The sequence below is a fragment of the Telmatherina bonti genome (genome assembly GCF_933228915.1).
Source record: "Telmatherina bonti genome assembly, chromosome: 2".
In the NCBI taxonomy this organism is placed as follows: Eukaryota; Metazoa; Chordata; class Actinopteri; order Atheriniformes; family Telmatherinidae; genus Telmatherina; species Telmatherina bonti.
Genome location: NC_136620.1, coordinates 36,197,079 through 36,268,565, shown reverse-complemented (window position 1 = coordinate 36,268,565; position 71,487 = coordinate 36,197,079). Strand labels below are relative to the sequence as shown.

Sequence of the window (71,487 nt, the reverse complement as noted above, 5' to 3'; positions counted from 1 at the left end):
ATGATAAAAGCTACATTATTTTATTTTTTTATTTTTAAGACACCTGAAGGATCTTAGTATTTTAAACCCTTTAATCACACTTCACTATTTTTTTCCCTAACAATCGGCAAGATAATTATGTTTTAAAATACATAATGTTTCTCGCTGAATTGATGATAGTCGTCATATTTGGGTTTATTGTATGGTGCTTTTGGCATTTGCCAAAGATTGCAGCTGGACTGAACTTGAATTGGGATTTGTGTTTCCGTTACCGGATGTAGTCCAAGTGTCATAAACCAGTATGGATTGCAAGTGTTGGGGATTAAATGATGTCTTTTGGAAATGTGTTCTTCGACTCTGGGCATTTTCTGAGTCAAGCCCACTATGTTTAAAACATACAAACAATATAACACAGAACAACTGACGATCTGCAAGCCCTTATTTTTAAAGGCATCTGTCTCTTGTACTACATTTCCCAGGGAGCCACGGGATGGTATCCAGGAAGTCGTCTACGGTTGTCAAGTAAACTTTTCCCTCTCTTGCGCTTTTAGCTTGTGTTAGTTCATGCCCAGATTGGACAATTTTCTAAAACAGGTAAAACATTTTTTCTGTGTAAATACAGTTTTATATTTCTTTGGAAATAAACTGCAACATGACTAAATTATTTATTTTCCCCGAGTCATATAATTAGCTGAGACTGATAATGTAAGCAAGCTGTAGCCAATGCTATCTGATGATTTTTAAAGAAAAGAAAGAAAAATAAAGATTATTTGGCTGCATGTTTGTCGTTATTAAGACTTTTTTTTTTTTTACTGTTTTGGACAGCGGTGAGAGATGAATGAATATCACAGGCCTGTGGCCCAGGAGGTCCGTCCTGGAACGGCTCGGGTTCTGGTGACTGAGCTGACTGGTTCCGGCTACAGGAACCCAACTCCTGCCAGTAAACCCTGTGAGGACTTTGACACAGAAGTGGAGCTTTATCTTTCCCCAGAGAGGCTGGTAGGTTCACACGAGAACTTAAGTTTAATGTGTTGTATTAAATTAAATCACAGTTTATTTAGTTAGATATTATTATTATTATTATTATTATTATTATTATTATTATTATTATGATTATTATTATTATTACTAGTACTACTATTATTATTATTATTATTATTATTATTATTATTATTATTATTATTTAATGCCTACCTAGTTTAGGTTGCTATATCCATGTTGTAAGCCTGGGAATTTCCTTTGTTAACTGTAACTGGGTTAGGTGACACAGGCATGACACCTTGTGTGCCACCATATATATAAATCATCCAATTCTTATCATTTCATACAACATTCTTACCACACTTCTGTATAACTTCACTACTTTACCCATCATGCTATCCAAGTTCTGACCAGGAAACCATTTTAAATTAATCCCCATTACACTTCACAGCTTTAAAGCTCTTTCAATTAAAAAAAAATTTCCATCATATTCTTGCGTGTAGGTGTCTCTGATTTCCATTCCTTTTTAATAAAATTGATTAACGGACTTTATTGTGATATAATGTCATAGCTGCTCGATCACATAAAAACTGCAGAAGCAGATTTTGTTAGAATCTGACAATAAATTTATTTCTAAATGAATAGTAATAATACTTACATGCATTTTATTTATAAAGCACTTTACGTGGTACTCACAGAAATATAAATAAAGAATAGAAATAAAAAACAACAATACAAATAAAAACACAAAAAATTAGATCAAAGGTAAAACATTAAATTTTCAATTTTGAATTTATATGTTCTTGTATAGCTACTTACATAAAAAACTGAAGCATTTCTTTCAAAACTTTCTCAACAACTAAGTCCAGGATAGAATGTGACTAGAAGTGCAACCATAACATCCATTTTAATTTGTTTACTTCAGCTTATATTAAAAGTGTTTAGTTTTATTTAGTTAATTCATTTAAAAAATTCAATTAAAATTTATGCAAGTTCGTGATTTTGCTATCACGCAACATTAAAATCCAACATCTGATTGTGATGACAGCCTGATTTATTAAACAAACTTGTAAAACAATGCACACACTGTACAAATGCCTGTTTCACAGTGAAGTGAAAAATGAGAAGACAAGATTATGTCATGATAGAGATTAACATGAAACAACGTTTCAGTGAATGTCCAGATTCTAGAATATCAGGTAAAGGGTGAAACATGCGCCAACATTATGATTGTATCTTGAGTTAAGATCCAAACAACTTCATTGGAAAATGTGTGAAAATGTCTGTTTCTTACAGGAATTGCTGTGTGGAACTCCAGACCTTTCCCATGTGACCTCACTAGAAGTCTGTGTGGATACCCAAGAAAATACACTGGGTAACTTTGGTAAGATACCATACATCATAAATGTGTCATAGTCTAATTGCAGGGGTAAAGAGTTCATATTTACTGTTATAAGGAGTTGTTCTTGTTATGAAAAGAAAACAGACATACCAACCAGTTCTACATGACTAAGATGACGGAACATGATGACTATCATCATCTTCGTCGCCTTAAAAATCTTAGATTGCACAACGAGCACATGCATGACAGAGCACTGTCTGTACATGTGTGACTCATTCCTTGCTCTCCATTATGGCAGATTTCCTTTGGACTAATTGAAGTATAATACCTTATTAAATGAATTTGGCAATTAGGTTACCAGAGTGAATAAAAAGGAAATAATCATATTAGTGCTGTGTGAAATAAAGATGGCTTTACTTATTTGGTCATCATATAGGAGCCTACTTGCCCAGATTAGTGCAGCTCAGAATGAACAACAGCTTGATCACGTCAGTAAGGTAAGTTTCATAACACTTAAGACACCTTGTATTTTCTTCCTTGTTTGTGTTCTTAAAAAGCAAGCGACCTCATGGAATTTTATTGATTTCTAAACCTTCAAGATGTTCGCAGCCGAAATGGAAATCCCATAATGGATAAAAACAAATGTATAATTCTGTTTATTCTATAACTTATTTCTTATATGTCAAGTCAGAAGTCGTGATCCTCCTTAAAACTGTCAGTAATTTTCCATCCATATGAGATCAGTCTAAGAGAGATCTTTGCTCTAGTTTATTCAAGCTCTCCTCAGCAGAAACGTATAATACAATATGAACTGTATGCATCAAAGATGCATGTTGCAGCTTGTATACCAGATACCAGCAGATGTGATGTTCAGTACAGTTTTAGAGATACTATAGGCACATAGGGGGAACAGGTCCAACCAGCAGTCTCACAGTGGAATACAGACAAGTTTATGATGTATTAGATTTCCAGTTCATTCATTCTGAAAAAGAGAAAAGACTGGAAATAGTCACGGATCATCCTGGAATGTCCTAGTATGCATGTAGTCACAGCCGCATGATAAAAGACAAAAAGAGAAAAAATGCAAAACGTTTCACAGAAATGATCATTTATCCTCATGATAGGATAGGTGTAAAACTACTACCACAGACCACTGAGGGATACATGAGGACAAGCAGAAAAGATAGTTCCACCCTGACAGCAGCAGAATAGAGCCAGCCGGACATGCATTACTCCTGATAGCATTTCCTGCTCTGGGCTATGGAAGCTCTAGTAGAAAGGGTGTTACAAGGTAAGATATGAGAAAAAAAATTCCTCTGGAAAAGTCTGAGCACGGTTGTGTTGTGAAGACAAATTGGAGACAGAGGACAGGACTGCATTTTGGGGAAGAAAAACCTTAATAGCCTGCATAGCTTTTCCTGTGATTTACTATGTTGTGTAACTCCCTTCCCTCTCTACTCCAAGTTTGTCCTACTTTGTTTCCCTAGAGACCTGGGAACCACCCTTTCTAGCCTGCAGGTGTTGTCAATGTTTCGCTGCTCCCTACAAGACCTCGACGGCATTTCTTCTTTTATTTCCCTTAAGGTAGAATTTATTAGTTACAGATTGTTCAGAGGGATCAGTCAAATATACAGAGGAAAAATGATGAATTTTTAGTTCCAGACTTGGGTTTTTCACAGGTTAAAAATAGGTTATGACCAAATGCAAATTGCCTCATAAAATATTTATTGCTTTGAAGATAATTTCTGTGATGAACATATTATACAAAAGCAAAAAAGAAGAAATATCAAATAGTTAATAATCAGAGTTCTGTGACTATACATTAAAAGTTACTATATCGGCCTCTCTGTGACCACTTTTCTGCCCCTCTAAACTTTCTGCAATTTCTGTCTGCTTTCAGGAGCTTTACGTGGCCTATAACAACGTGTCAGAGCTGAGTCAGGTCGGCATGCTGGAAAACCTGCAGCTATTAGATTTGGAAGGGAATAATGTGGATGATTTAGTGCAGGTTCAGTATCTGGGTTTGTGTCTCAAGCTCCAGACTCTTACCCTGCAGGGAAACCCTGTGTGTCTACGCCCAAACCCTTCTGCAAATCAGGTATGAAAAGTTATATCAAATGTTGTTAACTGACAGCATACAAATAAAAAAAATATAAACTAAATCTGAAAAGGGTGAAAGCACTTAAACAAGCTGCTTATTTTGTGGCACTTCTGTTTTAGAATTTTTCTGGAAGTATTATCGATGTCATTCCACATCAGTGATTGTTTCTTCATGTAAATGTATCCATACAAGGAAAACACCTGACTGAAATTTAAGCATTTGTGTGGGTTTATCTTGATGTGATGTGATTCCTACATTTCAAACAGAACTGTAGTAAAACCACAACCAAGTGGTGCAATGCTCAAAGTGACAGCAATCTGGCAAGGATAAAACAAAACAGAGAACAGTTGGAGTTGAATAAAACTTGTGCAAGGAACTGGGCAGAGTTCCTGAACAGGAAGTGTTGTATTCAACTGATGTTGTAAAGACCAACTCGTAAATGCAACTTGTGCTTCTGATCATCTGTCAGTCTTCCTGCTGTGGTGATAATGATAATCATAGTTATTAAAATTTTTGGCTAATCCGTTAAATCAATTGTTTGATCTTATCTCGCTTCACATGAGGCATGTAAAATGTCAGCATAGCATCTAAACACTCTTCTGAGGACACATCGATACTGATACCATTTTTAATGTGATGTTGAAACACAAATGCAATCTCCAGGAATACTAATCAATACATAATTAATTTATTGCAAATGTCCAGCATAGAAAGCATTTTAACCACTGAAACCATTGTTCAGTTCAGTGGTACCAAGTGTTTCAAAGTACATGCTGGATGCTGCATTTCCACCACAGAGAGCTGGAGTTTTTTTGGGCCATTCTGAATTTGTTTATTTACACCCACCAGTGGAGCATTAATTAAGAAACTAGGGCAATGAGTGGAGATGCTGAGCTGAATATGCATTAGGTCTGTGCTTTGTAGTAACTGAGGGGTTCTTGGGTTTGCTCCCTTGCCAAACTATCACTCCTCTTGCTCTCTCTTTCCATTGCACACAAACACACATCCGTTCACTTCCTCTCTCTTAGGCCTCTTTCTGCTCCTCTTTTCTTTTTCGTTTCCTCCTTGCCAGTCTCTCACCCTCTTTTTCATTCACTGCATCTGTGAGGTTTGGTGAAGGGCAGGAATGCCAAGCTCAGATCTGATTCATAAGTATCTCCATGATTTACAGGACTATCTTCGCTCTTTGTGTCTTTTGCAAATAGAAAACTGTTCTGGAGATTCCTACTTTAGCAGGCTTGTTATTAATCTGTTTCTTTATGTATGGATGTTCTTGGATTTATTTCGGCTACATGTATCAGAAAAGTTGGGACAAGAAGTGTAATGTGGAATGTAATTAGGTTAACTAGCAGCAGTTTCATAACATTATTAAAGAACATCCAACAACATCCAGATGGGGTCTTTTAGGAGAAAAAGAAGGATTAAAAAAATGGGGGATTAGCTTCACCACAAAAAGAGAGTGAGTGGGAAAGCAGTTTAATCATTTATGTTTTAATATTTTAAGAATATGTGAATAATGTTGCTGGGTGTGAGTTTGTAAGGAGTTTTTAAATGTCATCATGTGCAGCACATTTTAAAGAAAGGAAGAGCAAGAAAGTCCAAAGCTTAGACTGAGTAGCAACGGAGTCCTTTTCTTAGGACCTAACTGCATTCATGATGGACTGAGGCAAAATTATGAAACATTTTCTGGGAGTCAAAACCCAGAATGATGGTATGGGGGTACTAGTGCACATAACTTGCATGTACAGTACCATGCAAAAGGTTAGACGCGCTTTCCCATTGGATTTAATAGGCGTGGCTGAATGATAAAAACAAGTCTTTTTTTTTAAACCATAAGAACCCAGCATGGAAAATACAAACAGTTTCTTGGACATTTGGCATAACTTTTTGGTGCAAACTTTGCTCAAATTCCTATTAAACACGATTTGATTTTTGTGTTTTGCTCCGTAATGGACATCAGAAAGCAGAAAATTACACCATAAAAATGTTGAACTATCACTTATCTGATCATTTTTTCATGGGCCAGGTGTTTAAGTTTCTAATCAATTAAAGACTATTCAGTTAAAAAAACATGTAAAACTAATAATTATACGCGTCACACGGCCGACACCTGAACATATCAGCAGTCTGCATCACAGGATGACAACAGACAAAAAGATAATCAGAAGCTTTTTGGTTGAAATAAAAATGTTTTGTTGAACACGGCAGTAAATGAGTTCACCGCTGGTGTTAACCAGTCCAACTGGGTTCTTACCACTGGTGTTAACCAGTCCAACTGGGTTCTTACCATTGGTGTTAACCAGTCTAACTGGGATACTACCACTGGTGTTAACCAGTCCAACTGGGTTCTTACCACTGGTGTTAACCAGTCTAACTGGGATACTACCACTGGTGTTAACCAGTCCAACTGGGTTCTTACCACTGGTGTTAACCAGTCTAACTGGGATACTACCACTGGTGTTAACCAGTCTAACTGGGATACTACCGCTGGTGTTAACCAGTCCGACTGTATATCAGCTGTAGAACAATTGAAATTCTGCATCAAACTAAAACAAGAAACTTTGTGTTTTCAAAACTGCAGTCTGACTCCTCAAATCCAAAAAGGTTTACAGATCACAGTTAAAACAGTGGTAAAAAAAAAAAAAAGACCTTCTGTTTTACATGTGTCACAAAAGAGTAATGACGAAATTTTATTGAACAACATGAAACACATCAAGGTGAGCCTTTAAGTCAGTTTCTAACTAGTGTGGTCTATCCATCTTGCACTTCAAGCATTCTCTCAGTTTTTGTTCTTGTTATTTACATCTTAAAGCATCAGTTTGTTTTCTACATTTACAGCTTCTCTCTTTCCCTTTTTCCTCTCTTTTCCCAGATGGCAGACTATAGTTACAGGGCAGCAGTGAGGGAGTTGGTCCCTCAACTGCATTACCTAGATGATGCAAAGCTGGAGGAGGACAAGTTAGCCTGCTGCAGCACCATAGAAGAAGACATGGATATTCTCCGCGTTGCTATTAAAGAGTGCAACTCCTTGAAGACTCCCAGCAGAGATGGTTTCTATATCTTTCACTTTTCTATCACTCAACACAAACTTATTAAGCAGCAGTGTTTTGATTCAACAGGTGTCTCCCATCTTTATTTGTAGAGGAGCCAGCAGACATTGGATATCCCTACAGCACCTCTTGCATGCGCCCTTCTTCCAGTTCTGCTTACATCAGGACCTTGTCATCACCAGGCTTCAGACCAAACACTGGCTCCAGACCTATATCAGCAACGAGGTCTGGGGTTCTCTCCCCTCCTGGATCAAGACCTGGTTCCTCAGACTCTGATCTAGCAGCAGTGGAAGCAGAAACCAGCGTACTTACACATGGTTAGACACTCTGCTGCAGGATCAGGACAATAGATTGTGTTTTAATAGCATTTGTGTTTATTATTTCATTTTTATCAGTCTAAGCATTCCCAGTAAGAAAAGCAGTTTTAGCCCAACAGTGCCACCAATAGGCTATGATTGTATGGTCAAACAATTTACTGGAACCACTTTCATGTGCTTGTTTGTGAAGGAGCTGGTAAAATCCTTTTCTGTGGAAACCCAGTACAAGCTATCCGAGCAAGGCGAGAAAAATTGAGGGTAAGTGGCAGCAAAACTGATGCGATTCAGCAAAAATAAGAAAAAAAAAGTCTTTGAAAACATACCTCACTCAATTACTAATCATATTAATAGATTTGTCAATCAATCATTGCCAGCAGGCTGCTTCCAAACAGCAGAGACTTCAGTGTCTGCTGAGAGTAACGAGAAGCTTAATAAGCCGTGACAGGAAATAATGACTGTCTGGCACCAGCAGCTCACCTCTTTAATGTCATGTCGGTATAAACAGAAGTAGCTAATAGACAGGAGGACAGAAACCAGAGAAGACAAGCACAGGAAGTGGAGGACAGCAATGATGGAGATGTATGCAGAACTGTTTAAAAGGACATTTTGTGGGCTCTTGCTAACAAAACCATGTAAACTGTTTATGTATAACTTATATACTTTGCTTTTAAGAATTTTATTCCTCTATTTCTTAGACAGCGCCGACCAGATCCACTCTGATCTCTCGTGACCTGCCCATCCATATACCGGAACACACGTATGACCTCGAGGAGCCGGATCTTGGAGAGCGTGTAGATGTGTTTGCTGAGCTGAGAGCTTGGAGGGAACAACATAGCAAGTATTAAATGATTGCATACATCATATTCATTTTCTTATGCTTTAAACACATGAAATGTATGAAAGCTCGTTCTGAATCTCTATCATGCCATGTGAGACTTTAAATAATCAGGTATTTAAATTCCAGTGTGTGCATTTGTGTACTGCCAGAGGGCTTTATCTGTAAATTCATTATGCACAGTTTCATCACTGCCAGTTTCTGTACATCTCCTACAATATTCGTCTCACTAACCAGGCCTCTGTGGCACAGGTTCAGGTGCAACTAAATATCTTTGTTGATTTATAGACATCTTCAGGCAATAGAGAAAGAAAGGATGCCACAGATCCTGGCTATTCACCATGATGAAGAAGATGACTTTGATGATATGAGGAGCAATAGTAGTGATGAAGAATGGCAAGAGGAGAAACACCGTGACAATCTAGATACAGGCTCACTTAATTCCTCCATCCAGTCTTTTTCCCCAGGTGAGTGTTCAATAAAAATGAACATGCCAAATGATAAGGTGTTACCTCACTGAAATATTAAAGAAGAATTAATTGAACTCTTTGAAATGATGTTTTATTTCTTCTTGTTAGACCTGCATCAGCAAGAGTCCTTATCCCCTGATGTTAGTCGACTGTCGCTTTCCCCAGACAACACATTTTCCCCTTCTCCTCCTCCTCTCTGTGCCACTGCAACACCTGCTGACAAGAAGTTACCAAGAATTCGTGCCCGCAGGCTTCGCCTCAGCCAGGCCAACTCAGAAAATTCACTAACTTTCAGTGGAGAGGGATGCAACCATGGAACAGATGCAAATGCAGCAGATGCAGCAGACACAGACCTCATATTCCAGAGGGTCCAGCAGGTGACAAGAAGCAAGGGGCCTCTTTTGCCCCGACCTGTTCATGTGCCTCACCCACCTCCTAAATATGCTCTCCAAAATGGGCTTATGGACTCAGGGTATGACATTCTTGAAAATTTTTCTTATCCAGCATATCTCTTTGCCTTATTGTAATGGGTCATTGCCACCTCAGACTTTTTTTTTGTTTGCAATGAGAGGAGAAGGGAAAAATCTCAGATAAAAAAGCCATGGGAGCATTGCTTATCAAGTAAGAGCCACTTTTACAGAGTGAATCAAATAAATAAGATACTTTATAGGAAGATATTAAACATATTAAAGATATCATTTTACTATTCACTATATAGCCATTGGATTTCATTGCATTTTTATGATATCAACTAAATAATTTTTTATTAGGAATTTTGAAACACTGAAATGTTTTTACAGACAGATGATTCTCCATTTCTTCTGGTTAGTTCCTGACTACCTAATGTGAGATCATTTGTCTTCATTCTAAAATTAAAGTAGTATAGAATCGATTTGAAATAGTCTACAGATGTGCAAAGTTTGGCATCAAAATGTTGTGATTACTTCACTGATGCAATGCAAACTAACAATGTTTTAATATTTCAATAAACTTGATGTTCATGATAACACTTTTTATTTTTCTTTCAGTGTGGATATGGACTTGCCCAGGATGCATTCAGGGGACAAGAAAAAGATGTCAAAACTCCTCGACAGACCAGCAATTTCTCGCCCTCATACGGCCAGAGCAGCTCTGCAGAAACATCACCAGCACCACCTGCTTAAACCCTGCAGGGGGAGCTCAAACTCAGATTAACGCCAGACTGGTCCGATTCACCAGCAACAGTCTTTATTCTTCTCATTTCTAAGATTATACATACATCATATATGTCTATGATATATACTTTGTAGCTGACGCGAGTGTGATTGTATATGTGTTTTCATGGCAATGTTGAACCTTAGTATTAAGAGTATTAAGATTTTCTGTGTGTATATATATATATATATATATATATATATATATATATATATATATATATATATATATATATATATATATATATATATATATATATATATACAGATACAGACATTTTCAAAGTTTCAAATATGGCATTGCGGTCCCGCCACATTTGTTTGCAACTTTTGAATCCTTGTAATGAAATCGGAAAACTGCTGTATGCATGTTTGCATAAAAGTTTTGAAACCTTAAAACATTAAAATCTTGTGCAAACATCAATTTTGATGTGACCTGTGGCTACAACACTAGTTTTGTTTTTGCAGAGTTTGAAACCTTATTCAAGGTTTTAAAACTTATTTTCAGATTTGCAAAACTTTTAGATTTTCAACTTTCACACACTAACTTTCAAGGTTTTAAAGGTTTTCTTTGGTTTCAGATTATGGCATACAACAGCACACCACTTAGTACAGTTAAGGGTCACTGGGAAGCTGGAGCCTATCCCAGCAATTATCAGAGAGGCATGATCAGTCCATTACAGTTCACTCTATTATGTTACTTCTAGAAAATAAACGAGAAACTACAAAGATATCATTACTGGTTGTGCAAAAAGAAATATTTCTACTTTGGATTTGATTTTCATTTTAGGATAATCTGTCAAGATGTGAAAAAGACTTCCAAGTCCTGCATTACAGCTTCATTTGCACTGTTCTTTCCTCCATTTGCATCCTGAGAATGTCAGTTTTCTACTCAGTCGTTAAGAATGAAGAAGATGAAAACAGAGCAATGAGAAGAACCTGATCACAATAAGGTTCCCTACCAATATTTTTACTTGTTATTCATCATTGCTCATGACTCATCATTTGCACATTTAAAGATGTTCCCTCCTTTTTCCTTAAAGAAATAAACAAAAGGTATCTCAACTCCTGAACAAACAGGGTTTGAAATATTACTCAGATTAATATAAGAGATGTAATTAAGACCTCATGTTTGCATTACTCAGGATGAAAACAATATTTTTAAATTACAGAATAATTAAAAACGTTTAATTATGTTTAGATGATGTTAAAAGCTTAGCTGTGGAGTCAAACAGAGCATAAATATGGACTTCCGCATCAGTGACTGATTTGATTGTCTCACATTCTTGGTGTAATATTACCATTTCACCTCTTGATGGCACCAGCTTTAAACATTAAATCCAAAATATTGCCTCAACCAAGTTTAGAAAGACTTTTTTTTCCTTTTTAACACCATTTTTAGCATCAGTTTAATCAAACTGAATGTGATAAACTATATACGTTTACAATAATACAGCATGCAAACATTTGGCCTTTCTGTTTCATGAGAAATGTTGCGTGAAGTTTTTCTAATAAAAAACTAATGGAGTGAACCAAATTAAGCCCATTTAGAGTATAAATGTTTTAATGATAAGTTATTGCGACCAGTAATGGAAATTACCAGTATTTCTCTGTGAAGGATGATCAATGGCAAATTTGTTGTGATTCATTATCTATCCATTACATTGAATATGATTTCAGGGGAACTGTCCTAACCAGTACATTGATGTTTCCATGTGTGACAACTGTCCCAGTAATTTGTATGAATACCTGACGTAAACACCCATACGCCAAGACACATACTGGAAAGGCCTCCCCATATTTCTCCCATCAACCTGTCAGTTGTTTCCACAGTCTTTCCAGTGTGTAAATAAATGAATCATCCTAACAAAGCACAAGCAATCTTTCCTAATACTCCTCCCTACAGTGTTGCCTTATGAGATAATCACATGCTTATAGGAATGTACGAGTTGTGCATACATAGACATAACAGGTACATTGGTTATGTAATGTGTAATGTTAGCAGTTCTTATCTTCCAGGAACAATTCACTTCACTTCTGTGGAATTTTTGCTCTCCTTCACTGCTTGTCAGGTGTTTCTTGCCTAATTCAAATCATGCTGGAGTCACAATATCACATCTTAAGACTCAGCTGGAGGAGAGGGGAATGGTATAGGGCGGCTTTAATAGAAGGAAAACGGGATGGTGTTCAGCAGTCTAGGAATTTCTCTGAAAGGGATCATTTTCACAGCTGGTCATCACTACAGACCTAATCTGACCTCTGAGATGCTATCTTTTTTCTTTTTACTTTTTAAAGAATAACAAAAATAAAAACAAAAAAACATCCATTATTATGCAGACAGAAAAGTATCGATTGCAGCTGTGTTTTGGAGAGGTTGAATATTTTCAGAAATGTGGAATTAAAAATGTAATTTACTTGAATGTTTTTGACATAAAGTGAAGCAAATATTTCAGTCTTGTAGAGATTTTTCATTAATGATCATGTTTAGTTGCCACCACTGTTATAAACTAACTCTACATGTCACTCTATGATGGAAATAGCACATCAGTACATACAACAAATACCACCCAGTATAAAAATATCTGATGTCAGTAATGTGACTCAGTTGTTTTGAATCCATGATGGTTGTAGCTGCATTCCTCAAAAACAATCAAATCTGTGCCTTCATGTTTTATCTGCTGCAAACAAGATGGATAAAAGTGAATAATTACAGTGTCATAAGTGAAGAAAAGACCTCACATTGTTTAATTATCTTTCCATCATCTTGTTTTGACTTGAGATGGGGTAGTTTTTTTTGTCTGTTAGGTATCCTCACTAGAAATACCTACAGTATAAGTTCAGACAGGCACAGAAAAAGCTGTTTGTACAGTACCGCATGATTCTGCCGGAAGGAACATTCCATTCACTGCAAGGTATTTAGACCTCATAACTTATTTCCTCTTGTCACATTTACAACCAGACGCAGACAGGCAGGCCCTAATTGCAAACAAAAGGTATTTATGTGGCCTTAATTAATTTTTTATTTTTCCAGATCTTCAAATTGTGATATATTTCAGATGATCAGTCTGTAATTGAAAGCAACACACCTAATGTTTACACATGAACTCATTGTTTTTGTATCAGTTACATCTAGCGAGTTACTAATGTCAAGGCCGGATTATCCAGTGGGGATTATGGGCACAGGCCCAGGGGCCCACACCCACTTGGGGCCCACATAGGGCAAACACCAGCAGTTTGGACATAAAAACAAAATGTACATGAAAGCCAGCTAGTTACACCACAGTGTCTAGTGTACAGCTATTGGTACCATTGGCTGAGAGATGTTAGAAATGTAATTTCCAAGTGCATCATTCACAATATTTACAATGTTGCAGTGGGGAAGGAGGCCTCTGGAACATTCTAGGCCCAGGGGTCTGTGCACTTTTAATCCGGCCCTGACTAATGTGATTGACACTACCAGTCCATCATCAGTTCTGATTTTGACATTCCATCGACTCATTGTTACACAATGCCTAATTAAGTTTCACAATTACTATCTGCACAAGAAGATAAGAATACATCCAGAAGAAATAAAATGACAGTTCGTTTTCCAAAATTACTAGATTAATTTAGTTATAGAGTTAACCGACTCACGTCAAACTTTCTAGCCAAGAGTGGTGATTCAGACACTTCAGGCAAATTTATTGCAGCATTTCTTTGCTACTGTTGTGGGTTGTTTGTTTTCCTTATCTAAGCTAAAAAAAAAAAAAAAAAAGTCACGTTTCAGTTTAATGAAAAAGATTTTATCTAAAACAGACAAAACAACATCAACAAAAAGAAAACGACGCAAACACAACCACACACACATACATAAAAAAACAAACAAAAAAAAAACAAAAAAAAAAAAAACAACAACAAAAAAAAAAAAACAAGACATAGGGATTTATTCCAAGTGCTAACTCCCTGGACCACGTATTTGTCCCAGTGTGGTCGTGTTTTGTTTTTGAATCGTTTTTTCCCCTTAGCTACACAACTCTGATGCTTGCGAATGTTTTTGTTGCCATGGTAACGCAACTTCCAGCTGCTCTTTCGACAGTAAGGTAATCCCATTTGGTTTTCGTGTGTTTGCTATAAACTAAGATTTCTATAAACGAATTTAAACTTTTTTTTTTTTTTTTTTGGCGTCAATAGATCACATTTTATCTTCTCACTTCGTTTGCATAAATTACATTATTCTTTTACCAATTTTGAATGTGAAAATACTGACCGGAAGCAGTTTACTTTGTATTTCCGGCATCTCCTGCTACTTAACAACCAACCAGCAAGAAGAAGATGATGCACTTCTCGGTGGTCCAACGACTTGAAATTGGCTCTTAAACTGCGTGTAAGTTTTCTGTTTGTTTGTTCGTTTTTATTTTACACTTTTCGTGTTGTTTTCTCTGGTAGGAATGCTAATATCTTGTTTTAAACTTTGGGAAAGGATGCAACAAGTTCTGCAAAGTGCACCTGCGCTTGGTGTTGACAGGCTAACGGGATGAAAAACTTTAATAACTCCATGCTGTGGTATTGAAATGTGCTTAAATAAACTCGCTTTCAGTGAATGGAAGTAGGACACTTTCTATGTTTTGATCATTCCTTAACAATCTTTGTTGACTTAACTAAACTTACTAGTTTGTGCAGAATTAAGTTAAAGCAATGCTAGGCCACCCAGCAACTTCTCTTTTTGCTGTTCTGTGTTATTATTTGTGAGTGCAACTGGGTGACAGAATTTAGAAAAAAATATTAGCAGATCGTTGAACAACAACACCATTTTTTGTTTATTATTGTTTAGATAATTGAAGTATTACAAAATAGTGTCTTGTTTACAAACAACCCTTCCAAGAATCAGGTATTTACAACTTTCTGACCTAACTAAGATATTAAAGAAATAGTTACAACTTGTTTCATTATCTTAGGCCATCTTAACATCTGTTAAGATTGAACAAACTGTTCAGTGCACAATGAGGCCATGTTTGCACATCCTAACAATGGTGCTTGTTTTTCTGAATGAATGTGGCTTATCTCATCATCAGATGATTACACGAGTACCAAATGTAAATAAAATTTAGTTTGATGAATGTCACAAAACTATATTGATATTAATTGATTATATGACCATAATAGGATCTTCTGCATAAGACTGAGAAGGATATCTTCATGCCACCAGAAGAACTCTGAACAGACTGGATGTGAACAAATAAAATGTAAAGTGTGTTATATTCGGATATTAATATCCTATCAGATCAGTTACTTGGCTATTTGCAAACCAGGTGACCATGTGAGGCCCTGTTGTGTTCCTTTGAATGTTTTATTTGTAGTTTGGGCCCCACTGCTGTCCTGTTGGGGGACACTACTGTCGCAGAGTTCTCATGCCATATGCAGGGAGAGGAGCGGCTCTACAGATTGTACAGATAGGTGACAAGTGACAAAGTAACATCCTCATTAATGACAGGATGCAGGTTTTTCCTGCCTGAACTTTGCAATATAGCATGGTGAGAAATTATTGATTGTAGCGTGTCCATGACACACCTGCTTAAGTGTCCTGTTGTTCTGCTTTTTCCTTTTGTGCTTGATAAACTTATTTGTTTCCTCCTATTCATGTTTTCCTGTACTTCCTCATTGATCTGTCATTTGTACCTTTTTCTCTCTGTACTTCCCTAAAGCTTACATAATTGTGAGTTCCTCTTTTTTCCTTATCTTTATCGATCGACCACCAATCAAAAGTTTAACCAGGTAAATAGCTCTTCCGGCCTCTACCCATCTTATCTACAATCATGTCTTCCTTGTTTTATGCATGTACAGGTTAAAAATGATAAGAGATTAGATAAATTACAAATGAAAAATGATTTTCAAAGAATGTAAGCCATAGTGGTGTTGCTAAATGTTTTTCCAGAGAGAACTATGAAAGAAGTAAATTATTTTATTAGATAATTTTGATTTAATCTGAATGCAAAACTGTAAGTGGAACTAAAATGAATGTCATAACTAGATTAAGTGTTTAAACAGAGTAATGATTAAAAATTGCAATCATATTTATGTATTACACAACATTACATATATCGTGGTTTTCCCCTGTAATGAATAAACCTCCTATATCCGTAGTGTTTTCATATATTTTCCGAAATAGCTTTAGATGTAAAGCTAGAGTTAAAGAAAAATGCCACATAAAATGCATAGTTACATCTATGCTCTGTTTACTCCACAAAATTCCTTTGCTTTCACCCATTTGCCTAGCTGCTTGGCATTACAAATTACTACAGCTCTTCAATCAGGTAGGAAACACACACATGGTCTCATAGAGGCCTTATCTTGCAGATCCTAAATCATTCTAACACCAATCTTCATCTCACCCCAGAATGCTAATTTATTGACTCTCATGAGCACACGTATTTGTGAAAAGTTAATAACTGTGCCGGGTATCCATCAGATCTGCCCTTTGAAGTCATCATTCTAGTATCTCGTGGAAATGACTGTCAGAAACAAAATTAGGCATCATCATCAGAGCTGAACTCTGGTAGAAGGAAGCTATATTTAGACTGCAAGTTGCCTTGTAATTACCAAGTATTGAATTTTGGGTTTGACTCGGCGTCACTCAAGTGTAAATAAACCTCACGGGCCGTTTTAATTTCTGTTTTCACTTTAATAATACAGATCGTTTTTAGGAAAATGGATTGGCAGCTTTTGTTTAAATGAAAAACAGCTTGCTGCTTAGACTTGTAAAATTGATTTTGGTGTCATTTTATGACTAGATGTAATTCTTCCTAAACCCTCAAGTATATCCAGATTTTCATCTATCATTAAGCCTGCAGCTACAACATGCATGTTAACTACTGGAAACCATATACTAAAATGTTAATCCTCATGTCGTCTCCTCAATTACAGTTGAAATTAGGAAAAAAAAGAGAAGGCAGAGGCTGGATTTGTCATTATTATCCATGCATTAGAGATCATTTGCCACCTTCTTTTGGCTCGTTGCTGCTATCATGTCTTGATTTATACTGTTGAGAAGTAATTGGCCTCCTTTTCACCTGGGAGATGCAGGCTTTGTTAAGAATGCCTGTGACAGCTGTGGCAGAGTAATTTACTGGCGCTGAGGCAATACGTTACAAGGCAGACGATTGTGTTCAAGTGTTCAGTATATTGCTGAGAAAGTAATACGTGTAATTTCAGCCTGAGAAATGAACCCGCCGTCTAAAACACGCACGTTGTATTGTTTCGCTGTTATGTTGGGAATTTACTGTGGACTATAATTTGGTTTTCCACCCTGAGCAGAAACTGGAGTGAAAAGTAAAGCATGATAAACTGCACATTCATAAGGATTTGATGTAGAAATTAGACTGTCAGGAATGGAGCACTCATCCTCTAGCGTGGCAAAAAATCCACAAATCCACACTAGAATGTAATTGGCTCTTTTTCCCATGCTCCACTTATCAATCATCTGTCATGAAATTCAGCCTGGCATTTTTCTTTTCTTCATTGACTTTATTAAGCTCTGACATCTGTTTTTCTAAGTGGGTGAGTGTGAGCCATGCGGGGTGAGGGTCAGAGGGGCGTTGTGTTACTTTTCAGCTGGGAAAACACTTATTGTGATAAAGATTGCACATTCTTGTCACACATAACCACTAACTTATTACTTTTCCCACATGGATAAAAAGGGTAGATAAATGACTTTCTCAGCTTTTTGTATTCATTCAGTCTTCTGAATAATATGCTAACTCAGCTCATAAATTGATGCAGTAAAATGTGGAGTCTTGTTATTTTTAATGTTTTTCACAAAATAAATTAAAAAAAAATTATAATGTGTAATAGCATAATGTGTGTTGTAGTTGAAAACTTATTGATGACCTCCCACTCAAGCGGTTTGCCTTACTTATATTACCTTACACAGCACATTACATTTGCAGGTGTGATAACTAATGACTGGGGATTATCATCTTTCCCACCAACCTTTCCAAAAGTGGAGTTCCCAAGATAATCTATGGCAGGAGTGTCAACTCCAGTCCTTGATGGCTGGTATCTGGCAGGTTTTTGTTGTTTCCCTGCACCCTGTTCCCTGTTGGATCATGGAGACAACAAAACCTGCAGGATACTGGCCCTCAAGGACCGGAGCTTGACACCTGTGATCTAGGGCAGGGATCCTTAATCCAGGTCCTCGAGGGTCGGCGTCCTGCAGGTTATCCAAGCATCCCTGCTGCAACACACCTGATTGAAATCAATGTGTATTTAGCAGACGTATGCAGAGCTTGTCTGAGTCAGAGTCTGGTGTGTTCCTGCAGGGACACTAAGAAAACCTGCAGGACTGGATTGAGGATTCCTGATCTAGGAGACTGCCAGATCATTGTTTAAAATGAATGAATGAAATAAAAAGTGAAAATAACAGTAAACAACCAAATGAGTTGTTAAATACTGACCATCAGATATCGAAAGTATAAGTCACACCTCCACAGCAGCAGCTTGTGACTGTGTTATGAGTGGGTAACCAATAAACACTGGCAAACTTTAGACAGACATAGATTTCTCTTCTATTGCCCCCTTTTGATTTATGAAAGTCAACACTTTGAGCACATCGTAGGGAGTACGCTGACCGGTTTTATGCCCTGTATTTAAGTAGCTTAACGATGAAGTTGGAACTTTTTTAATAGTACCAGCTCAACTTTTGGCTTTAGCTGCTCAGTTTTGTTATTCTCAGTAGACTGAGACAGTCCACAGCCAAGCTGTTAAATGTGAGGAAGAGCAGGTGGAGGTAGCTTAATCAGACCATTATGGCATGGAGGCCATTACATCCTGTACTTTTTTCTCTGTGTTTGTCCTCTTTATGTCCTTGCTTCTTTTTTTATCTCTTCTTTTTCACCCCTCTACCCTAAAACACTTCAATACTTTCATTTTAGTCTCTTCCCTTCTTTTTCAGTGCTTAGGGAGTGGCGTTCGGGCAGTCATGTCACTTTTTGTCTGAATACAATTGCTGGTTTTTGCCATTGGCTGGTTGTCTTTGAAAGAGCGTTGGTTTCCAGGGTGATGGGGAATGGCGGCACCGCTTCGCTTTTCTCTACAGCTGCTCCCTCCCCTCTGCATTGCTCTGAGTCGGTCTCTCTCTGACGCTCAGGCAGTGGTGGATCAGGTAGCATGTGAGCACAACACACACAGACAGTGACAGAGTTGTTTCGTTCTTCCTCCTCTCGCTCTTCTCCTTTTTCATCAGGCAAGCAGTCATAGAGACCATTAGGCTGCAGGAGGTGAGTGGAACAAATGTGCTTGCTTTTTGGACTGAAGTGTTTTCTGTCATCATGTTTAGACTTTCTTATTTCTTCTATTGGCTGAGCTTGTTTTTAATACTCCAAAAATTTTATCAGGCAGAAAAAGTAGTGCAAGTTAGCCATTGTTCATGCATGAACGGGAGTTTTAAAGTTCAATTAGTTAGTTTCTTTTTATTTGACTGATGGTCTGCTCAGTATAGCAACATAATTTGACAGTTTAAGAGAAATACTCGCGTTTAACACCACGATAAAGAAAAATAATCTGATATTAAATAATTCAGAGACATATTTTTAACTCTAGTATGACGTGATTATGGAACTGACACTTGCACTTTGGTAGTCACTTGATCATGTTTGTCCTTTGTATATATGTGTCTAGGAAAAACTTTGAGCATTTGTCATGGTCTAAAGCTGTATATAAAGATGGATGTGATTAGTTGTGCCATCAATCATGTGTTGACTGATGTTGTTGTTTTAAAGCCCAGAGTGGCAGCTTCATAAATTCTCAAACGTTTGGCTGCCTAAAAAAAGAAGAAAAAACCCAAACAACTTACAGCATTTGTAACCGTGACTGTTTCAGCTGAAGAAAAAGTCCGAAAAACTTCAAATATGGCTCTACCAGACCATCATTCTTTTCCCCTCCTCCTCCGATAATGCTTTCTTACATTTCTTTGCTAAATCAGCCACCGTGCACATTCAAAATGGGAGGTGTGTTGATATCCGCTTCATAGCATGTGGCGCAGTGCACAAAATGATGCTTGGCTGCAACGTCACACAACATCTCAGGAGCAGAAGTTGTGATATTTTGTTTCTCAGCATTAGAACACTGCTATGTACGTGCAGAAATGTACATAAATGTCACTTTGCCATAAAATGAGTTTTATGTTGGGAAAGTGAGTTTAAAAGGTTAAAAACAAAGAGAATGGGATTTAGCCTTACACAGTGCGTCTTAGGAAGACCAAAGTAATAAACTCTAGTCCATCAGTCCAGAGGTGACAGTTCAGTTGCAGTAAAAACTGCTGCGGTGCTCTTACAGTGTAAAAGCAAACAGACCACCAGGTGATCCAAAGACAGGAAGTGACACAAAGCTCATCCTGGAAGGCTTGCTTCTGCTGCTCATAGTGGGTGAGGAGGTGACTCCAACCCAACGTCCATGATGTGGATGCAACCTTAGAGTCAGCCCTGCCGAATCATGTATTCATGAACTCTGTAACAGGTGACCAGCTCCTTACTGTGCGAACATGATCATAATAAGAATAATAAGAATAATAATAAAATAAAGCTGGTTCATATGTTTTTTCGGACATTTGCAGCATGTCTCCTGTACGTGACCTCCTGACCCCTACTTGTTGGGGTAGTGGGTCATGTGGCTTCACCAATATATAGGTAGGAGAAACAGAGGGTTTTAATAACAAAGTAAAATCATAAAGACTGCATGATTTTTTTCTTTGTTCTGCTGTGTTCTTGTGGTGAACAAGGCGTTTTTGGTCCTGACCAATCAATGAGCTGGGTTTCCTCCAACGTTTTTTTTTCCTTCTTGATCAGCTGTTTTGCGGAATATTGCAGTAAATGAGCAATTGTTGGAACGGCATGGCATTGTCCTGGTTGTCAAAGCAAACCACACCAAATGTGTGTCTTTTCTTGGCATTCCCAACCCAATCTAAACAAGTCGCCTGGCTGTGATTGAAGCCTGAAGTAGAGCTGTTGGTTGAGGGACCCTGCAAACAGATTTACTTGTTTTGTCATGTATCTTTTTGTTCTTGGACTAAATCTTGCTAATTACATCACCACCATTTGAAACAATTTAGTGAGTAAATATGCTTGACAGACAATTTTAAGGCTGTACGCACTGTTGCAGGTCTGAGGACTGTATACTCTCTGTGAAAATTAACATGTCTGCCGTCTTATTGTATTTCTGTTGCTACTGCTCAGAGGCAGAGCCGCTAAAAACTCACAATTACTGTAGAGTGATTATACCTGGCACTAAACCTCACTTGTACCCCATTGTCATTGACGGAGAAGCCAGATGTTATTGAGTGTTACGTTTCTTTTAGCTAGTGAGAGCGCAATTTAAATCATGTAAATTAAATGAAGTGCAAACATTGACCTTGCCGAGAAGAGTTTGGTTGCATCTGTTCAGAACATTTTATTTCAAATCTTTTACTGAACTGTGTGTTTAAGAGAAAATAAAAATCACAATTTATTCTTTACGCATGTCTTCAGGGACAGAATAAGTTTCGCATTTACGGAGAGCAGAAGGCCATTAAACAGTCTTAAGACTTTGTTTTCAGTCAACAATCACACAGCAGACATCAAAAGCTTCTTGATCCTTGACATTTTATTTCAGAGGCTATAATTTACAGTAATTTCTATTATTTTCTCTCTATCAGCATTTTTTTTTAGTTATTCAAAGGTTAACAACTCCTTCAAAAGTAAATGACCTTGTGTTTTTAGAGGTAAGTTGATGCTTTCTAAACCTAGTCTAATAGAGCCGGCGGGGGGGTTGTGGGGGGGGGGGGGTTGTGGGGGGGTATGCAGTCATATTAAAGGATACAAGCATTTTCTTTGGTTTTAAAGCTATAGTTTCCCTTCATGACAATGAACCAATGTGTTGGTGGTTAGCATGTCGTTTAAAAAAAAAAAAAAAATTGACCTATTGTAAAACCATGTGGAGATAAGGCCGACATAATTGGCTCAAGTGTTTTTAGCTGCAATGAAAGCAGAACAGTAGGCTTAGTTATTTCTTTTTTTTCATGAAAGATTCAACAGCTGTGCATGATCTCTGCTCCACTCGCTGTGACACAAACACAATAAGGCTTGTGTCTGGGAACTGGGTTGCTTTGCAAGGGTTTTCTGGCATGATTGCCGTCCTGAAGTGGTGCCCTTTTGAGCTCCCTGTCTCGGACTCCGCCAACCAGGTGGTCGTTCCTGTGTTTGGTTACTGTGACAACACTGAACAGTGTCTGCTTGCTCCTCCCTCGGGTGAATTTTATCTGATAACCTAGAGGATTCTTTGCATCTGGTTGTTGACACTTTAGCCGCAAAAATATGCTATGTGATGGACTAGTTAGATCTATAGTGAGACATACAGTCAGGCTATACTTCTGCCTATTTTATTGCTATTTTGTTAATTGCTATTGTTAAAGTAATTTCACCTACTGATGTGTCATACTCTGAATGAGCTGTGACACATTTTCAAATCTATTATTACCTGCAGGCAAGACAAGGCTGACAAAGTCAGGTCATGTGGCTTTAAAGCCATTGCTATGAATATGTTTTTATTGAGTGCTTGTCAGTTTTAAGTGTTTGAAGGTTCAAAGTGAGCAGGAAGTGTGGCTGGAGTCACTGCGATTGGTCCACAGCCTGGTATTGCATTGCTGATGCAACCAGGAGGAAACTGGTGCTTAGGCCTTGTTGTTGCCCCTGACTGGCTGCCATGATGTCACCACTGCTGACCCAACAGTCCTAACATTCCTGCTGATTGGGTTTTACGCAAACGTGGAGGGGAGAATGTGGGAGACATGTGGGTGAGATGCACCGCCTTGCACACATATGGCCTTTGTCTAAGAGCTGATTAATAATCTGGTATATCCACTAACACACACACACACACACACACGTCATTAATTCTGTCTCATGAACATGCCCACTTGCCACACTCTTAAACACTCTTGAAACTGAATAAAGATGGTGATGGTAGTCTAGCCATCTTAGTTAAAATTCAACATGTCTTTGAGTGTGTACACTTGAAGTTTGGGTGAATCACTTCTACATTCATGGTGCGCTTTAAACACTAATGCCTGTATTTAAAGGGATATGATTAGAGATCCAACTCCATTATGCACCAGTGCCATGATGCCTTTGTGTATGTGTGCATCCACTTTTCGGTTTCGTGTTTGTGCGTGTCTAAAGTGCATGATTGTAACTACAAAAGACGGGCTTGCAATAATAGAACTACAGCTTTCCTTTGATCCAGGAAAGCCACAGAGGGAAAGAGATGACAGGCTTGGTGCAGGGAAAGTTTTTCTATGCCGTTGTTTCTGCAGGTGTTTGGATGGTCCTTGCACATTGACACTTTATGGAACAGAGTGGTTTTGTGAATAATTTTTTAGGAAATTTGAGAGAAAATTAGGGCAACATCTTAAGATCAACACTAGATAAGAGCTCAGCTAGATAACAACAAACAAGAGCAGGTAGATGCGGACACAGTGGGTGTCAGTGAGTATGTCTGTGGGGGGGGGGGGCTCTCTTTCACTTTGTGTGGGCTTTACAAAGCTCTTTCTTCACCTCTAACCCGCACCCACCTGATAGCTCCCCGTTCCTAACCTTGATTTCCTGTGCATCCAGCATCCCACTCTTCTGGGCTTTTGTTGTTCTTATGATCCTAACCCAACACGGAGTTCAAACCACATGTAGGTCAACATCTCACTTTGCTCCATTTTTTTCCATCTTTCTTTCTCTTCTCTCAGTACACATGGTGTTTGCGTGTATAGCCCCTCTTTTGTTCTGAAAAAAAAACTCTGTCATAGCTTGGACGTTAGCTTTGCCCCAAGGAACATCTTGTTGACCTTACTTTCTTTTGTTCCCAGAGCACTATTACCTCTTACATAGTACAGGGACCCGAAGAAAAAGAAAGAGGCCACTTCTCCCGTCATCAACATCTCATCCATGACTGAAAACCTGAAGGCTTTCTAACAGTCACAGCTTTCTACATAAGCTAGTTTTATCCTATTTCCATTTACTGATAGGAACAGCACAGGGCAGCGCAGTGTGACACTAATGGTACAGCGTTATCTCAAGAGACAGTGACTTCACAGAGAAACTGACTTTACATCTACAGACAGGGTGGGAAAAAACAGCTTAGATAGAGAGGATGAAGGAAGGAGATCAGACATGTTGATGCTCATGCTAGCTACTTCCATCACGTCCGCTAAAGCAGTAAAAGATAGTAACACGGCTTAGAACTTGGTTCAGAATTTATTTTACCTCTGAAAATAGCTTTTCATGCAACTTGAGGCCATGCGAGAGGTAGCTGTGTTTTTTTGAATGATGTTCAAAGGCACCCTGGACTGGTTCTGAAAACAGACATGATGGAGCAAGAGTGTCAGAGTGGAGCCAAAGTCCTGATAACTTGGTAGCAGCAGAACTAAAAATCTCCTGTGCTTTATTAGAGCAATCTGAGACGACAGCTCTCAAATCAGAAAATTAAGCTGCATGTTTTGTATTTCATCTTGTGTTGTTTTCTTGCTTTTCTGTCTTGTATTTGAAGGAATAGAAAGTTTGTCTTCCAGCCTAGAATATGTTGATCCAGTTGACCATCGCCTCCTGTCATTATCCCTTGGCTGTACATCGTCGGCGCAGCAATTCGTATTCATTAAGGGATAATGTAGTGACATGTATCTTCCAATCCAGGTTTCTGGGGAAAAAAATAAACAAAAGTCTTTGTCTGGTCTTAATGTGGGATATGCTATATTTACATCCCAATGGGGCAATTACGTTCCCTGGCAAACGCCATCCTGCTTGTCATAATGACATACAAGGCATAGCTGTACTTCTGAAGCAACAGCTTCGGCCTGACCATAATGAGGCGGCAGTGCTAAACTTAGGCATGTTTGGCACAAACAGAGCATTACTACCTTGTGTTGCCTGCCATGAGTAAGAAAACCAACGTCAACAAAAGTTCAGGATTTTGTAACTTCTTTGAGTTTCTCAAAATAGAACTTCTGCAGCCTGTTTTTTTTTTTTTTTTTCTTACTCACTACTATCCGAATTTTAATCTTGACCGACCTGTTGGCCACCCGTTGAAGACTGTTTTTAGTGAAAGCCTGAATAAATGAAAAGAAGAAAGTATGAAGGGGTTCACTAGGGAAGATGGGAAGAGGCCAGGCTTAGCACCAACTTAATGCTATTCATTCTTGGTGAATAGTGGCTAACAAAGACACTATCAGCATGTATTCCCCCTTTCTGTTTCATTCAAGAGAACTAGCAGAACAGCTGCCAGCCCAGAGCAGTCTATTTCTCAGTCTCAGAGCCATCCTCTTGTCTCATCTGAGCTGAATTATAGTTGGCTCACAGCTCTCTTGACAGATTTCTAACTACCTACTTATTGGGGTATAAACATAGTAGTAGGTTGCGATTAAACGCAGTCAGGCAGTCTGTGGGTTAACAAGCTGAGTTTGTTTTCTGGTTTTTGTTTTTGTGAAATGGGGATAAATAGAAGTATGAAAAGGGAAAAGGGTTCTTCTGAAAGCACAGATTTAAAAGTTTTTCAGGCCCATTCTTTGTTTTCTAAAGTTTTTTCACTGAATACAGAGGGAGGATTGGAAGAGAAGAAGGGAAGGGGGTTGCGAGAATGCGTGAGTCCCAAAGAAAAGAGCGATGATATGTGGAGTTTGACATGGGAGGATGGTACGAGGGAGGTACGGTGGTGGGAGGTGCCCTGTGGAATGTGTGGTAGGTGTCAGCAAAGTTTGGGAAGCTTTGGGCTGATAATCCTCAGCGTCAGAATGCAATACCCTCACCTTTAAATGAACTGGATGTGAGTCTAATGTTGGACAAACATGTGAGCCTGTCCAGACCAGTAAAGTGTACTTACTTCTGTACCACTCTGCTTTTAGAATATCACTTCTCCTTGGCACCTTGGACTCTTCTCACTGTGGCCTGCGGTACCTAAGCACTGTCTTGGGAGGTTCTTCCTCCACTTTTATTGAAGTGTGTGGTTTTAGTGATTTTTCAGATAACACAGCTCTTAGATGTGCCAAAAGCCTTTGCTTTATGGACAGGACAGGGAACATAAATGCGAGTTGACTCTCGCTGGGCCTCTGTGACTCAGCCAGGCTAAAAGCTACAGCATTCTTCTCAGTGGTCTTTTGTTTGCATGATTTATCTTGTCAAATGAATGGAATTAATCTCATATATCTATTTTTGGAGCATCTGCTTAATACACTGTGCATACTGGTTATCGGGTGCTGTGGTCGCACATGCTCATTAGTTCGCTGAAAATATAATTTGAAGTCAAATAAATTCACTGTTTATAATCCCATATACTCTGCTTCTACAAGGAAATGGAGTAAACAAATTTAAAGAGGTTAAATGTCAATCTTAACTTACTTAGAGAGTTTTTCCTCCACCAAGATCTATCTCCTATATCGCTGGGTTTGAGAAGTTGATCCAAAAAAAAAAAAGAAAAGAATAGGTTCTTCTTTTGGCCATGCTCCACTACGCCAAAAAGTTTCCTAACATTCAGTCCAGTAGTGTTTGTGTGATCTTGTTGACAGATAAACAGAAATGCAGAGTAGCTGCTCTTATAAACATACTTCCCTCTCAGTGGTGGAGAAATGCTAATGTGATAGAAGAACTCATGATAGATAAGCCATAAAGCAGTGGATGTACAAACAAATGTCAGTCATCTTAATGAGAAGCAGTTTATAATGATTTGCTTTTTTTTTAAAATCTCACGTTTTATTTTGAACAACAGTTTCAGTCATGAAAAAGTGAAGATTTGATACATAAAAAGGGTTTATGATGAAGTTAAATACTGTAAAACAGTTGAGCAGGAATAAAATATATGTAAAGTTAAACCTGTTTTCAGATTTAAAAGTTTGACTTGTTCATGAAACATGTAAATATGTATATTTTTTCTCTTTAAAAATTCTCATTTTTTGGTCTCTGATTGATTAACATTGATTGATGGACTTGTTGAGGCAAGCATTTTGACTCCAAAAAGACTCGGTGACAATGCTGTGTATGTATACTGTTGTGTTTTTATTTTCCAGACGTTGCAGGTTTTCTGTTTTTATTGTTGTGAAGCACTTTCTGACCTTGTGTCTATGAAAAGCACTATAAAAATAAAGTTAATCTTATCTTATCCTGCTGATGTACACCGATGAGAGCTTGTTCTACCCTTCAGAGTGGAGGAAGTTGTTGGTTAGCACAGCTGTTAGCACCTAGCAACTAGTATGCTGTATAAGTTTATTTGTAGTCACAGAATAAAATAATTTACAGGATGTATTTTCACTCTAATGGCAGCTGCTCCTTAGCAAGCTCAGCCAAATTATCTAGTATTTAGTTTCAAATTGAAAGTTTAAAAAAGAGGTCAGTATTGATTTAAATCAAACATGTAGAGAGATGCTGCAATAAAGACAGGAGAGATGTTGATAGAAAAGAGGGACTGGCTCCTGCTGAGGGGCTCCCACACAATCTGCATGACCCATTGGTCACGCATGTCCAAGCTTTGTATGTGTGTGTATGTGTAGGATGTGGGCAGCGGTCACAGAAGCGCAGTTCAGGATTGTTTTAGAAACTCATGTTGTAGAGTTTCTATTCTTCATTAGTCACTTGTTTTGCAGATGCATTGCTTTCTGGACTAGAGTGGTCAAGTGTAAGCAGCTTAGCTGTCCCATTTTCTCACAGGGCGTTGTCCATGTCAAACACAGATACTTACACACATTCTGTTCAGCGTGCACCTGGTCTGTCAGAGTATGACCTCATTCCAGGAAAAGGAAGAGAGAATCACCTGACTGGCTCATTTGTGTAATCAGCTGTTCATGTAACAGGAGGTCAGAGCTTGGACATATAATGCCTCAGGTTATTGATCATAGAAACAGCAGAGGCAGATATGTAAATATTCACACAGACAAAAATCTGCGAGTTTACACTGCTGTTTCACCCGAGTTTCCCCTCAGAGCTGCTCCTCGTCTCGTTTGGAGATGTAGAATGTAAATGGAATAACTGAGAAATTTGATACTGAAAGAGAATGGCAAAGCAGAAAACCTGCTTTCAACCACCTGAAAAGGGGGAGGTATCTGATCTGTCAGCACAGCAAGAAAGGGTGGGGAGAAAGAGAGCGCGAGAGACAGAGAAGAGTGACTGGGAGGGTGTGTTTCTGTGTGGGTGAGAGAGACAGAGAGAAGGAGGAGCGGCATAGGCACACAGCAAGAACTCCAGCAGTCTGTCAGATCCTGCCTGTGGTGAGGACACCCAGTAAGAAGTGCATTCCTGAGGCAGCCAGCGACAAATGGCAGCAGGAGAGCGCCGAGGAGAAGTCCTGACACCCTTTAAATCTTTTCATGACCACAACTGAGTGCCTCTGACCTCTGCCGGACTCGCGCTCAACACAAACAAACACACTCGCAGGCTGCTTTGCACAGCAGCGGCACAACCGGCTCTGCTACCCTGCGAGAAGTGAAGGTCCCCCCCTCCCGACTGAGGTTGAAGAAAGGGGTGAGCGAGTGGGAATTTAAACCCCTTGAAGAGAAGAAGAGGATCCTGTCTTAGTGAGTATTGGGACTAATGCGTCCTTGGCTGTTAGAAGAATATTAGTGTCAAGAAGTTTCCCTGAAGTCAGCTGATTTTGCTGTGGTTTAGCTGTGGTTCAGCATGCAAAGAGAGCCATTCATATAAATATACATATGTAGTTAAAAAAACAGACTAATTATATATTTTATGTGATGAACAGAGAAACATAGAGGATCATGTGCAATGTTTTTACAGAGTTCTGCCATGTCTTTACATGTACCTGTTGAAGCTAGACCCGCCACCCAAGTACTCTCGTGTTCCACAAAAGAACTCAAACCTGTTTGGAGGAAACTTTACTCTTTGTGCACTTTTTTTTGTTGTTGTTGTTTTTTTTTATCTTTTGTGTCAGGGATTTTTCTGTGAACATAGAACCTGTATCCATGTGCTTTTTTTTTTTTTTCTTTTGCTTTTTTCTATCTGCAGTGTGAGAACTAGCAGAAGGGTAGAAGCGCTCTCTCACACACAACCTGCTTCTTCTACCACTTTAGGTTTAAAGATTAATTTCCAGAGGACATGGTCAGAGTTCAGCTGGATGCTCGTGCTGCATTTAACTGTTAACGTGCTAGAGGTGCTGCACATTTCTAATGCCAGCAGCATTCTAATCCAATGCAGCATATCAGTCCTGCTCAGCTTGTTTAAACACTGACTAATCATTATGCATGGGTTACTTTGTCTTTTTAAAAAAATCCTAGCATGGAAAGTCTGAGACACTGGAGCTCATTAGCAGGTTGTATTTGTTGTCCAATCAGGGACATCGATTGGAAACCCCTCGCTGTAGGAGGTGACTTTTCTTTTTTTTTTTTCCCCCCCTGACTGACAGACTTTAGGAGTTAAATATGCTTCACATGTTGTCTGTTTATAGTGTCTTAGTTAACTCGTTTCCAGAGAGATAATGTCAGCTTAAAAAAAATGGCTGCAAGAAGAAAAGCAGCTCAAGCATGGCGTTACTTTTAACTTGATTTATACATCAGCTAGCACTTTTATTTGTAGCTATTTCAGTCACGTGTACATGCAGTCACCCACATTCAAATTCATCAGTCCCAGCTGACCTTTGCTCATTTAACACTATCACATGCTCTTTCTGTCAGTGTGTATTAAGAGTGACAAGAATTTTTCATAAAGTCAGTTTAAAAGAGTTAGAGTACCCTCCACATTTATTCTTGGCATCTCTGATGGACAGAACAGAGATGTGATGATGTAATATGCAGCTTTTTTTTTTTTTCATCAACATATTCCTCCTCAAGTGGGAACCAGCAAGGTAATAATAAAGAGGTTGCCAGTAAATTGAATGCATGAGAACATTTCCAACTTTGTTCCCAGCCTCGTTCTGTTGTCTCTGCTTTCCTTCGTGTGTCTCTCACTAGTTAGATATTCCTTATTTTCTATGACATGAGTGAAGCTGTTTAGCATGGAGAGAGCAGAGTGTCCTCTGAGAGTGCTTGTGCCTTGTTCTCTGCAATGTTATTTTTACTGTTCTTTCACTGCTGTAAAACACAGATGGACTCCTCTCCTTCTCTGGAATAGTCTTGTCTGTGTCTCTGTCAGTGTCTGTCTATCACTCAGCCTCCATGGGAAGAAAAAAACATGTCTGCCCAAGCTCAGGAAGATATCTCTTGGGATTCTTGATGGGAACTTTCTGAGTCATTCTTCATGCTGCGAAGTGACTTAATTTCTCACCCAATCTTATCAGTAGAGTTTCCTCACTCCTGCAGATGCTCTCAGGGCCAGAGGTAATTGGAAACACTACGACAGAGTCTTGGAGACATAATATGTTTGCATGTTGGGGGTGGGGAGATTATTTTTGGGATAGGTGGTTTTAACTTTTAACTTTTTTATTTGCAACTGTCTTCATCCCTCAAGTGTTGCAGTTTTTTTACCCCCTTTGCTCTCTCATGGTTCCCGAGCGTCCTTCCCTTGCCTGTGCAATGTGACGGAAGGCAGAGCTGTGCTCTGCTCATGTCGGATCCATTAGGGATGAAAGCACACTGCAGTGATAAAAGATTGATCCAGTCCTCCTTGCATCACATTCACATCCCTCACACCCAGCTCCCTCAGTCTTGCTCACACCCCTGTTTTCAATATTAAGTCAACCCAGTTTTCTATTCATCAAATCATCAACACTCCTTTAAATAAATGATCCAAGTTCACAATGGCAAACTACGTCCCACAAAATTTCTGATAGGAGAACATTCTGTTCTTGCATAATATGCTTTCCGTAGCCGTTCACATGAGGTTTTATGTTTTCAGGGATACAAATATTACTTTTTCCCACATTTCCATTTGTCCTGTTGTTGTACCAGAAAATGGGGTGTATTGCATTTAGCTAGATGAACCAGTATGAGACTGGCTTCCAGCCCAGCAAACACAGGCTTTTCTTCACCTGTTTTATCTAAGAAGGCGAAGACAAACACAACAGACCTGCAGTTTGTCAGCTGGGAGTATATAATTACTGAGAGGAAAGAGGGGATTTAGAGAAGGAATTTCACTGTGGTTACATTTTTAGATCTACACATACACCTGAAAACACAAAGGGTTTTGTGTGTCGTTTAACTGCACAGAAATTTGTAGACCAACCAAAAACAAATGTATAAGTCTTTTGATCCCAGCTGGAAGTTTGAGAACTACATCCCCAAGGTAATGCTTTGTTGCCAGTTGTTTGGCATTGTGCTTGCTTTTGTCTTTAGTCATCCTTTTCGGGCATGATGTTGGAATAATTTAAGGTCACCGAGCAGCACATAAATCCATAGCCTGAATCTCTCTTCATTCATCCGACATGTGCAGGTCAAAGGTTACGTCAATCCACCTACTCTCTTCATGCACAGCGGAGTCCACCTGCGGACATGTTAGCCCAGCTTAGCGTAAAGTTCACCTGAGTGAATGCTGTCATATTCTGTCAGGGTGAACTTCCTGTGCCCTTTAATGGGGCTTGCTGTGACATCATCAAACCCGTAGCGTCATTTTTATCGTGGCATTTTGATGCAGGCTCCTCCCACCAGGGTTATGAGCATCTTAGTGTGTATGTCCCTCTGTTCATGACTCTTAATTCTACTTTGTGTAGTAATCGTTGCACGGTAAACATCTCTGGCCCCCCGGGATGCTCATGTGACTGCATGTGTGTGTGTGTGTGTGTGTGTGTGTTTGTGTGTGTGTGTGAGAGCAGCAGGTTGTTCCTTTACTCAGCCAGCCATGCCGTGTTGACTCTCTGCACACAAGAGCTCTCTGGGCAGTAAATAACATGGCGTCTCAGCCGAGGGACCTGAACAGGGCCGGGAAGGTGGGAGGGGGTGGGGTGTGGGGTCAAGTCACCAGTAAGAAAGGGGAAAATGTCTGACTCAGGGCACTTAGACATTAAATCAATGTGTAGGAAAGGAGACAAGGCAGGTGGAGCTGACAAACCTGTCTTTCACACTAAAAGACTCGACAGTAGACCTGTCACTGAAAGTACATGTGTAGTAGTTCACAAGCAAAATGGTACCTACTGGTGCAATAAAATGTTCTTTAGCAACATTTGTGTTTTTAAAGCAAATATGTGTAAAAGTATAATGACCTTAAATTAAAAAAAAAAGGTCTGAAAGTGATTAGAGAAACAATCCTCTAAATTTCTCTCAGTAAACGTCACTGTAATTTACAGAATTAACTGTAAATGATCTCAAGTGAGCCAGGAGGGTGGTCTGATTGAATAGTCAGGTCAGCCAGTGAACGTATGGATAATTTGCAAGCACGAACATTATTCATTAAATATGGATGTTGTAGGTTTTTATAAGTTCTAAAAGTACTTGGTAAGCTTAGACACACTTATCTTTCCCTGGTGAATCTTTCCCCTGTGCACAGTTTTAGGCTACCCTGAAGACAAGCAGACACTTTTTCTTCCATTGAGATCGACAGATAAGTCATATTCTCAGTGTCACGTTACCCCCCCGTCTTTGTGATTTTCAAAGCAGTCTTTAACTCACACCTGGGCCCTGATCCAAACTGCATTTTTATGACATTCCCTGAGGAAGACGTGTAAAACGTGATCAGTTTTATGATAATATATCTCAGTTAGTGTCTGTCTGCGTACAAGTGAATAGTGTCTCTTCAACAAACACTTGTCTTTGTGCTCTTTCATGCAGCCTCCCTCTCCACTGGCTTCTCTCTTTGTCATTCCCAGGAGGTTAGCCAACATTATCTCTCAAATGTAAACTCGACAACACCTTATTGTGTCTCCATGCCAATGATCGCCCCGGTGATCGTGTGTGAGACTGAAAGGCAACTTTCTAGAAGTGAAGGGAAACAACACAGATATACTGTCTTAATCTCAAAGGTGCCTGGGGGGGGGGGTTCTATAAATCTGCACCCTGCTCTCCTGCCCTCTCCTTAGTCATCTTGACCGTCCCCACATCCTCCAACCCCGTTGCTCTGATAGGCGTGATTGTTACTCCTTCTCAGAGTAATGACAGGGAGGCAGAGACATGCATGACACCCACCCATCAAACTATAAATCAGACCTATTGAGAGGCCTACCCATGCCCTGTGATCCACACACAAACATCCCACCCATTACCTTGCGTTGAAGTGAGTATGATTACCGCACCAGAAATGCATATCGGAAAGTGTCGAGTTCTGAAAGCTTGCATCAAATGCGAGGTCAGGTTACGTTAAATTCCAAAGCTTCAGCATTTTCTTTTCTTTTAGCTTTGCTAAAAGAAAAACGTTAAAAGAGAAGATGTACTCTGTTTGACCACAGCTGGTAATATTCTCTGCACAGTTACAGATATTTTCTTTTTATCCCCTTTTGTTCTCATTAACCAGCTCGGTAGCTCTGCTCCAGTCTCAGTTCTGATTTGACCATATATCGAGACTTACAAGTTGTTTATTTAGAATATGGAAGTGGTGAAAACTGGTTTAGTTTCACTGTTTATTGTAAATACCAGTGCTTATCTGTTTAAATCTCCTAGAACTCTTATCTCAGGGCGCACAAGTAACATTTTTGTGCAATGAAGTACGTTTATGGCAACAAAATGGCAGATCTTATCCGTGTTTGGGAGGATTTGTGACAGGGTCCTGCTGGGACAGGTTACCTGAAGGTCTGTCCATACAATGTTAAGTTCTTTCTCTCACTCTCTGGCTGTAAGGTCCAGGTGTGTTGGAACTTCCCATAAGTAAATATTGCAAAGCTGTGAGGAGGGATGTTTTGCATACCAGAGGGACAGAGCTTTACAGCTGAAGCCGTTTCTCAAACCTTCTGGCAGTTTTACAAAGATTGTCATGTTCCGGAGGCCCAGCTTTATGTTTTGAAGCTGATTTTATTCAAAAGCAGCCATGAAAGCACGGCATTAGCCACAGTGGTCCGCGAAATGGTCATGACGGCAGACTGATGTCTTGGGAGGAAACTGAGTGGAATTCCTCACTTTCATCTGTGAAAACATTCATTCAGCCGAGAGGCCTGTGTTGTCTGTTTTTGTTGTAAGATTACCGTTTCAGTGCGGCAAAAGAATGTGCACCTGCTTCGTCCTTGATTTATAACCGCTTTTCTGGACACTGAAATAAGGTCTCCGGTTCATCACAGTGGCTCACATGTATGTGAAAAGTTCATTCATTCATTCATTTTCTGAACCCGCTTAATCCAAGTAAGGGTCATGGGGGAAAAAAGTTGAAATTTGTTTTCCGGGTATGTGGCATGTTTTTGCTTTTTTTCTGTCCGTCTGGGAATTCTAATTGTTTTCAGGATCAAACAAGGTGCTCAATAAAATGTGTGCATACGGCATACGCACCATTTTTGTGGTAATCAGTTCATCGTAACTTAAAAGTGATGCCATATTGAAAGAGCAGTAAAATATGCAGGGAGTGGTTGGTATTAAATTTCAACTCCGTAATGGCAAGTCCGCTTTGTTGTTGACTGCTCTGCTTTGACCCTCATAAATGTTTTTTATGGTATTATGTTAGTCCTTACTGTGCCTCAACAATTCAGGGATTGCAAAAGAAGAAAACAAAAACAGGAATGAATAATTGAAATAAGCAGATGTGGAAGCAACTTCTAAATTGCTAATGAGTTCAGCCTCAGACCTGTGACACTGGCAGCCATGGAGGTTTTTTTTTTTATTCTTCAATGACACATAAATGCACGCAGGAACCAACACGTTCACTTAGAAAAATAGGGAAAGCAACTATAAATAGTATGAGTTGCTAAATTTAAACATGTTTTCCACTAATGTGCATTGCAAACAACATCCTTCAGATTAGGAGGATCGCTTTTACAGTAACATACTGATTTAGTCCAAAATGAAGCACAGTCATTTAGTTTGAGTCAGACTGTTTCCCGTCTATACTTACACCCATGTAACATGTGATTTTGAGCGTGACTAACTGAGCATCTTCCTATCTGTTTGCACCCTGTATATATGTGCGTATTCTCACTGCATATCCTATGAGTGGCGTACGAGATCGGCTGGGAACAGAGTAATGTCCTCCTTCCCTTGCAAGCATTGCTGAGTCAGATCGCAAGTGTATAATTACATATGGGTGCCCATCAGCAGTCTTAGAGCCTTCTTTCCTGGCTCATCCAGCAATACAAACTCCTCTAGGCAGCCAAACCACTCATCCTGAGCTGGGATTTCAATAGAGACCAGCTCTGTTGACCTTTCATTGGCGATGTGCAATCCTTTATTACCATTCTCACCATTATCTGCTGGCTCTGTGAGTGGATTCATGACTCAGCGCAAACAAATTCCTCTTCTCTAATGTGTTCACCTCCTCTTGGTTTCCGGGGTTGATATGCGTAATACCTGCCAAACCAGGTATGAGTCTTTCACTTGTTGAGATGAATAATGTAGTAGTGTTTTATTGTGACCGGGCTTGTGTAAACTCTGGTGACCACATGGTCACGGGAGGATAGCTTATCGCCTTTCAAAGAAAGCATGCCGAGTTGCTTTTGAGCTTTAAAGTATTATAATATAAACAGAAGAAATCGGATGAAATATTATTTTTCTTACAGTTGTTCACCTTTCATCTCTCTTTTCGCTTGGAATAAATCATCGTTTGTGTCAGTGCGATTGATGATTTATGATGATAGACAAAAGTGAGTAACAGCCACAGGTTGGGGCCAGGTTGAGGCCTGCTTCATATACATTGAGTACTTTGCTCAAAGTTAATGCTGAAAGTGATTACACACAGAGAATGTAAATGCAGTAAAAACCCAAATTTAACAGTCGAAATATAAATAACCAGATTTTTTTTAAGCTGACTTGGGTTGGGTTCATGCCAACTACGTAGAAGTGGGTCTGATTTTTCAGTATTAGGTATCGTAGTCCATATTTGCCCTTGATTTAGAGGCAAAGGTGCTCCCTGTATTAACGAACCACTGATCCTCTCATTCAGATTTCACACTTGGACGAGCAAATCATTATAATGGAGAAGGCTGAGGGCTGCAGCAACAGAATCCTATATGCAAGTATGATGACTAAAGCTTATTAGTGCTGTTTCTGATTCCTTCATGCTGAGTCATTAGCATGTCAATAGAATGGAGACACAAGCGGATAGGGGACATTTTCAAAGAGCTAGTTGGTAACAAGCATTTGGACTTTGTTCTGGGAACTATTTGCCAAATTAATGCGCTGTGAAAAAATGCATTATTCATCAGGTGTGCTGAAGCTTCAGCGAAGCTCCGTTAGCAGAAAACCAGGCAACCATTCTGTCTAATTACCAAGCGGTGTATCTGGAGAGCGTGCAGCTGCCTGTCCCCACCATGGAAAGTTATTAACTTTTAATGTTGCCCAGTAGAAGCCCTCAGATCTTATATCTAGTTTCCTCACATGCCCACTGGGCCACTCCCTGCTTAACGCCCGCAGGCGCTGGAGCTCTACTGGTGATGACTTCTGCGTGGCAGCTACGGTGCGTTAAAAACTACCGGAGACTCCGGGAGAGTCTGGAAAGTATCACTTTTGACAGACTTGGAAGACGATAGCAATCTTAGGAGATAAAACAAATTAAGTTATGCAAAGCATGTGAGGGTTATGTAATGTAAATTCTCTACTCAAATGTTTTCTGATAGCGCCTGAAGACTGAGTTGGTGCTACGCTGCACAGATGTTTTATACACGGCATAGCACAGCTCAGTCCAACATTTATTTTCTGGAAGATGCCTGATCTTTTTTCAAGTGAAAATCATTAATAAAAGTTGAAACGATTGTGGTAGCAGTGTATGAAAATGTAAAAAGATGCTTTAAAAAGCCATATATTCAAAGGTCTGGATACTGACTACTAAAGCTTGTTCACTGTTTATTTTGATGATTTTGTTTTTCTTCTATTAACTCTAACTGGAGACCTCATTTAAGCTTGAATTTTGTACATATTCAGTACTATCACAGTCTGAGAGATACAAAATGCAGTTGTTCAATCCGCAGCTATTTACCAAATATATTTAGCTGTCATTAAAAAAAAATCTGCAGTTCTGCAGAGATCCCATTCCTATAAAAAGATTTTCTGTCATTATGGATAATTATCGCTTTAACGTTCATGTTGGGGAATTTCTCTCTTGTCTTTAAACAGATGAAAAAGTGTTTGCTCTCTTGCTCGACTGAAACTAGAAGAGCAAGGAGGAGGTGAAGCAAAGAATGCAAAACAGGAGGCAAAGGCAGGACGGCAGAAAGTATCTGTTTTCCCTTTTACTTGTTTTATCAGTGTTAACATGTGGACACGCCAGAATGGCTGTGAAAAAACTGGCGTGGCAGACAGCTCAGCGATGCCAGAGGCCACAAAAGACGCAATACTGTCTGCTGAGTGTTGAACCAGAGCAACAATAATGTCTGTGCAGTACAGATGAGACCATGCTACTTGGTGCCAGTGTGTTACTGGCTCTTTGAGCGTTTGTCTCTGCCAACCTGGAACAGAGTGGCACAGAGGGCACAGCTTCTCTCAGCACTGTTCATTGTCCTTTAACATCAATATTTGTCCTGACACTTAAATAAGACTGTGGAAGGACTTTATGTTCTCTGGAGATGCTGATAGGTATAGCTGTTCTCGCACACTTTTTGTGTTCTTGTCTCCATTTATTGCTGATATCTGTGACAGTATCTGATGCTCACTCTACCCTTTACTCATGCTATTGTTCCTCAGACCTCTGTTGCTGCAGAGATAGCAACGGTATCGTTGTAGCCTTTCGTAAAGATAGGCCTAAATGACACATCTGCTTGCACATACAAATATACTTTAATGAATGCATACCCAACCTTTGACCATTGCACCATCCCAGCACAGTACTTGGTACTGCAAACACTCTACACACCCAAACAGGCCCTTTTTGTTGCCCCAGGCTTCAAGAACCTACAAACACTAATTCGTATGTTTCTCAATATTCTTTATGACTAAGAGACATGAACTTTTGGAGCGGAAATTGAGGGTTGGAGGTGTGTACGCTCAGCTGCATTCATCCATGTTTAAGACGTGGTGAGAAGACGTCCTCAACATCTCTCAACAGACCACAGTCTAAGCTGCGTGCTTGTGTTTATTATGGCATTTATGACATGTAATGAGCTGTAAATTTGGCCTGTGGAAGTTTCTTGCTTCTCAGCCTGTCCACAAAGGCCCCATCAGTTTGCAACTCAACACTGCAGCTTACTCAGAGTGGCACAGAGACAAGCCAAATCATGCCCCATGTGTCTGCAGTGCCGTGATGTTAACCATCTCTGCCTCGAGTCGAATCCACCGAGGACCTGGCGGCCTGTCGTTGAAGGGAAACAGACGGAGGCACAGTGATGAAAGAAAGAAATAGAGATGAGTGGCAATGAGAAAGGACGGAGAGACTGGCACATAGTTCGCGCTGTCCTTTTCTCCATCACCCTTTCCTCCATTTATATCTGTCAGCAGTTTTTTTTCTCTTTCTCTGCCTTTCTCATTTGCTCAGTCTGTCGTCCTTGCTGTCTTTCTTTCCCTTCCTTTCATCATGCAGCATAACTTGTTTGCCTTCTCATTTCAATTCAGGATACAAGCTCCTTTTTTGTGTGTGTGTTTTTGAGCAAAACAATCCGAAGGTGATATTTATTCATATCTCTACATTTACTCTGAAACCAAACACATTGCTTTGGTTAAGAAATTGGATTCTGCTGTATTCAGAAGAATATCTTAGAATCTGTTATTATGGTTTATAGTCTTGTGTTGGCAGCGTCCTTCATTATGCACGGCGTAGAAGTGCCTCTCCTTCCACCTGCATTTCCTTGAGAACTGATATAAGACTCCAGAGCTACGTCTAGAAAATGAGCTGGGTCAGGCAGGCGGATGTCTGCTTCTCAGTGTTGTGCTTGTGACAAAAAGAACAGACAGCAACCTGAGACCCACAGGCCTGTTTGTTTCCTGTTAGTGCAGATTATCACATTTCATTAGCCAGAGGTACAAGAGCTAAGCATCCTGGGAGAGTGACATTCCACGCTGAGAGATGGGGTTTTATGTTCTCTTTTAATGTCATGCTACATAAACCTCTGGGGCTGGTATGTAGATACCATTAGGTTTTTTGGGAATTACATAACATTCATTTATGTAGATTTGTTTTGTCTGTACAAGAGGCATGTGCTTGACAGAGATGTCAAGTTTAGCTTCTCTTTTAGTTAAGATCCTTTGACATGGAAACAAATGGATTCAGGTCTATTAAACAGCATTCTGCCACTCAGGGCTTAGAAATGTGAAATGTTTCTTCGTATTCACTGTTTATTTTTTCTAAAGACTCATAGCTGAGGTGAACGAGTGCCTACTTTTACTCTGTAACTCATCTTGTTAGGCTTTATTATGTATTACAACACAGCACACTCTGTACCCTCTCAACACAAAATATTTACTCCTCAATGTTGAAATTTCTCAGTTCTTATTTTGAGAAGCACTGCTTTTCATATCAGATCTATTTCCAGATGAAATCATCTCACTTGGATCAGTCTAGAGAATTCCTGCCACATGTGATCATCCGCAGCCATCTCCCCGCTTGTTTCCTGTTATCCTGATTCCTGTCTCTGACTTATGCTGTCATTCTTTTTGGATGTGGTGTCATGTCAAAATGTTCTGTGTTGTTGCCACATCAGATAGTCTATTGCTGTACAGCAGAGTTTGTGTTTGGCATCTAAACAGCTGAGAAGTTGTAGTGCTGTGTGGAGAGCAGGTCACCAGCAGAGGAGGGGAAGGGCAAGGGCTTTGTTAAGAGAAGCAGGAATTCTTCCGGCTGGAAGATGAAGTCAGTGCATTCCTCCAAAGCTGCCCTCAATAGGAAGCCAGTGGAGCACAGCCATGCTTTGAATGAAGGGGAAGATAATGGCAGGGCTCAGAGAGAAACACCTTTGCTCATTGAGGAGGCAGAGAGACAGACAGAAAGAGAACACCATCTGTCTGAGGAAGTGAAGAGTTGTGTTTTAGCCACCTGGGCTACAAAATTTCATTTATTGTGCCAAGTTCAGGAGATAATTTCACAACTGTCAGAAGGATTTTACTTTTATATGCACACCGCAGTGATTTATTACCTTGTTTTGAAGATAAGCTGTACAGATTGGGGGTTGGGGAGGTGGGGGATCATAAATGATATTTTTTTTCAGCTGAAGCCTTCGGCTCAGCTCTGTGAAGTCAGATGGGACCCTGTTCTGGTCATGCTGAGGCTGGTCAAGCTCAACTCACACATGCTCACACTTCTCTTGCTATTTCTGTGTGTTTTTGCTCCCGCAAACACTCTTGACTTGCTCCGCTTTCCCGTCAGTTCCCCTCGGCAATAAGCTATCATAACAGCTTTGAAGGAGGGCAGCGAAGCGTTTAATTGGGTTACAGATTGGCATTTATGCTCAGAGTTCCACAAGATACTGCTGGGGCTCTTAACTGACTACCAGGGACTTAACAAGCTGCTACAACTACCTCGTCCACTAACTAATCATGATATTTAGAATGATGATACAGCACGTTTTTGACGTCAACCTGTTTGATGTGTAAACTGGTATTTTAATAATGACCAGCTTTTTTTGGTTGCTCAGTACATGACAGCTTTCAGTGTATTTTGTTTCGGCTGTCAACACGTTGTGTCATATGTTGAACAAATAGTTCTTTTGTTACGTCCTGTTCCTTTATTTAGGAACTTTTCGTTTCTTAAATAAATCAATCCCATTAACACGCCTTGTTTCTCCGTCTCTGCTTTTCTTTTTTGTAACAGAGGGTCATGCAGCGGTAAGCTGTGCCAAGCCAAGCTGAGCTGATCTGCTTTGAGGACCATCTTGCCTCTCACACTGTCCTGTTTGGTCCCAGATGGAGCTCAAGGTGTGGGTGGATGGAGTGGTGCGAGTTGTATGCGGCCTGTCTGAGGAAACGTCCTGCCAGGATGTCGTTATTGCTCTGGCACAGGCCATAGGTGAGTGTTATTTTGTGATCCTATCCTCCTAGTTGTTGTTAAGCTTTTAACTGATTACATAACAGCTCTCTGCAATGAGATATTGATGCAAATACATGCCAAGACAAGGTCAGAGAGAATGTCTTCTTCATTCACCTTTTCTTTTTCCGCTGACCCAAATCAAGTCCTCTGCTGGATCGTTCACTGGTCAGCCCGGATTTAAGCCGGCTCTTTGTCCTTGTATCCTCAGGCTTTATTCAAGCCACACCGCAGCAGCATTGAACAACACGACTCCAGATTTAGCACTCTCCTCCTCCCATCAGTGAGCTGCCTGCCAAGTCATTAGGGAGGGTTTGTCCTAATTTTGAGGTCCTTGTGGAAACTTCAGTTTATTTGAGCGTTTTTCACTTGTTGTGGAAGCCTTACGCAGCTATCTTTCCTTCCACTCATCAGTAGCTGAAATTCAAAGGAGTCAGCATCATTTTAATGCTTCTGATGAAATCTGCTTAGTATCACTTTGGTAGAATTACGATGAGCATTTAAATGCACCCGTTAATGAAGCATAAACAGTCTTTCACAAATATCTCCACAACATACTTGGCTATGTTTAATCAAATCTTGAACATTTTTATATAATGGTGTGTTTAAGTTTGTTTTTTTTCTTGTGTTTTATTTGTGCTCACCGTGTTTTGTTTCTGTGTCCCAGGTCAGACAGGTCGATATGTTCTGATCCAGCGATTGAGGGACACCGAAAGGCAACTGCTGGCCACAGAGAGGCCTCTAGAGTCTTTGGCAAAGTTAGGCCAACGTGGCAGTGAGGTTCAGTTCTTCCTGCGCCGTACTGGCCCCAGCAGCAGTGATGGGCCTAACTCCAAACAAGAGAAACCTAATCCCCTTCCACTGCCTAAGCAGCCTGAGCCAGAGACTTTAAAACGTAACCAGCCTAAGAAAGCCCTGACATTTAACTTGGGGCCATCCACCTCCCCTAAAACCAAGGCCAAACAGTTAGAGAGACCTCCAAGGGACTCTCCAGAGCAAAGGGCCTCCCCATCGCCTTCACCCAGCCCTGTATCACCTCATGTGCCATCCCTCTCTCCCTCACCACCTATTGGCCCTTCCAAAGAAGAGGTCTTTAGAAAAGTTCTTCAGCAACAGGAGAGACTTAGGGCCATTGAGGCTCAGCTAGAATCTCTAGAAATGGAGTCTCATGCCTGGGAGCGTCCTTACCCATCTCCATGTCCGTCACCAGTCTCCGATGCTCGCTTGCAAGAGCAGATAGACGCTTTGGAGCAAGCGATGCGGAGGAACCAAGCTGAGCTCGCCCACGAGCAGTACTGGGACGAAGAACTTCAAGCAGAGGTAGAGAGAGAGCGAGGGATGAGGAGGAAGCTGAGGGATCTCCATGCCAAGCTGGATGACTGTGGACGACGGCTCCACGAGTTCTCGGTCCGCTCTGTTCAGCTGGAACAAGAAATCCAGCGCGAGAGCCAGGCAGAAGGCAAAGCCAGCAGGCCTGAGGAGTCGCTTGATGCTGTGAGGGCAGAGATTCGGAGCCAGGAGAGGCATGGGACAGAGCTGGAGGAGCAGCTATCTGAGGCTGATAAGGCTCTGGGGAAAGCCGAGTCCCTACTGCAGGTGAGGAGAGAGGTCACGGTTCTGGAAAAAGGGCTGTAAATCCGCTCCAGCCCTTGAGTCGTCATTTAGTGTGTGCAGTGTGGAGCCTCTTTTGCATTATTGCAAACGGTTTCCTTTTCCTGCATATTGCAGCACACAGACAACGGTGCAGTAAATACTTATAAATAGAAAAATGAATTCTGTATTAACTATGTCATTATGATGACATAGTTAATACAGAATTCATGCTGCCTATTCATATCGCAACACGCAGAAGAAAGGTTGTATTTATAGTCCAGCTAAACTGGTTTGGCAGGTATCATTTTGTATCCACTTCATGTTCTAAAAACATGGTTTCTAATGGTGTTTACATTCTATTGACATGTGTTTGCTTATTGTTGTACAATATGTATAAAAATGGACTGAACTGAATGACAAATGTCCCCTCTTGGGCTCAACATATTCAACTTTATCGTGTGATTGTTTGTTTACTTGGAATGGTTGTCATAGATGTGGGAGTCTCAATAAAAGCCTAACCCAGTTTAGAGTGAAACTCAAGCTTCCTCATAACCCACATGAAACCCAGGACTTTGGTCTCCTTTTTATGGACTTAGTTTCAGCCAGAGGACTGAAGGAAAATTAAATTCTGCTTTCAAGGTATTATGGCTGAAGGTGGAATTATGAGGTGGATTTTTGTTTTGTTCTCTTCACAATGAAACGTGGCCGCAGAACCAATTAAAACATAATGGTAAGCTTTGGTTTTCAGTCGCCCAGCCTTACAGGGATGTATCTGAATCCAGGGTGAACTCGACAGATTTAGTGCTCATTTTATGATACAGAAAAAAACCCTGTATTATAGACTGTCAGTGCAACCTACCCATTACCTGCAAATGATGTGCTGTTATGAAAATGATTGGTTATGTTTACTTAGTGGTGCACCAAATGTTAAAAAAATACAAAATTTAACTCTTCAAGCGTTAAAAAGTGACTCCAGAAACATTTTGCTACCCATACAGTTATTGCATGAAGGAGATAAGCTTTTATTTCTTGGAAATGAAACCTTGACACTGCCAACATGATGGATTATCATAAAGTTCAGCTGGAGGTGATGGAAAAGGGTCTGTGTCAGTCATCAGTCAGCTGATCGGAGAGGCAGCCAGCCGAGCATTTAAGTGTGGATAGTGATGAGCACAACACTCCTGTCATCAGGCTAATGGAGGCAGACCTGCAGGTGTGAACGGCCTCAGCAGGCTTCTTCAGTCCGACATCAATTACTCCCCCCCAAATACACACACACACACTCAAATGCCGGCTGGAGTGGAAGCAAGCCATAGCGTGCTGCTCCTTATTTCTGTACTGTGTGCAGACACATCGATTTCATGCAAATGGAGTGTCGATTAAGACAGCCTGACTGGCCTGTATGTGCAACTGAGTTCACTCTGTGGGCATGAAGTTCACTGGTAGATTTGCATTTTTCTGAGCCTCACATTTCCAGGAATAAATAACTTTGTGTTAATGTATAAGAATGCTTGATGTTGCTCAAATCTGCTTGGAGCATTTTATAACTTAGCCAAATGGTCTGAAATGAACCACTTACCTTTAGTTTTCTTGACTTGACTTATTGACTCTGCTGCCCCCTTGTGGTAAATGCATGAAACAATTTCTCATCAACGCAGTAATTATTAATTGTTAAAAATCACATAGAAATTGTGTATTAACTTGTGAGCAAACGTTATAATACATGCTATTTTACCATGTAGCACCCTCTTCCACTTCCAGGTAAACTGGGTGTCAGTGTTCAGTGAGTCATCTCTGACTGATGCTGGTTCTCAATCGTCCGTTGTTTTCCTCGCTGATTCACGGTTTTTTTTTCCCTTCTTATCAGGACAGACAAGAGGAGCTGGAGGACTTGAATAAGGAGCTGAGGCAGTGTAACTTGCAGCAGTTTATTCAACAGACAGGCGTCCTGCCATCACATGCACACTCGCGCACAGAGCTGCAGGAACATTTGGAGCAGCTGGAACTGGCTCATTTTCTGCAGAATGGATATGACAATGGTAATGCGGACTCTTAAACAGGTTGTCTTTTGCTGCTAGAAACTGATGGTTAGTCCTCTGAAGATGCTTCTCTCTCTTTCTCTCTCCCACAGACCACAGCGTAACTCCTGTGGAATCGCCTCCTCGGCCTACTGCAAAACAGTTCCTGGGACATCCACGAAACCTACAAAACCCTCTAGTGTCGAGTCTCAACCCTGAGGGTGTGTATGTGTGAGACTGCTGCTTCCTTCGTCTCCTGCCCTGCTTTGCCCATCCTCTGCTTCCAGAGCCCCCTTAATGCTCGTAATGTTCTATCCAAGCTTGATTGGGTTTACGGCTACAGCTGTTTGTGGTGTTGGGTATTTACGGTGGAGGTCTCTGCTTCTTCACAGCTCTACTTTTCTTTGACCTTTAAAAGCTGAGGGACTTTTTTTCCTTTCTTTTTCCCCAACCTCTCCGTGCCCTCATGATTTTGTCCCTAGTTTTTTTTCAGTCAGTGTAATCTTCCATATTCCTCTGTCTCGCTTGCCACACATCCCCGTATGCGTTAATTCTCTGGCTTTTATGTCTCCATTCATGTTCCCCCTTCTCCCCGTCCTCCTCCTCCCTCCCCATCTGCTTCTGGACTAACCGTACCTGCGCTTGTTATACCTAAATCCATCTTGAGATTTGCTGCTAATCCTTCCCCCTCTCTGTAAGTCAGAGTGGCGTTCCCACCCTCAAGTCAGTAATCAAACTACCAACAGCTGCTCTTCAATGTATCTCGATGTAACACATCGATCGCACTGGGAATTACTGTGGCAGACGTTCATTAAAAGATTGGAGATCAATGCCTTTTCAGTTTGCCTTTCATGTATGGATACTGTTTATATGTGAGGGCATGTATCTGTACAGTAACTTGTATTTCATTGACTTGACTTCCAAAGAGCAAGAGCCTGTCACTTGCAGCTCTGCAAAATGTGTTGCACTGTCTCATTCTCCTACTGTGTGAAACCTCAGCCCTCGTGTGCCTACTGAGAAATGTAACTTTCTATTCTCCTTTCTCCGATTGAGGACTTATTTTTGAGAGCGTCTATTTTTGCCAAGGTCCTTGTTAAAAAGAACTGATACATTTCACAAGTAGAGCCACAGGCCTTTGGTTTAATAAGATGCTTGTTTTTTCTTCTCTTCTGGGATGACAATGCCTGGTTTTACTTTTGTTTTGCTGCCATCACACTTAACATTTGACCTGTCACAGCTTGTATGCGCCTTGTTGCTCCGAGGCTTACTCATCAAAGTCCTAATAACATCTAAACAAGTTACAGATATTATTATGACCTACAATCCACCTAAACCAAAATTTATTCAATCAAAGCACTTAATATTTCTCATACTAGACCCCTCCATACTGTGTTGACAGGTCAAAGTGGTGTGTGTCTCAGTGTGCACTCCTTTAACCATTTGCGGTGTGATTTTTCTTTGAAAGATTACATAAATGCTTGTATTGGAAACTGAAGACATCCCAGCGCTTGTAATAGAAACAGCTTGAAACTATTTCTGTTCCAACATACTATTCTGACAACAAGACTCTAGTCATAATCCGCAAACTCTGTGGGTAAAGGAATTAACCCAGTGACTGGTCTTGTGTCAGCCTGTGTTTCCCCCAGGCGCGTATGAATATCTGGCTTAAGCCAGGTCTCTCGTGTAATTTCTTAGCTAAAAAGTGTTTTTTTTTCCTCCACGAAACAAAGGGATCATCATCCCCACTTATTTCTGTGTGTCTTGCAGTCCTGACATCCCAAGAGTCGTCATGGAGATAAAACATGGACCGCAGGGCCAAGGGAAAGTTGTTCACTTTTGTGTCACCATCGCCTCTGATTTAACCCTCACTGTCTAACACTTCCATTCAATATTCAATTTAACATATACATGCTGTATGTATGTACAAGAAATTTATTGACAGACTTTTGCTACTGTAAATTCTTCAGAGTATCTGTATGAAATGTTAAATATTTTAGAAACCTTGGAAAAATACAAATTATTCCTATTATGATGTATTTAAATATAATAAAATGTTCATTGTGTTTTGCATATTCTATTGTTGAGTTTGTTTTTTTTTCTAAAATGATGTTTTGTTATAATCCTGCTTGTTAAATAATAACAAAGAGCAGAGATACATCATTCAGAAAGCCTTCCAGTAAATAATTAACTCACAAGTGTACACTTGTTAAAAATTACAGATCTATGAGACTGCAATGCAAAATGCATTATAAATATATTATAGGTACTGAAATATGCATGTTCTCCTCTTTGCTTGAGGTACAATGACTCCTATGATGCCACAAAATGATTTCAGGGTATTTTAAATCTGTTTTTCACAGGTGGCTGGTTGAAAGTTTACATAGTGTAACCAGGGGATGCCGAGGTAAATGTGGCAAACATACCGGCGAAGCAGCTGCTGCTGATGTAACAAAGAATATGCACAAATCGTGGAGATGAAAGGCACAAGTGAGCATTGAACTGGCCACTTGAAAATCTATGTGGTTGTAAATGTTCCCTGTCAAACATAATCTGTTCCATCAGGATAATGTGCTGGCTTCATTTTTAATAACACGAGGGGGAATCTTGTGGTCGAACAGAGGATGAGTTAATGGATGTTGCGTCTCGTTAAAATACTCTTATCACTCCAGATTGTCATCTGCTATTATATATACTATGGTGTGGGATAAATCCACAACCACTTAGATTCTGCACAGCGCTTTGTCCCCCGCCCCCTTCCTGTTTGTTTACCCTGGAGAGTAAATATGCTGGCTGTCACACAGAGTGACGTTTTCCTCCCTGGTGCTCTTGCTGACCCCGGACTGATACTCTGTAGGCCTCTATAAATACACTCATCTGCTGACGCTCTGCAGGTAAAATTCCCAGCAAAGCATACTTCTGGTTGTTTCAAGTCCAACCTGCTGCATCATGAAACCGTTTCCACACATCTTTGTTTTAAATCAGTCCAATGTTGTTAACCTCTAACAACATGTTATGGAATTAAACGGAGATACATTTGACTGTCAGTTTTGATACAATGATTGATTATGTAGAATTGGATTATACTGAGAAGATTTAGCGCTGTCTGGCTTTGCAGGGGTTAGATAAGCTTCAAATCCTTGTTTTGTTCCCACTGTCTGGACAAGCCCAGGGCCAAGCGTGTTGCTGTTGCCTACCTGTGGACATAAGAAATACTACACATGCAGTCGTGTTTTAGTAGAAATCTTAACACTCTTTATTTCTTCACTTTCTACTTCATTTACATGGATTTTATCAAGTTAGCCAAATCATGTGATAGCTCATGATTAAAAGTAAACATCTCTGCCATTCACATAAATTATCTTGGGTTCGGATGACTTGAAATGAATGCTTATATTTTTCAAAAAATATTATAATTTTGGCTATGCAACAACAATCGACAATGAAGTCAGCTTTGTGCATGGATCCAAAACTTCACATTTAAAGTATAAATAATCTATTTGTTTTTATATCAGGCAGTGGGTGTCTTGGAAAGAATCTCTTTGGGGTGGATGAGAGTGAGCATCTGCACGTCCCACATTGCCGCGATGACCACATATTAATGAGTCCAACATGCTTTGCACTTATCTATTCCTCTGTGTCACAACGGCTCATATAACACGAATGACACATGCAGCATCCTCATGCCACTGAAAAATGTCTTACATGGTGAGATGGAAAGTAATATAGATGATGCCACAGTTGATTTGAGTAGAAACTTTACTTTGCACTTCTTGTATTTACAAACAAACATTGCATAAAGTGTAAAAATGAATCTATTTTAACAAATAGTTTGTGATTCCGTACATGAGTCTGAGATAATGTGAAGATTAATATATATTTTTTAAAGAAAGTAAAAAAGTAACTATATTAATATTTTTGTACATTTTGTTCTGATGCCAAGTTCAGCAGTGTTATGTAATGCTAAGTTGTGCTTGTGGGCCCTTAAGAAGCCCCTGGAGGCCCTACAGAGGAGAAACCAGTTAGCATGAACTTAATCAAACAGATGAAACAGAAACTGAAACAAAACTCACCAATAGTCTCAATAGGTGGGGCGGCTCGATTAGGAGCCTCTGGTCCTAAATAAGGCCTATGAACATAGTAGGAAGTTGGCTTCAGTACAAGTGGAGACCACTGGGATGGCATTCACGTAGAGCAGCCCTTTCCCAGCAGCGTGCACTGGACATGATCGAGATTTGCTTGGAGGTAGTTGTGTGTCTGGTCCGGCTGTGGCTGGTCTAAGACGAGCCGGAATGAGAGGCATGTCCAAAACCAGGTTAGCCGCTGTCACACGCACAGTGGAACTGGCAACTGGCACAATGTGCGTTAGTCAGTGGCTTACCTGCTTTTAGATCTCAGGCAGCATCATGACAACCTTTAAGTGCTCACAATCTGGAAATGGAGGGGAAAAAAAGAATAACTGTTTCATAAAATTCTTCCAAATCAAACTACACAATGTAAAAAAAAAAACAAAACAAACAAACCTCGTTATTTGATTTTATTGTTATCATAACAGTATAATAACAATAAAGATTATATACTGTTATGTCCTTAGACACTTACAGAATTAGAAATTATGTTTAACTTCCTGATCATTATGTATGTGATTAAACAATACAGTGCAAATATTGTGCTTCATATCATAATGTTTTTGGCATTTTTTTAAAAGTTCTAAATTACCAATGATTACTTGAAATCTGACATCGATAAATAAATTGAGTTAAAAATAACAACTAATGAAAAACCTTATTCGCTACAGCACGAAAATTTAAGAATGGTGAGAAATAAGGAAAAGGTACTCACCAGTTCCAAGTTTTCTTTTGTGAATAATTTTTAAATAAAAAATTAATTAAAAACTTCCATTGCCCCTCAGAGGCCAGCTTCTTCCAATATATCCAAGCATCCTTATTTTTTTCTCTCTGAATAAATCTCAGCACATAATTTAAAGTTAAATGCATTTAAGAATATAGTGTTCCCTACACCGACGCAGAAGTTGAGTTCACTTGCGCTACCCCTACCGTGCCCACTCCCCTGCATCTGCAACCCGACCTGGTGATGCAAATTAGAACAAAACTGACATCATATTTAGCCAATAAACTCTCGCGTTTGAACGGTACGTCCCGCCCACGGCGGATAACTGCCATATGGAGAGCGCCGGAAGGCGGGAAGTTCAGGAACATCATGTTCGGTCAGCAATCAGCGTTGTAGTTGGGGTGCGGCGCGTTCAGTTCTGCACGTCGTACATCAGGAATGAACCATTACCTTGTTAACAGTTTCCTGTCCTGATTCATCGTCTGTCGCTTACATCTGTCCGATACAGATACGTATACTTATATACGTGCTGTGTAGCGCGACAGCTGCCACTGGAGTTGTTTTAAGTTATTTTAAAGCATGTTTGACTGTGGACGCGCCGACCCCTCCAATAAGAAGTGGTTGAACTCGGCTTACTTGTGTACAGTGTTGCCATGAGCAGAGTGTGGCTGTGCACGTACCAAGGATGCTGCATGACACTCTGATCTAATGATGACGAAGAGGAGGAGGAGGAACACTCAATTATTTAAGGAGTGAGAGTTCAGGACTCCCTGACATAATTATAGAATTGTATAACATACAGTTGTGCTCATATTTATTCATTTATTCATTAAAGAAGGAAAAAAAAAAAACAGCTGCCTGTAAAATAAGATGAAATTGACTAAAGTGATAATACCTAAAAAATTTTATGAAAGTCATTACATTATTTTGTAAGTCTGGTTCAATATAATTTTTTCTTTAAAAAAAGCAAACAAATAAGATAATTTATCACATAGTACATCACTCATAAACTAATATTTTGTTGAATAATCCTTTAATGTTTCCGCTACAGTCAGGTGTTTTCTGTTCCTCTCAGTCAGACTTCTGCCCCTCTTGACAGGTATTTTGTCCCACTGTTCAACAGAAAAGTGCTCTAATTTGTCCAGTACCAATTTGTTTGGGTTTTTTTTTTTGGGGGGTTTTTTTTTTGTCTTTCTTTCTTCAACTCAATTAAATGAAACAACAGTGTCTTATATTACTAAATTATATTTTTGCAAATTTTTATTGTTCCTTTTTTAATTCTCCAGTTATTTGAGTGACAGTTATAAATTCAGCCTTTTCTTTAATGAAAGGGTATGAATACATACGAGCACAACTTTAATACCAGTCTAAAACCACTACTTAAATATTAATTTTATGGGGATGAGATTTAAAAAGTTATTGAATCCTAATATGCTTTTATTCATTTGAAGTCATTTGTCAGAATAATATAACATTTTCTTTGACCTCTTTCCAATCATCAGCAGGAATATTTTTACTTCTTGTTTCCATTATCATCAAACATGTTTGCTTTGGTTACCGCTGATGAGTTTTTCTCACTCTTCTGGATTATTTATCGCCAGGATAGACACAACCACACGACATGCCGGGATTACACGCCGTGTTATGTAACTTCTGAATTTTGCCTATTTGTTTTTGCCTCTAGAGGGCGACATGAACATTGTGCACATTATTGTGAACCTGCATTGCAAACTGACTGACTATTCATTAAAATTTACAAGACATGTCTGCATTTGTGATATTGGTGAAGCATTGAATTTTTACCATGGGCTACATAAATCACTCCTCATTATGAATGAATATGGTTTAAAGGGTACTTTTAGCACTTCTAGTTCTTGTATTATTGCTATCGATTCCACGTAACAGTTTCAAGCCAGTTGTTTATTTACCTATAATATACATTGGGGGCTGTGGGTGGTTGGTGGTGTCAGTATATATATATGTATATTAAATGAAGAAGTAATAATAATAATAATAATAATAATAATAATAATAATAATAAAGACAGGAAGTGGTGGGGAATTATAGGTACTTCCTGTCTTCAAATATTCGTAATATATATATTAGGGCTGTGACAATATGCTTTCGTCCCGATGTGATTACAGTTTTTTGGTGCCGATTTGATTTAAATCATGATTCTCTTGATTCTTCGATTTTGCTTATTTTTAGTCTAAAAACTAACAAAACAAAATGTACAAAACTTTTTTTGCGACTAATTTTTCTTAATTTCCAGAGGAAAAAACAACAAAGTCGCCAGACCATCATTCTGCTGCTATAATGCCCAAGAAGACAAGTAAAAGGAACAATAAAAACAAATTTAAAAAAAAAAATGTTATAATGGATTATTTTTTAATAAATCTATTTTGAAATTGTAAAGCAAAAAATCCAGATATTCAGCTTTTTTTATTTGATTCCCCACTTATATATACATATATATATATATATATATATATATATATATATATATATATATATATATATATATATATATATATATATATATATATATATATATATATCGAAACTGCTCAAAAATATAAAGGGAACATTAAAGTAACATGTTGTAGATCTGAATGAATGAAATATTCTAATTAAATACATTGTTCTTTCCATAGCTGAATGGGCTGACAACAAAATCACACAGAAATTATCAATGAAAATCAAATGTATCAACCCTTGGAGGTCTGGATTTGGAGTTCTACTCTAAATGAAAGTGGAAAAACACACTACAGGCTGATTCAACGTTGATGTAATGTCCTTTAAACAAGTCAAAATGAGGCTCAGTGGTGTGTGTGGCCTCCACGTGCCTGTATGACCTCCCTACAACGCCTGGGCATGCTCCTGATGAGGCGGCGGATGTTCTCCTGAGGGATCTCCTCCCAAACCTGGACTAAAGCATCTGCCAACTCCTGGACAGTCTGTGGTGCAACTTGGCGTTGGTGGATGGAGCGAGACATGATGTCCCAGATGTGCACAACTGGATTCAGGTCTGTGGAATGGGCAGGCCAGTCCATAACATCAATGCCTTCGTGTTGCAGGAACTGCTGACACACTCCAGCCACATGAGGTCTAGCATTGTCTTGCATTAGGAGGAACCCAGGGCCAACCGCACCAGCAGATGGTCCCACAAGGGGTCCGAGGATCTCATCTCGGTACCTAATGGCAGTCAGGCTACCTCTGGCGAGCACATGGAGGGCTGTGCGGCCCTCCAAAGAAATTCCACCCCACACCATTACTGACCCACTGCCAAACCGGTCATACTGGAGGATGTTGCAGGCAGCAGAATGTTCTCCACAGCATCTCCAGATTCTGTCACGTCTGTCACATGTACTCAGTGTGAACCTGCTTTCATGTGAAGAGCACAGGGCGCCAGTGGAGAATTTGCCAATCTTGGTGGTCTCTGGCAAATGCCAAAAGTCCTGCACGGTGTTGGGCTGTAAGCACAACCCCCACCTGTGGACGTCTGGCCCTCATACCACCTCATGGAGTCTGTTTCTGACTGTTTGAGCGGACACATGCACATTTGTGGCCTGCTGAGATAATTTTGCAGGGCTCTGGTAGTGCTCGCCCTGTTCCTCCTTGCACAAAGAGGGTGGTAGCCATCCTGCTGCTGGGTTCTTGCCCTCCCACGGCCTCCTCCATGTCTCCTGATGTACTGGTCTGTCTCCTGGCAGTGCCTCCATGCTCTGGACTCTACGTTGACAGACACAGCAAACCTTCTTGCCACAGCTCACATTGATGTGCCATCCTGGATGAGCTGCACTACCTGAGCCACTTGTGTGGGTTTTAAACCCCGTCTCATGCTACCACTAGAGTGAATGCACCGCCAGAATTCAAAAGTGAGCAAAACATCCGCCAGAAAGCATATATATATATATATATATATATATATATATATATTCTTTCAATTCCAGGATACTAATTAAACTATCGTTATAGTTTGATAATTCCCTAAGTAATGCTGGGTGATTTCCATTTGACCAAGTGTAAATGCAACATGGTGGAAACTTTGAAGAAATACAAAAGTAATCTGATTTGATTGCAAAATTTATTTGAATCTTGCAAAAATATACTAAAATTAATTTATTAACTTATCTCTTTTATCATTATTCTTTTACTTTTATTATCATTGTCGTTTGAAGAGACAGAAGACTACTTCAGAAGCTTTATCTGGCAACATGAGTTTGGGGGTGTATCTGTGTGTGTGTGTGAATAATTCATTCATTCATTTTCTGACCCGCTTAATCCAATTCAGGGTCACGGGGAAGCTGGAGCCTATCCCAGCTGGCTTTGGGATAGGCTGCGACAGGCAGGGTACACCCTGGACAGCTCGCCAGTCCATCGCAGGGCCACACAGAGAGACGAACAACCACCCACACTCATTCCTAAGGGCAATTTAGAGTAACCAATTAACCTAACATGCATGTCTTTGGATGGTGGGAGGAAGTCGGAGTACCTGGAGAGAACATGGGGAGAACGTGCAAACTCCACACAGAAAGGCCACTGACCAAACCCCTCCTCAGCCAAGGATTGAACCAGTGACCTTCTTGCTGTGAGGCCACAGTGCTAACCACTGTGCCGCCCATTATTGTGCAGCTCTGTGTGAATGATGATGTGTCTAATTGTTTTTCTGTTTTGATATATGTAAAGCAGTTTGAACGGTTTCTTGTGTGAAATGTGCTATATAAATAAACTTTGATTTGATAATTTAGTAAATTTATTCATCACATAATATTGTATAAAGATGTGTATACAATAATGTAAGCAGTGAAAAAGAAAAAAGTATCATCAATTCATTATATTAATTGTATGAGTATATGTGTATGGGTTGCTTTAAATGGACACTGTCTCTTTAAAATCGCATTTTGTCGAAGTGGACTCGGCCTTTTCCGTCGTTAGCCAGCCGAGCAGCCAGCCGGTGGTGTCACTCAACAACCGGGGGGACTTCAAACTACTCTAAACATACCCTGCATTTCTTACTGAATAGGGTAGGTTTGAATTAGAATAACATACCCCATTCAGCATGACAGTGTAGCTGCACGGACTTAGTGAGGAATTTGAGTAAATACACCCACACACTGAGCGTTTTTTGTCTATACTTTAAAGGAGCCTGTAGTTAACATTCGCTAATTTTAGCTGTTAGCTAGCATGCTACACTAGAGCTAATTTTACTAACCAGCGCAATTTGTTCAAGAGGAACAAGGTTACAGAATTGCCTTCATTTTTTCTTGTCAAAGGAATTATTTTAAACACCGATATCTACTATTGGACTACATACGCATTTTTATATAAGTAGTAGCATTGTTTGTTGGTGAGTTATTGCTTTGTTTACAAATGTAGCATTTGCGCAGTTAGGATGCATGTGTAGTTTAGCAAGCTAGGGTTAAGTAACCTTTTCCTGATTTTACGTAATAATAAAGAAGACTGAAAGTACAAAAATGTGTAATATAATACCAAGCCTGTGCAAATTCAAATGGTAGTTGTGGCTAGCAAGAAAATGTTTTAATGTATGAGTTCAGACTAAAGACTAACCCAAAACTTAGTTTGATCAAATCACTTTTTTCAGGGATATACAATGTGAATAGAGTATTGGAGTTGGGTAGAGTGCAAAAATATTTAGTCTTAAGTTATTGTTTTCTGGTGAGTTTGTGTGAAGTTAAATTATTTGTGTAAAGTATTCTCAAAATCAGAGAAACATATGTTAAAGTAGCCTAAATAAACATTTAATTATATTTTATTTTACCAGAGTTGCTGTACAAAGTAATTTTCATCCCTTTTATTTTGAACAGTGTGTGGATTCCTTTCCATCTCCAAAGTACAACTACGATAAAAGCCATAAGTTTCTCTGCTGCTGGTTCTGATGGTCAGCCATGGACGAAGACGACAGCCAAGATGAGCTGATTAACCATAACGCGTCACACATTAAAGGAAAAAGAGCTGCAGTGTGGGCCATTTCAGGTAGCTTCTTTAAAGATGCTTCTCATTTTTAAATGTTTTATAAAATATATTTAATGTCTAATCAAGTACAGAATAAAGTACACCAGCTGTCACATAATTATTCTATTTATATGTGTTGTTTTTAGATGACTCAGAAGACGAGTCTGAAGAGGGAGAATCTGATGGTGGTGAAGAGGAAGATGATTATACAAATGGGGAGGATGATGAGGGAGAAGAAGAAGAAGGGAAAGAAGAAGATGACGACGATGAGGATGGTAATAGTATTTTGCTATGTTTAATTCATAAAGCTGCAGATTTTTTTTTGTCTTGTATTTCAATGAAACATGAATGAATTAAATGCAATGAAAATGGCTTTCTTTATCCCAGAGGGAAATTGCAATGTCATATGTAAACGTCTTCTGTTTAACACACTTTTATCAGATGAGGATGAGGGGGGGGAGGAGGAGGAGGAAGATGCCAAGTCCGAGGATGGTGCTTTTGGGGAAACATCTGCTGACCTTCCAGGGATGAGCTCAGATGAGGACACTGAGAAGTGTCCCATCTGCCTGAACTCTTTCAACAGCCAGCCTGTTGCAACACCGGAGAACTGTGAGCACTACTTCTGTTTCGACTGCATCCTTGAATGGGCCAAGGTGGGTCTGACATAGTAATGCATAAAGTCTTTTGTTCAGGGGCATCTTTCTTTTATAGAATATTTGGTAAAGGAAATAAATTGCTTACTTGTTGTGGTTGTCTTGTCTTTTTTTTCCCCTCATATCCAGAATGCAACATCATGCCCTGTAGACCGTATTGAATTTAGCAGTATATACCTTAGAAAATGTTACGGAGGCAAAGTCAAGAAAATGGTGAGTCTACTTTTACTTCAGCTGTAAATTTAAAATCTTTACTGTATACATAATTGTTGAGTAATTGCTGTGTATTTATTACTTTGTTCAGATAACTGTACAAAAGCCAGTGAAGCCAGGTCAAGAAGAAGTCGTAGATTTGGACCTGGAGCAAACAAGCTGTGAGGTTTGTGGGGGGAGTGACCGGGAAGATCGCCTCTTACTCTGTGATGGCTGTGATGCAGGGTGAGATAGATAAAAGTCTACCACAAAAATCTTTCCCAGTGTTTGTAGAGCTAGTTATTGCAGCTCTTTTAAAGCCACTTTTAAACTTATGCACTAAACATTTCTTCTGTAGGTATCACATGGAGTGCCTCACACCTCCTCTTGACTCTGTACCTGTGGAGGAATGGTTTTGTCCTGAGTGTGAAGCCAATAACCACCACTCAAGTAAGCTTTTAACTTATTTCCTCTGTTGAATGTTATTACCTTGGACTGCAATTGAGCTTTGACAAATGTCACAAACAATAATTATATATAAAGTACGAAGTAACTACAGACAAAACAGTTGTTAACTATCAGGAAGGTTGTTGGTTAAATCCCTCGCTTTATAGTCTACATTTTGAAGTGTTATTGAGCAAGACACAAAACCCTATATTACCTTCAGTGTGCTTTGGATGGGCATCTGACCCATTAATAAATCAATTTTTATTTATATAGCACTTGTCAATCAATTTGAAGATTAGCAAGACATTGGAGACAATAAAAAATGTCCCTGAGTTCAGAATAGAAGTAGAAAAATGTTATATAAATGCCTTGCATTTGCTATATTATATTTCCCAAGTGATTATGGTTGAAACTTTGCCTATGTCCCATCACAAGTCTGATGCTTAAACTTTTTTTTTTCCTCACACCTGAGGAGGTTCAGGTGAAGAACTTAATGATATAGACAGCCGACTGTCTACTGCCCGTCCTGCCACCAGTCGATCCCGACCTCACGCTGCAGTTCCAACAAGAGCGATCGCCCGTACCCAGCAGAGCGAAAGGGTTCGAGCTAATGTCAACCGACATCGCATCACACAGGCACGCACATCACAGGTTTGGCATGAGGCATGATGCTTCTGTCTTGGCTTATTTCCTCACCTCTCTTCACAGCTGTGTTGATAGCAGTGATGGATTTTAAAGGTTTAACTGGTTGATAATATTAACTAATGAAGTTGTGTTTTGCTCAGCTAGTGACTGCTTATGTGGAAAAGCAGTGCATGTACGGGAGTTGTTTGCATAATGATATTTTTTCATGCACACTAACTGCAAAGTAATGGAAACATTTATTCTTTAGTTGGCTCCAACGTATCTGATGCGGTCCACGTGGCTGGATGAAACCATTGATGCTGTGGTGGCTGGGCTCAACACGGCTGTGTATGTACGGGATATCACACCTCGGCTCCCATCTAGTCGCAGACGCAGGACTGGTAAGTAAGGACACACATATGAATGCATGAGAGGCAGATGAATCTGCAAATATCATACAAGTTTTCTGAAATATTGCGTCTAGACTTATGCAGTGGTGGTTTGTGACCTTTTGTTATTGTTTACACAGTAAAACGTAGAAAGGTGAAAAGTAAGAAGACAGCCTATGCTAATTGTAAAAAAGGCCAAATGGGAAACACGGGAGTCAAAAGAAGGAAACGGAGAATCAGGAGGACTAAATCCAAGAAGAAGTTGGTGAGTGTATCCACATATGTATTGAGATTTTAGTAGTTTACTCCCAGATATTTCAGTCTGTATAAAACACTTAAACTCAAGAATAAACTTCAGAATCCTTTTGATGTTTTGAGTTTTCTTTCCTTTAACCTACTTTTTTTTTTTTTTTTTTTTTTTTTTTAGGTAATAAAAAAGACTGCCACTCCTAGAAGTCGTATTGCTAACAATCTTGGAATTGTTAAAGCCAAGAAGAGCTCCTCGCTTCCGACGGTTTACAGGCCGGCAGAGCACACGTTAAGCAACATGCGTGTTGACATAGGAGCTGCTTCCCTCTCTATCTACGGAGATCCATTTGACCTGGATCCATTTGTGGATCGGTAAGTACAAAAATGGCTTATTTTGTGCAAAGCTTTTGATTCACATGATATATTTTGCTTACTCAACGCCTGTAGACTCGTATGTGCTGTGTTTTTATATTTTACATTGTTTAGATGTGAGTTGGCTTAAACTTACTTTATCCTAACCTTGTAATGATCATAAGACTATCACTGTTAACATTTGATTTAATTATCTTGCATAAAAGTACGAATGTGTGATGTAAATTTTGAAATGACAGCATCTACTACAAGATCTACTTAAGTGTGCTGTTTGTTGTTGTTGTGCCACTGATATTTTTGTTTAAATGTCATTATGATTTATGGTCTTGATTTTGACCAGTGAAGAGGAGGAGCAGCAAGCCCACGTTACATCGCTGTTTGAGGCCAAGAGGCGAGGGATTTCTCACTCTGCTTTTCGCTCTCACCAGCCTGTTGCTCGACCAGTCACTGCAAGCCTCTCCAGGTACCTTCATCTTTGTGCTTTGGTCAGTCTCATAGAGTATTAGCAACAATTTGTCATATTAAAATGACTTTGTGTGTAATTTATAGCTGCTTTTGTATCATCTATTGGTTTGTCACAGTGCTACTTGTGTCATTACATTTATATGAATCAGCTTAAACACATAGTAACCAACTTTAGGCAAGGTCAGGCAACGCAAGTTTATTTGTATAGCACCTTTCATGTACAAGACTTTTCCATATGCTTTACATGAAACATTAAAGTCATTACAAATGGTGTAAAAAAATAAATCATAAATTATTTTTAAATTATTAAAAGCAGAATTAACTAAAAGTTACTGTGCAGACTTCATACGTAGACGCATGAGAAAAATGTTTTTAACCTCGATTTAAAAGTGTCTACATCGGTGAGTTTAATCTCCACAGGTAATTTATTCCACATGTTTGCAGCAATAACAGCTAAATGCTGCTTCTTCATGTTTAGTCTGGACTCTGGTCTGGATTAGTTGACCTTGATAATAAAGCAAAAGGTTCTCAGTTAAAAAAACAACGGTCACATTGATAAAAGTTTTAAATCATGAATGTAGTATAGTATAGCATGATTTACCTTCCTTGGACTAAGTGGTTAGGATAATGGATGGATGGATGGAGTAAAAGTCACTGCTTATAAGAAGAAAACAGACAAAATATTTATTATTATGCAAAAATGCTGCAGTATTGCACATTTGACACTGATAACAACATATCCCACGTGATCTTCCTAAAGCTATGCAAGATCTGCTGCAATTTATACGGTGGACAACCTGATTCTATTGATGTTACATACAAACCTTTTTTTTTTTTTAAGTTATTAGGTTTTGCTATAATAGAGAAATAAAATGAATTAAAATCACATTTGAGATTTTACTTTTAGGCCACACCACTCAGCCCTCTTAAAGATTTAAATCCCACTTCTACCAGTTTGGTAAATCTTCACCTCTAAGTTTCCACTGTATGATATTATACAGATTAAGAATGAAACACAGACACTAAGGATGAGAATGGTGGGCATCCAGCAGTTTCTGTTCTTTCGTCTCTGAATGTGACTCAAACAAAAAAAAAAAACGGTGCTGTTGCCACTTTGTTCTTAGTGCCGAGTAACATTGGTAAAATAATCCTATCAGCAGATTCAACCCTTTTGGGTCAGATTGGCACTGCAACGATGGGGACTTAAACAGTAAGGTGGGTTGGATTGGATATTGTTTTTTACAAATTTTATGCCTGTGGATACCCCAAAAACATGGACCAACCGAACCCTACTGGTGGAAACGGATACATGTATGCCTCATAGATGTCATTATGTCTTTTGTACCATTCTGTATTAGGAGGGCAGTGCATGTTCCACAGTCAGGAGCTGTAGTGGAGGCCGCTCCTGTGCCTGATCTGCTGGGCAGCATCCTGACAGGACAGAGCATCCTCCTGATGGACAGCTCGGATGTTGTCATTAATCGAGATGGTTCCCTTAAAGCTTCAAAGCAAAGTATGTTGTTTTTTTAAAAAATATTTTTATTTCTAACATTGTGACTTAAATAGTTCTGCAGACAAGTAAATACTGTACATTTATTTACCCTTCATTTACAAATAATGTTTGTTGTTTAAAATAAAGTGAATATATAGTGATGAATATTAAGCTTTTGAATTGTCTTCAATTTGACAACACAGGAAGCAGGCAGAGCCAGTTGTGTTGGTTGAAATTCACTTTTGATTGAGCAATTTAAGAACTTTTTAGTCATGGGTTGTGTAATAATGCATCAATCTATCATAGAACAGCCTGCTAGCATTTAGACATAAGCTACTTTAATATTAATTTTAATCACAGTTCTATGAGCTGAAGAGAGGCATACCTGCACAGTATTGACAAAATATTTATGTGATGTAATGCCCAAGTTTATACAAGTCAGTTTTTCTTTTTTCATAGGAAGCTTTGCAGATGTTTTCTATTTGAATGTGGGCAGTAAAAAGTATAGTTGTTCTACATGTTAAGGTTGTTGAAATGGCGAAATGACAAATTGCGTTACTGGCCCACTAATTTAAATTATTTATTTATTTTTTTTTACTTCACTTTGTTTCCCTTCCAATCTGCATGTGTATCCAGAAGTAACAAATTGTATTAAAACTGGCTGCTTAGCAATCTGATGCAGATAACTGACAACAGGAACTCGGCCTGCAGCCTTTCTGCTGAATTTATATGTTTTGTTTGGCTTATTTGTTTCCCCCTAAACTATGATTGTTGCTTGTGCAATGTCTCTGTTGCAGTGATGCCGTCTACATCAGTTCCATGCAACCGGGGAAACAGTAGCTCAGGAAATGCCTGCACCCTCATCAGTTCAGGGATTTCTTCTACCCTAGGAAGCAATTCAGATCCTCCTTACTATGACGAGGATCTGCCAGGATCCTCCCATAGCTCTGTGGATAGACTTTTAACCCAGAGCTCATCTCATACACCCTCCTTTCAGCCTCCTCCATCCAGCCACACACTACCCACTCCCCATTCTGATTTATCGCCAAGAGGGAATCTGAGTTTTCAGTCTCCTCGTCCAAATGGACCAACCCCATCTCCTAGTCGTTTGGCAGCCAGTGGAGTAAAAGCCCCAAGGGAAACCATTCACTCATCCATCCACCCCATCAAAGACTCTGACTTCAAGAGCAAGGGAATGGCTCCATCACAGTCCCAACCTAAAAAAGCACCTGCAAAGCCCATGTGGGTAGATGTGTCGGTGCTTCCGAGAATACCAAAAATAAAAAGGGAGAGTAGCACTGCCTCAAATAATGGTGCTATTGAGAGTGGCAGTCACGGTAGTAACAGATTTAGTAGTAGTAATGACGGCATACCTGAGAGTGGCATGAACAGCCTCTCTGGAGACAAAGGAAGGCAACAAAGTGTTGACCAGCAAAAAGGCCAAGCTAATAGTCAGACACAGCGACACCGGCCTGATGGCGCAAGCTCCTCGTCTGCCTTCTCAAACTCCTTCTCCTCTTCTTCTGGCACTCCTGCAAACCAGCAACAATACGCCTCATCATCTTCATCTTCCTCTGCAGTGAGTTTTCGCATCAATTCCAGTGGGAACTCCTGGCACGCAAGGCGGCTGAGCATCGCATCGTCATCTTCCACTGAAGGTACCTTTCAGCAAAGCTGCAGGAAAAAGGAAGATGAAGCTAAAAAGAAACAGTTGCACAAAGATAAACAAATGCTGCTGGCTTCCCGAACTCTGCTCACTAAAGAACAAGACAATAATATTTATGATCCCTTTAATCCTACCATGTCCGATTCAAGCAGTTCAGGTGATGAAGCAGAGAGCACAAGCCTGAACAGCAGCTTTCAGCATGCCTCATATGACGGGAAAGATGCTACAGTAGCAAACCAGAAGGGCTCAGTGCCAAGCAAGGAGGATTTGGTACAGGTAAAAACTGAAACACAGGAATTTGAGGTTTCAAAGGAAGAAACAGGGAGTGCTCAAAATACTGTGTCACATGACGTAGGGATCTCCGGACCTTGTGTCAAGGCTGAACCAGAACCAAAAGTTAAAGACATAAAAATTGAGACACAAATCTTAATTCACACTAAAATGAAGAAAGAACAAAGGTGGGATGTAGCAGAGGAGTCTGAAAGGTGTGGTGATGGTGTTAAAAGTCACATGAATTCACCAAGAGTTGAACCCACACCTGGTTTCAGTTTGGATCAGTTAAAAAGTGAGAAAGATGCTCAAAAAGAGGATGGTGGGCAAAATGCTGGACCTTCTAACAAGTCACTGTTTACCAACAGAGATGACTCCTCTGCATCTGTAGCTGTGACCACCAAAAAGAAACAAAAAGTAGAAAATAAAACAGCCTCCACATCTTCCAAGTCCCCCATAAAAGATTCGGGCCAGAGAAAGCAGACATCCAAAGCTTCAAAAGAGCAGCACTCTAGTAGTTCTGAGACAGACAGAAGCAGAAGAGAAGACCATCGTGGATCTGGTCAGGGAAGCAAAAAGAAGGAAAGGGATAAAGACAGAGCCATGAGTTCCAGGCGGTCACGGTCAAGAGAAAGGAGAGCACGTTCATCCTCAGACAGCTCTCAACCCAACTCCCCTGATAAGTCTCGGAGGAAAAGACGGAAGTCTCTGTCACGATCCAAAGACGAGACAAGGAGGAGACGATCCAGGTAAACATAACTGTTCCAGATTTTTATGCTCTGTATTATTTGGTGACTGTTTGTTGGTCATTTTTTTAAAGGTCTTTCTTTTCCATGAAGGAATTCATCCGTCTTTGTGCTTGCATAGGTCTTGTTCCAGCTCTGGGAGCAGAGATCGTTCCAGAAGAAAGAAGCAGAAACAGAGGAGCAAGGAGAGAAGTGATGGCAGAGAGAGGGACTATGACAGGAGGAGACCATCAAAGGACAAAAGACGTGGACGGTCTCGCTCAAAATCTAAGTCAAAGTCACGATCTAGATCTAGATCCAGATCCAAGGAACGAAAACGGGGTGCATCTCCCTCAAAATCACGGTCTAGATCCAGGGAAAGGAGGAAAGATAACAGTTGCGGACAGCATGCATCTGTCTCCTCCAGAGACAAAGCAGAGGCACAGTCTAAAGTCAAAAGAAGAAACCGGTCTCGATCCAGTTCAAGAGACAGAAGGAAAGCAGAAAGTTCATCCAGAACTACACAGACATCTTCAGGGACAAGTGTTTCATCGTCCAGAGAGACAAATCGTTCACAGGAACGAAAAAAAGAGAAGAAAAGTACAAGCAGGATTGAGGAGGAAAAGTGTGTTAAAGTAATTAAACAGGAGTTGCCTTCTTCCTCTGTTGCCTCTCAAATAAAAGAGGAAGATGGAGACATCAGTGCAGAGAACCAGTCCAAAACCACTGAAATGACTGAAGAGATTAAGACTGACAGCGATTTTAAAGAAGAAAAACATCCATGTCTGGATATGTTTGAAGAGTTTCTTATTAATCAATCACTGGAGAAGGAAGAAACAGACATGCAGTCTTTGGCACTTAGCAACAATGTTAATGAGGTAATGGAAGACCTCATTAAGACAGAGTCTTGTGAAATGACCATTAATAAATCTGAGCCAAGTTCCTCAGAGCTCTGCCTCTTACACCCTGTCACCTCACTTTTTACACCGACCACACCTGTTGCAACAGACTGCCTGCAGGACACAGTATCCGAGCCTCAGCCAGTTTCACTGGAGTCTGGTGAGCAACAAAGTCCTGTTGGGTTGACTGTCCCTGTAAAACCGGAGCCTTCAGACTCTGAAGATGACTTCAATGTCGATGTAATGCTGGACAACCTGGATTATGTGAAATCTGAGCACACAGAGGGGGGTGGTGTGGCTGTTAAACAGGAGAAAGAAGAAGTGGAGGGGAAAAATGAAGGGGAGCAGGTGTCAACTGTGGCAGGAGCAAAGTCCAAGACTTTGGTGAAGCGGGTGACCTGGAACATTCAGGAGCCAGAGGACCCTCCACCAGAGAAATCTGCTAGCAGTAAGTGTTTGTCACTGCACACCAGACACACATTATGCATCTGAATCTCAGGTATTTACTTAGTTTTTCTTGCAGAGCTGGCACTCTATAAATTGAAGCTGAAGCAGGAAGGAGTTCGCAGACCTTCTATGGCTGCCCAGACATCCAGTCAGGTGGGAATCGGCCACGTGTCAGACACATTTTTTTCCTTTTGGTTTGAAACCTGCTCTTTGACGTGCATTATACACGTAATGCCAGTAATGACCAGAAGGTGGGAGTGTTTACCTAAAAAGACCGACCGTTCCAGCTGTAAAACGTCATGTGATCGAAACTAAAACGGATACAGAGACATTTTCAGACTAAACGAAAGTAGAACTGTGATTCCACGTCCGGTGTTTCCACTTTTTCTCTTTCACTAGTGCCATTGTTAGAAACCTGAGCTCTGTCTATTTAATACACTCACCCCCACTGAATTGGACCTTTTTGTTGTATGTCATGGATACAGATGTATATCATGAAGTGCACAACAGTGGTTTTATTAAAGAAAAACATACATTATAATTATGAATAGACTTATCTTAGACTTGGAGCTAAGATGTCATAAAACTGGGATTATGTGCTCTGCAGGTCAGTACTGTAACTTTTGTGTTTGAAACTTTGCCTGATGTATAATCTTGTGCTTCCACAGAATGCTGCAGGAGCAGGTAGTAATCCTTCACGTAAGGGTGCCGGAGGTCTACTCAGTGATTGTTCCAGTTCTGACGGCCTGCATCCTGAAGAGTTATCATCAAGCACTAAACAGGAAGAGGTAAAGGATGGAGATGTATCGAGGAAAGACAAGGTGAGCGTTGCTTCTGATCATTTTAACTTTTAATGCTGGGCCTGCACAGGAGGTAACGTTGTGTGGGGAAAGCCTGACAATGACATGAGTGATGTTTTACTCCTGCCAACAGTATCTGAAAAAGCTGCACATGCAGGAGAGAGCTGTAGAAGAGGTGAAGCTAGCCATTAAGCCTTTCTACCAAAAGAGGGATATCAACAAGGAGGAATACAAAGAAATTCTACGTAAAGCTGTCCAGAAGGTAAGTGAGGGATGAGATAAGAGCTTGTCATTGGTTGTGTGAGTAATTTCACAGCCGTCTGTACTGAACTATGTAATTATGTCTCTGATTACCAGGTTTGCCACAGCAAGAGCGGAGAGATCAATCCAGTAAAAGTGGGAAATCTGGTAAAGGCGTACGTGGACAAATACAAACATGCTAGGAAACATAAAAAAGGGGAGGATTCAGTACCTGAGTCACAGATAGAAGCAATGAAAATGTCAGACAGTCCATGAAGGGAATGAAAGCCTGAACCTCAGACTTGTGTTTAACCCCAGAGTACGGTCTCAATGTAAAATTCGCTCATATCTTCTGAAACTTTAAGCTAATGAGTATTTTGAGAACAAACTTGAGCCCAACTCATCTGTGTCTTTTGCTTGAACTGTCGCTGCCAGAAACTGGTGTTTTTTGTGTGGTTCAGCGGAAACTTGCTGGGAGAGTTGGAGGCTATGCCTTAAAGAGGCAAAAGCCAAATCACAGTTGTGGACTTCTAAATCAGGTAACCTTCTCAGTGATGTGCATATCACCGGGAGGATGCAGTGTTGGCTGTCAGTGTTCCCTTGCAGGGTGGGATGGGGTATTTCTAAGTGGCAAAACTCACCATAACTGTTAAAAAAAAAAAAATGATACAAATATGCAGAGTGTGCATATTTGTCAGGTTTGTCACATGAAGAAAAGACACATATGCAATTTTTTGTAGAAAATGTATTAGTGTAGTCAGAAAAGTTTTAGATTTAGTTGTAAATAATTCAGATTTGATACGATTGCCTGTATATTTTTTCTTTTTTTTGGTCCACCTTGTCGTCAGTGATTAGCATAATTTTTTCTGTTTTATAGATTTGAATGATTTAAGTTTTGTAATTGAATGCCTGAGCTTTCTGTCTTCCACATCTGGCATTTAATTCTGGTTACAGTCCAGCTTATGATGGGGGAAGTTTGTCTAAGTGGCTACAAATAAATTATTGAATCTCCTATTGAATATCAACCAATTCTCTGAAGGTATTTTCTTTCGAGGGGGAAAATCGAAAGACCGTAACCCCCCACCCACCAATCCACAACGGTGCCAAGCACCACAGTAAACGGTAAAATTTGGTTTCTCTGATATGTAAGGGTTAATATGTCTGGTGAGTTTTTAGAAAAGTCTAAATTTTATTTGCTTTATAAAGATAAAGCCTGATGCGTTTCTTGGTAAACATTAAAACATTTCTGTTTTTATCACAGTCTCACCCAGCAATGTCCCGTCTAACATTTTAACTACAAGCTTATATTTTTATCTTTTTGTATAACATCGAGATAAAAATAATAGTTTATATGACACATAATTGCCATGAGCCCCGACAATTTCCAGTTGCTGTATAACATGTCTTTAGACCAGTAAATGTGTTAATTCTGCAGTAAATGCAGCCTTATTCTGACTGTTTTGTGTCTTTAAGATGAACCTACACTTTGAGATTGTGTTTGCTGCGCCGAATAGCTTTCTATAAAATATTCACAAAACTCGAACTCTGGATGGTTTAGCATTTATTCGTCTGCTTTTCTATTCGTTTGTTTGCCTTTTATTGTACTTTGTCATGTACATTTAGGCTTAACGAAGCCAAGGACTTGAAATTGAAGACTTTAAACAACATAACAAACTAAACCAGGTGCTCATGTTATATGAATGTGTTGTTTTTTTTCTTTTGCATTTACTTGATCGTACAGGCCAGGTGTTTCTGAGGGAACACAAATAAATCGTTTACTGCTGGAAAATGCTGATTTGTCTTATTTTAAATCATGCACTGACTAATATTGTCCCTTTTGACCGTTTCTGTCTTGCACATTTGGATCTGTGGTGTTATATAAAGATCATGAAACATGCTGAATTCCTTTTTCTCTGCCAGTTGTTACTTCTGGGGGACATGTCCCATTTTAGCTTCTTAGTGTTCGATGATTCAAGCTCCAGTCCTCGAGGGTCACAATCCGGCAGGTTTTCGTTGTTTTGGTGGACAACACTCTCTGATCAAATCAAATGGATCAAACAAGCTCTTGTAAACTTCTTCACAGCGTAATCCCAGATTGCGGCCCTTGAGGACTGCTCCAGCTGGTCTTGACTCTAACTTAACAGAGCCATGCTGCTGTAATGTGTGAAACATGTTAATCGACTGAGTCTGGATGGTAGTTGTATGTTGTGCTTGTATGTATGATTTTTGCTCTCACGTGCCTTCAGATGTGCTGCAGCTCCACACTTCTACTTTGCTTCTTTTTTTAGCTGTGTGCCGATGCGTATGCTGTTTTTATTTTTCAAAATGAGCTGTGGATTTTGTTTTGTCCGACCATAAAACAGTTTTCCATTTCATCTCAGTCCACGTTAAACGAGCTCTGTCCCACAGAAGGCAGCAGATATCTTCTTCTTTTTTCATTGTGGGATAGTAAGAGCATGATTCTTTGAATGTAAGGACAGACCTTTCTGGCTGCGGTTTGAAGTGTTCCCTTGCGGTGAGCCAATGGAGGGATTTCCACTGCTGAATTGTTCTCTTTTAAACCAGTCTAGTCTTACAGAGTAAACCCCTCTCCTCCATATTTACATGTGAAATATTGAACTTACTGAGATTCTGTTTTAACATCCAGTTATTTTTGCTGTCCTATTTCCTCTAAAGTTGTGAGAAAGTTGAAACATGTTGCATGCATCAGTCTGTCCTTTTCATGAAGCCAAAGTTAAAATAACAGCAAATATCCTCACTTTTATCTCTTTAAATAGGGACAAATCATCTGTCCTGTGGTGTTCCTCAGACATGTTTAATGTTGCAGGACAAGTTAAGTTTACCAGGATAGAGATGAACTACTCCTCTACATCAGCTCTACCTGTCCACTGGCCTCACTGAACACCTAAACATGGACCAGAATTGATTGGATGTGCAAGTTGTGACCTTAAATGTGATTTTATTTCTTGATGCAACTCCCTGGTTTATGCAGTTCCATGTGAATGAAATGTCCATGTGTTAAAAGAAAAAAAACACTTCAACTTGTCTCAGTGTGGACACTTTTAATCACAGATGGGGGCTTTGGGGCTCCCGGACCACGTTAGAAACCACTGATCCAGACGACTGCAGCTAAGTGGGGGTTTTTTTTGTGTGTGTCTGCAAATCAAGTTATACCAGCCGTTTCTGAAATAGTCCAACTAACTCGTCTGGCACCAACATTTAAGTCACTTATTCAAGTCACCATTCTTCTGATGCTCGGTTTGAAGTCATCTTGACCATGTCTGCATGGCAAAATGCATTGAATTGGTGTTCTGGTTGGCAGATTTAACTGGTGAACCTGATGAAGTCACTGGTAAATATTATTATTAGCAGTATTTGTTGTTAAAAAATAGGTCTAAAATGCAAGTTGTTTCATTCAGTGTTTATTTTCATTTTACACTTTTTATAAATTGAGTGAAACCAGTTCAGACATATGCAAAGTTTCTGTACAATAGAAACTTTCCAGCATTTAGGAGTCACAGAATTTAGCATATTGTGAGAGTGATTTGGTTAGTCAAGCTTATTGAAGTATGTGGTACAGGATATGACCAGCAAAATATGAAAGTTTCTCAGAAAAAGAAACATGAAATCCCCATACACATGACAGTTAGTTATGATGCACAAAATAGTATAAACAAAAATAAAAGACTCATAGTTAGCATCTTTAGAATTTGTACAAATAAGCTGTTTTGTAAGCTGAAACTTTACCTGGTGAGTTAAGTTTGCCTTCTTTTGCTTTATAAGTGGGTTATTACCATAACAGTATAGTAGCCTAACAATTTTACTTTACAGAGATCATTTAATAGTTAAACTTAACACAGTAGTTGTGTAACAGTCCAGAGGAGCCTGTTTCTGTTTTTTGTAGTGAAAAATGTCAGTTTATCACTGAAGTGCACATAAAAAAAATGTAGATGCTGTACAGCAAAGATCAAGAAAGTCCTGATTCTCAGTAGCCTGGTCCAGTCTGCTCATGTCTACATTTAGCTGCTATGACGCATTCCTTAAACTGGATCCGTTTGAATTTCAGCAAAGCTTTGGATGCTAGCAGGATTTCCTGCCTCACTTTTTAGCTTTAGGGGCTGAAGTTGTTCCCATCTGGGGGTTGGTAAGAAATCCGTTTTTAGAACTGATTAAAGAAAATTTCAGAAGCAGACAAGTGGTCTTCTGCCATTGGCAGAGCAAATGCAGAGTTGATGAGGTCAAAGAGGCTGTTGTGTGAAATCTGCAGGCTGACGTTGCCGCTGTGAAGAGATGAAGCTCCTTCTACCTGAGCCATGTCATGAATATATTGACAGATTAGAGGCACCACCTGCAGGGGGTTAAAAAAAAAAAACCAAAAAAAACCCCATTTTAATACTAGAAACTAAACATGGGTTACAACAGTGCAGGGATGTGAGAAAAATGGAGGAAAGTATGTTACCTTGACAACAATAAGCTTCTTTTCCAAAGGTTTTCCATCAGGGAACTTTTCTCCGAAGCACATGTTGATGGTGTACTCTGGTGAGCTACCGTTGTTCTCCCTGAACTGTTTAACCTCTGAAACACACACAGACAGAAGCATCTGTTTCAGTTTGAACTTTATGCTTGCTTGCATCAAAACGAGCAATAATTAGGGATAGATTCACGCATACAGAGGAGAAGGTGGTCCGCATTTACCTCTCACAAATTTGTCAAAGTCCAGGAGCATTACCCTGGTGTTCTGGGGTAATTTTTGGGGGTTTGGATGAGCCACACTGGGATCACTGGTGCTGGCGAACACATGACATCTGTCCTGCCTCCGAGCATAGATGCCACTTTCATCCACCTCCAGGAACAAACCGCGCTCAATGCTGTTGAGTATGCGGTTGGTGTATTCAATCTAAGACAAAGAAGATTGTGATCAGAAAAGTACAAAAAGTCAGAATGCACTGTTCATGAACTTTAAAAGAATTTGGTTCCTTTTTCTACTCCTCCTTAATCGACACTAGTAGAGATGAGGTGAGTCAGGAAAGCTGCGCTTTTGTTTTGAATATTCAAAATAAGCTAAGATGAGAAGTCAAATCACATCTTCTGGGGTCTGTTCAAGGAAACCAGTTAGTTTATTTTGTTTTGTTTAGTTTTGTTTTGTATCGGTCACAATCAGTTTGTCCATTTCCAAAAAAAAAAGAACAATTAATCAACAAAAACAAAAAAAAGGCAGAAGCTTGTATGCCTAATAATGTAAACTTACAGGTAGCGTTACCTTAACATATACAAATACCAACAAAAACAAATGCACTACATACACAATGTGTGACTTTTATAAAGAAAATAATTAAGTTGCATATCTCCCAAAAATAAACTGATAAATCATCTTTTTAAATAGAAATAAAGAATTACAATTTTTACCTCATTTCTGAGTTTATTCCACAACTTCAGCAAACACCAGCTTGTCGAGAATTACTTTTGGCCTTTATATATATATATATATATATATATATATATATATATATATATATATATATATATATATTAGGGGTGGGAAAATCGTATCGAAAATTTGGAAATTGAGATTTTGTTGCTTCACAATTTTAAAATCGATTTTTTTTGTTAAATTGATTTTTTTTCCCAACTAAATGAAAATTTTATAATGGATTATTTTTGTCATTTTTGTTGTTTTTATTGATCTTTTTACTTGTCTTCTTGGGCGTTATAGCAGCAGAATGATGGTCTGGCTACTGTGTTGTTTTTTCCTCATTGAAATCAAGAAAAATGACGAGCAAAGAAAAAAGTTTTATACATTTATGTTGTTTTTAATCTACAAAAATCAGCAATATCGAAGAATTGTGAGAATTGCAATTTAAATTGTATCGGCACCCAAAAAATCGGAATCGAATCGAGACAATACATATATATATATATATACAT

General features: G+C 39.6%; 4 protein-coding genes and 1 long non-coding RNA gene across 7 annotated transcripts in view; 3 read left to right on the top strand and 2 right to left on the bottom strand.

Annotated features, from left to right (window-relative positions):
- Nucleotides 1-467: 467 nt before the first annotated feature.
- lrrc56 (leucine rich repeat containing 56) lies at nt 468-10,269 on the top strand (the record flags this gene model as incomplete). The annotated part of the gene is made up of 13 exons (XM_079258102.1): nt 468-573; nt 805-978; nt 2,257-2,344; nt 2,739-2,799; nt 3,790-3,886; nt 4,203-4,400; nt 7,276-7,453; nt 7,546-7,770; nt 7,961-8,028; nt 8,466-8,608; nt 8,894-9,072; nt 9,184-9,547; nt 10,104-10,269. Exons 2-13 carry the CDS (start codon nt 814-816, stop codon nt 10,267-10,269), a joined length of 1,932 nt encoding a protein of 643 aa, XP_079114228.1. The 5' UTR covers nt 468-573; nt 805-813.
- Nucleotides 10,270-19,500: 9,231 nt separating this feature from the next.
- rassf7a (Ras association domain family member 7a) lies at nt 19,501-46,809 on the top strand. 2 transcript variants are annotated; one of them, XM_079251526.1, is made up of 6 exons: nt 19,501-19,519; nt 40,985-41,179; nt 41,865-42,793; nt 44,658-44,829; nt 44,922-45,029; nt 46,576-46,809. In XM_079251526.1, the coding sequence occupies exons 2-6, from the start codon at nt 41,077-41,079 to the stop codon at nt 46,605-46,607; spliced, it is 1,344 nt and encodes a 447-aa protein (XP_079107652.1). In that variant the 5' UTR covers nt 19,501-19,519; nt 40,985-41,076; the 3' UTR covers nt 46,608-46,809. The 2 variants fall into 2 exon arrangements, with proteins under 2 accessions (XP_079107652.1, XP_079107651.1); XM_079251525.1 differs by lacking the exon at nt 19,501-19,519 and adding an exon at nt 28,533-28,815.
- A 1,252-nt stretch (nt 46,810-48,061) lies between these two features.
- LOC306771017 lies at nt 48,062-49,846 on the bottom strand. Its single transcript, XR_013771752.1, has 3 exons — nt 49,648-49,846; nt 49,187-49,236; nt 48,062-49,082 (listed from the first exon to the last, which is right to left on the bottom strand). It is a non-coding gene; the product is annotated as an uncharacterized lncRNA (long non-coding RNA).
- Nucleotides 49,847-54,591: 4,745 nt separating this feature from the next.
- phrf1 (PHD and ring finger domains 1) lies at nt 54,592-67,302 on the top strand. Of its 2 annotated transcripts, XM_079254052.1 has the most exons (19): nt 54,592-54,683; nt 55,485-55,653; nt 55,779-55,907; nt 56,074-56,285; nt 56,415-56,498; nt 56,590-56,723; nt 56,836-56,927; nt 57,397-57,575; nt 57,817-57,949; nt 58,078-58,202; nt 58,365-58,558; nt 58,899-59,021; nt 60,382-60,536; nt 61,313-63,200; nt 63,319-64,523; nt 64,599-64,675; nt 65,191-65,343; nt 65,456-65,584; nt 65,680-67,302. In XM_079254052.1, exons 2-19 carry the CDS (start codon nt 55,566-55,568, stop codon nt 65,836-65,838), a joined length of 5,259 nt encoding a protein of 1,752 aa, XP_079110178.1. In that variant the 5' UTR covers nt 54,592-54,683; nt 55,485-55,565; the 3' UTR covers nt 65,839-67,302. The 2 variants fall into 2 exon arrangements, with proteins under 2 accessions (XP_079110178.1, XP_079110177.1); XM_079254051.1 differs by lacking the exons at nt 54,592-54,683; nt 55,485-55,653; nt 55,779-55,907 and having other exon boundaries at nt 56,110-56,285; nt 57,400-57,575.
- Nucleotides 67,303-69,721: 2,419 nt separating this feature from the next.
- The window catches only part of irf7 (interferon regulatory factor 7), a gene marked incomplete at both ends in the record, with an annotated part of 3,569 nt that continues 1,803 nt past the window's right edge, over nt 69,722-71,487 (bottom strand). The window contains 3 exons of the mRNA XM_079258092.1: nt 69,722-69,910; nt 70,022-70,137; nt 70,258-70,459. Coding sequence (XP_079114218.1) covers nt 69,722-69,910; nt 70,022-70,137; nt 70,258-70,459 — 507 coding nt within the window. The remainder of the gene's footprint in view (nt 69,911-70,021; nt 70,138-70,257; nt 70,460-71,487) is intronic.

Bases quoted from the DNA above. Each gene is read 5' to 3' on its own strand.
- rassf7a (XM_079251526.1), top strand. From the start codon at position 41,077: ATGGAGCTCAAGGTGTGGGTGGATGGAGTGGTGCGAGTTGTATGCGGC. The intron at 44,830-44,921 runs GTAATGCGGACT...TCTCTCCCACAG, and splicing joins GCAGAATGGATATGACAATG to ACCACAGCGTAACTCCTGTG. The intron at 45,030-46,575 runs GTGTGTATGTGT...TGTGTCTTGCAG, and splicing joins GTCGAGTCTCAACCCTGAGG to TCCTGACATCCCAAGAGTCG.
- phrf1 (XM_079254052.1), top strand. From the start codon at position 55,566: ATGGACGAAGACGACAGCCAAGATGAGCTGATTAACCATAACGCGTCA. The intron at 55,654-55,778 runs GTAGCTTCTTTA...TGTTGTTTTTAG, and splicing joins TGCAGTGTGGGCCATTTCAG to ATGACTCAGAAGACGAGTCT. The intron at 64,524-64,598 runs GTAAGTGTTTGT...TTTTTCTTGCAG, and splicing joins ACCAGAGAAATCTGCTAGCA to AGCTGGCACTCTATAAATTG.